At 43.9% G+C, this 71515-nt stretch overlaps 4 protein-coding genes and 2 pseudogenes across 10 annotated transcripts in view; 1 reads left to right on the forward strand and 5 right to left on the reverse strand.

Moving 5' to 3' along the window:
* Window positions 1-4796: 4796 nt before the first annotated feature.
* ZNF749 (zinc finger protein 749) lies at window positions 4797-14754 on the reverse strand. 5 transcript variants are annotated; one of them, XM_032263219.1, is made up of 5 exons: window positions 14491-14552; window positions 12276-12316; window positions 8961-9087; window positions 5624-7688; window positions 4797-5542 (listed from the first exon to the last, which is right to left on the reverse strand). In XM_032263219.1, exons 2-5 carry the CDS (start codon window positions 12309-12311, stop codon window positions 5476-5478), a joined length of 2295 nt encoding a protein of 764 aa, XP_032119110.1. In that variant the 5' UTR covers window positions 12312-12316; window positions 14491-14552; the 3' UTR covers window positions 4797-5475. The 5 variants fall into 5 exon arrangements, with proteins under 5 accessions (XP_032119110.1, XP_032119109.1, XP_032119108.1 ...); XM_032263218.1 differs by lacking the exon at window positions 14491-14552 and adding an exon at window positions 14666-14754 and having other exon boundaries at window positions 4797-7688; XM_032263217.1 differs by having other exon boundaries at window positions 4797-7688.
* A 7617-nt stretch (window positions 14755-22371) lies between these two features.
* LOC116539953 lies at window positions 22372-25019 on the reverse strand (annotated as a pseudogene).
* A 7220-nt stretch (window positions 25020-32239) lies between these two features.
* ZNF17 (zinc finger protein 17) lies at window positions 32240-43761 on the reverse strand. 2 transcript variants are annotated; one of them, XM_032263223.1, is made up of 4 exons: window positions 42195-43760; window positions 39260-39300; window positions 35843-35969; window positions 32240-34268 (listed from the first exon to the last, which is right to left on the reverse strand). In XM_032263223.1, the coding sequence occupies exons 2-4, from the start codon at window positions 39278-39280 to the stop codon at window positions 32401-32403; spliced, it is 2016 nt and encodes a 671-aa protein (XP_032119114.1). In that variant the 5' UTR covers window positions 39281-39300; window positions 42195-43760; the 3' UTR covers window positions 32240-32400. The 2 variants fall into 2 exon arrangements, with proteins under 2 accessions (XP_032119114.1, XP_032119115.1); XM_032263224.1 differs by lacking the exon at window positions 39260-39300 and having other exon boundaries at window positions 42195-43761.
* A 3239-nt stretch (window positions 43762-47000) lies between these two features.
* Window positions 47001-58556, reverse strand: ZNF548 (zinc finger protein 548). The gene is given in 5 exon segments (XM_032263225.1): window positions 47001-49662; window positions 50879-51005; window positions 54602-54623; window positions 54625-54635; window positions 58329-58556. Coding segments are annotated over 5 exon segments (1635 nt in total). The 5' UTR covers window positions 58344-58556; the 3' UTR covers window positions 47001-48202.
* Window positions 58549-61837, forward strand: LOC116539954 (annotated as a pseudogene).
* A 9332-nt stretch (window positions 61838-71169) lies between these two features.
* ZNF547 (zinc finger protein 547) overlaps window positions 71170-71515 on the reverse strand; it is a 15802-nt gene continuing 15456 nt past the window's right edge. For both annotated transcript variants that reach the window (XM_032263227.1, XM_032263226.1), the window contains one exon: window positions 71170-71515. This exon is cut by the window's right edge and continues 2226 nt beyond it. The gene's annotated coding sequence lies outside the window, so the exon portion shown is untranslated.

A 71515-nucleotide genomic window follows, 5' to 3' on the forward strand; every position in this document is an offset into this window, starting at 1 on the left:
TTTATCATCACAAAACCCAGTATGGTTACGTGGAACCGGACTGGATTGGGCAGTTTGGAAGGTGAAAAATTTATTGCCAACATTATAAGACAATCAATAATACCCATGAATTAAGGAAATCTTTACAAGCTGCCAGCTGAAGCCAGCCTGTATCCTCTGTCCAAAGTTGGATAATGCCTACACCCAAACCAGCCAGGGAAATGGGAATGAGGCTCCGCCCAAAGGGATCAGATGATTCAATACTCCAAATAAAGGTAGAGAGCACAGCTATCTTTCCTCCCAAAGTATTTTAAGGTGATACACACTGTGATACTATATTAGCTAATAGTGGATGGAAGTCTTTCATCGTATACACTTTCAGTGATGACACTGGCAAGGATCCCAGGCAGATCAGAAAGTCCAAGGAAATTCACAAAGGCTTCTGATATACCAGACAATTACAACAAATCTCCCTTGTGTGGATGTTTAGATGTAAGATTCCACTTCTGGCTGAGGTCCCCCTCACAAGTGCTAATATCCACAGCTTTGCTGTGTTATTTCATCTGCTGACGAAAGTACCTTGCCTGCCTGCATTCCTAAGGTCTTTCTCCAGGACGGTTTATTGGTGCCGAAAAAGGTTAATGGCTAAAAACTTTCCAACATTTGCTGCATTCATGATACCCTTCTGTGTGTATAGTTTTAAGATTTAGAAGTTTTTCAGATGTCAGGACATGGCATAATGACAGAGAGCTGAAAGGTGGAGCATACTGTAATTTACAACTCAGAACCAGAGGACATGATGCAGGGCTGCACCAGAGTTGTGGAGGAACAGTGATAGAGTAAACTGGAGTTGCAGGAGGCAGTTTCTGTGTGGCCAGTAGATTAGGGTTAGCTAAGTGTTCTGGGCTTTCTATATATTGGCCAATTTTAGTAATTTTACATGTTCCAAGGCATAGGAGTTGTCCCTAGATGTCTGATACTAGCTCCTGGGGTGACTGGGCCTGATATATATTGAATCGAGTTTCAGAGTGTGTTAAGGACAGTGGTTGGGAGGTACCTTACCAGCTGTTCCAAATGCAGCACTGTCAAGCCTCTAGCAAGGGCCTCAACAATGGGCAGAAACACTATTATTATTATTATTTAGATGGAGTTTCACTCTGTCACCCAGGCTGGAGTGCAATGGCGCGATCTCCGCTCACTGCAACTTCTCCCTCCCTGCTTAAAGTGATTCTCCTGCCTCAGCCTCTCATGTAGCTGGGATTACAGGCATGCATGACATGCCCAGCTAATTTTGCATTTTTAGTAGAGACGGGGTTTCACCGTGTTGGTCAGGCTGTCTCGAACTCCTGACCTGAGATGCCTGCCTCGGCCTCCCAAAGGGCTGAGATTATAGGCATGAGCCCCCGCCCCCAGCCCATTATTCTCTTAAAAGAATTATGTATCAAAACACTGTGGTACTAGCACAAAGGCATACATATAGTGGAATGAAGAGGCCAGAAAGAAGTCCTCATATTTATGCTCAGATTGTTGACAAGAGTGCAAAAACTTATTAAGGAGTCTTTTCAATAAATAATTTTCAAAAAGCTAGATATCTATATGTGAAAGAATAAAGTTGAACTCTTGCCTTCCTCCATTTACTAAAATGAACTGAAATAAATCAGACTTAAAAGGACAACTTAAAAACTATAAAACTCATAGAAAATAACAGGAAATAATATTTACTGAGAATAGCATAAAAAAAGAAAAGAAAAAAACAAAACAAAACAACAACAAAAAAGAAAATAACAGGAAAAAGTTTTCATGACACTGGACTTAGCAATAATTTCTTGGATATAACACCAAAACATAAGAAACAAACATAACATATATTGGACTCCACTGAAATTTGAAAACTCCAGGGCAAAATAAAAGACATTATGGACAGAGTGAAAAGGAAACAGACTGAATGGGAGACAGTATTTGAAAAACAAGTATCTGAAAGGGGTTAATATTTAGAATATGTATATAGAGTATGTACATATAAAATACATACATGTTAACCACTCAACAGAGTATATATACTTCACATCATGTTGTATACAATGAAAGCATACAATCTTATCTGCCAATTTACAAAAATGTTTTTTTAATAAGCAAAAACATTAAATAGACATTTCTCCAAAAAAAATATACAATTAGTCAACAAGCAAATGAAAAGATGCTAAACATCAATACTGAAATGCAAACCAAAAAACCATAATAAAATAACATCTACACCCATTAGTATAGCTATGATTTAAAAAACAAAGTGGGCTGGATGTGGTAGCTCATGCCTGTAATTCCAATACATTAGGTGGATCATTAGGTCAGGAGATCAAGACCACCCTGGCTAACACAGTGAAACCCCGTCTCTACTAAAAATACAAAAAATTAGCCGGACGTGGTGACACGTACCTATAGTCCCAGCTACTTCGGAGTCTGAGGCAGGAGAACCACTTGAACCTGGGAGGCGGAGGTTGCAGTGAGCCGAGATTGTGCCACTGCACTCCAGCCTAGCAACAAGTGAGTCTCCGTCTCAAACAACAACAACAACAACAAAACTGAAAAAAACAAAAAACAAAGTGTTGGCAATAATGTGAAAAACTAGAACCCCTGCACTGGTGGGAATGTAAAATGATACAGCTGCTACGGAAAATAGTTCCCCCCAAAAGTTAAAACAGAATTAACAGGAAGCACCATTTCCACTTCTGGGTATATGCCCAGAAAGAATTTAAAGCATGGCCTCAGGAGGTATTTGAATATTCATGATCACAGCAGCATTAACAGCAGATGAGTGGAAGTAACTTAAATGTGCACTGATCAAAGAATACAGAAAAAGTGGCATATATGTATACCACAGTCATGTGCCACACATTTCTGTTTACCATGGACCACGTGTATAATAGTAATCCCATATTATAACAGAGCTAAAAAAACTCCTATCACAAAGTGACATCATAGCCACTAACTCAATGCCATTACTTAAGTGTGTGTGGTGACACTGGTGCAAACAAACCTACTGGGCTGTCAGTCATATAAAAAGATAGCACATAAAATTATGTGCAGTACAAAATACTTGGTAATAAATGACTGCTACTAGTTTATATATTTACTATACTTTTTGTCACTAGAGTGTTCACTCTCTATATATGTATATGTATATATATAAAGTTAACTGTATGGACAGGCATGGTGGCTAATGCCTGTAATCCTAGCACTTTGGGAGGCCAAGGCAGACAGCCGGAGGCCAGGTGTTCAAGACCAGTCTGGGCAACATAGCAAGACCCCATCTCTACTAAAAAAAAAAAAATTAGTTGAGTATGGTGGCACTTCTGTAGTTCCAGCTATTCAGGAGGCTGGAGGCAGGATAGCTTGAGGTAAAGACGTTAAGGCTGCAGTAAGCTGTGGCTATGCCACTGAACTCCAGGCTGGGTGATACACCTGGTCTCTAAAAAAAATAGTAAGAATGGCGTGAGATGGCTAGGAGCTGTGACTCATACCTGTAATCCCAGCACTTTGGGAGGCCAGGGCAGGCAGATCACAGAGGTCAGGAATTCAAGACCAGCCTGACCAACATGGAGAAACCCTGAATCCACTAAAAATACAAAAATTAGCTGGACGTGGTGGCGGGCGCCTGTAATCCCAACTATCTGGGAGGTTGAGGCAGGAGAATTGCTTGAACCCAGGAGGCAGAGGTTGCAGTAAGCCAAGATTGTGCCACTGCACTCCAGCCTGGGCAACAGAGCAAGACTCTGGCTAAAAAAAATAAAAATAAAAATTAATAAATAGCCTGAGGCAGGCTTCAGAAAATATTCCAGAATACATTGCTATTATAGGAGATAACAAGGCCATGTTATTGACCCTGAAAACCTTCTAGTGGGACAAGATGTGGAGGTGAAAGACAGTGTTATTAATGATCCTGACCTGGTGTAGGCCTCGACTAATGTGTATCTTAGTTTAAAAAAAAATTAAGAAGTTAAAAAAATTAAATAGAAAAAGCTTATAAAAGAATATAAAGGAGTATTTCTATACAGGCTGTATGTGTTTGTGTTTTAAGATAAGTGTTATTATGAGAGTGAAAAAGTTTAAAATTGCAAAGTTTACAGTACAGGTTAATTTCTCAGAACTAAAAAAGAAAAAATAAATAAATAAATAAAATTGCAAAATTTATGAAGTAAAAAAGTTACGGTAGGCTAAGATTAATTCATTACTAATTTTTTTTTTATTTTTTAATTTTTTTTTTAATAGAGGGGGTTTCACCATGTTGGTCAGGCTGGTCTTGAACTCCCGACCTCAGGTAATCCACCCGCCTTGGCCTCCAAAGTGCTTGGATTACAGGTGTGAGCCACCGCACCCGGCCAGGTTAATTTATAACTAAAGAAAAAATTAATTTGGAGTAGCCTCAGTGTACAATGTTTATAAAGTCTACAACAGGGTACAGTAATGTCCGAGAGCTTTACATTCACTCACGACTCACTCCCTGATGTGTTTCAATCAGGGAACAATAATCAATACAGTAACATGCTGTTAAGGTTTGCAGCCTAGGAGCAATGGGCCATATCATACAGACTAGGTGCGTAATAGGCTGTACCCTCTAGGTTTGTGTAAGTACACTCTTAGTTCACACAATGACAAAATCCCTTAAGATGAATTATTCAGAAAATACTCCTCTTGTTAAGCAATGCATGACTACAATGGGATTTCATTCAGCCTTTAAAAAAGATGAAAATTATAAGTTATGCTACAACATGGATAAACCCTGAAGACATTAAGGGAAACAAGCCACAAAATAAGTCACAGAAGTCTAAAACTTAAGTTTTCTCATACGAAGTATTTACAGTAGTAAAATTGATACAGGAGTGGTTGTCAGGGGGTGGGTGGAGTAGGGAATGAAGAGTGGTTTAAAGCAGCGGTCCCCAACCTTTGTGGCACCAGAAACTGGTTTCATGGAAGCCAACTTTTCCACAGACCAGCAGGGACAGAGGAGGGGGAGGATAGTTTCAGGATAAAACTGTTCCAACTCAGATCCTATCAGGCATTCGATTCTCATAAGGAGCACACAACCTAAACCCCTCACATGCACAGTTCACAATAGGGTTTGTACTCCTATGAAAATCTAATGCTGCTACTGATCTGACAGGAGGTAGAGCTCAGGTGGTAATGCTGGCCTGGTTCCTAACAGTCTGCAACCGGGGCAGTCTGGAGTTGGTACCAATCTGCAGCCTGGGGGTTGTGGATCCCTGGTTAAAGGGTTTAATGTTTTAGTTTAAGTTGAGAAAACTTCTGGATATTAATTGACAACAATGTGAATGACTTAACACTACTGAACAGTACATTTAAATATGGGTTGAGATGGTAGATTTTAAGTTACCTGTATTTTGCCACAATTACAAATGTTCTTAACGTAGTTCCCAGCAGGAAATCCTTGCAGATTTGTCTAAACTCTCAACATTAAATTTATATATATTAATAGGTTCTTTATCTGATATGAACTTTTTGGTGCTTAATGAAGTGACAGTTTTGGTTAAAGACTTTCCTGCATTCATTGCACTAAGGCCTTTCTCCACTGTGAATTCTCTGATGTTTAATGAGGCTGGAGTTGTATTTAAACACTTTGTTGCATTCACCACACTCATAAAACCTTTCTCCATTGTGATTTTTTTGGTGCTGACCAGTATTACATTTGCTGCTGAAGTCTTTCCCACATTCCCTTAACTTAAAAGGACTTTCTCCAGTGTGAGATTGCTGATGTGTAATAAGGCTTGATTTGGTCCTAAACAATTCCCCACATTTACTGCACTCATGAGGCTTCTCCCCAGTGCAAACTTTATAATGTTTAATTAATGTAGAACGGTATCCAAGGAACTTCCCACAGTTGCTGCATTCATAAGGCTTTTCTCCAGTGTGAACTCTCTGATGAATAATGAGTTTGTAGCTATCCCTTAAGAATTTCCCACATTCACTGCACTCATAAGGTCTTTCTCCAGTGTGAATTTTCTGATGTCTACTCAGTGTACAGTTATATCTAAAGAATTTTCCACATTTGCTGCATTTATAAGGCTTTTCTCCAGTGTGAATTCTCTGATGAATAATAAGTTTGTAGTTGTCCATAAAGAATTTCCCGCATTCATTGCACTCATAAGGTCTTTCTCCAGTGTGAATTTTCTGATGTCTACTCAGTGTACAGCGATATCTAAAGAATTTTCCACATTTGCTACATTTATAAGGCTTTTCTCCAGTGTGAATTCTCTGATGAATAATAAGTTTATAGTTGTCCATAAACAATTTCCCACATTCATTGCATTCATAAGGGCATTCTCCAGTATGGATTTTCTGGTGACCATCTAGATGAGCCTGTGTAAGGAAGGCCTTCCCACATTCACTACACGCATAAGGCCTTGGCCTGATGTTGATCTTCTTGTGTTGAATATCAGATCTTTTTGAAAATGCTTCAGTGTGGATTTTCTGGTGCCGAACTAGGTGGGACTTTCTAACAAAGGCTTTCCCACATTCAGTGCACTCATAAGGCCTTTCTCCAGTGTGAATTTTCAGGTGCTGAACAACAAGTTTGAGGCTAAAGCCTTTTCCATATTCGCTACAATTATAAGGCCTTTTGCCAGTATGAATTCTTTGATGCATATTGAGTGTGGTGTAGTGACTAAAGAATTTTCCACATATGCTGCATTCAAAAGGCCCTTCTCCAGTATGAACTCTCTGATGACTACTGAGTGTGAAGCTGTCCATAAACAATTTCTCACATTCACTACACTCATAATGCCTTTCCCCATTGTGAACTTTCTGATGTCTAATGAGTGTAGAGTTATACATAAAAAATTTCCCACACTTGTTGCATTCATAGGGCTGTTCTCCAGTATGGATTTTCTGGTGACCAACCAGATGAGCCCCTGTAAGGAAAGCTTTCCCACATTGGGTGCATTCATAAGGTGTTGGTTTACTACAAATCTCCTGATGTTCAAGAGGGTCAGCCCTTTTTGAAAGAAAGCCTTCAATATGAATTTTCTGGTGCTGAACTAGGTTGGACTTTCTAATAATGGTCTTTCCATATTCAGTGCATTCATAAGGCCTATCTCTAGCATGATTTTGTTGATACTTAATAAGGTTGGAATTGTACCTAAACAATTCCCCACGTTCACTGGACTCATAAGGCCTCTTCCCAGTATGGGTTTTTTGGTGCTCAAACAGCTTATGTTGGTGGCAAAAGTCTTTCCCACCTTGGCTGGAGTTGTAATCATTCTGTTCATGTTGAAAGGCTTCCCCATCCTGGGTATCCCTGTACAGCTTCCACCCACTGTTTAAGATCTGTTGCTGGAGAGGGTCTGAACTGGCAGTAAAATCCTTGCCACTCTGTGTGCAGGTGAAGTTCCTCTCTGCCATGTGAACACTGTTGTTCACAAATGAAGGCCTCCACTCATCACTTCTAGTGAGCTCCTCTCTAATCTGCTCCTTTTGGTGCAGGTAATGCTCTGCTGCACACGTGTACAGCCCTTGCTCAGGGTGTGTTCCATTGTGCTCAGCCAGGTGCAGAATGTCCTTCAGAAGTGTGCTACATGTCTTGCAGGGCTGGGCCTCCAGGGTGGATAAAGCTGGCTTTGGAGTTGTGACCTGTAACACTCTTACAGAAACACATTGCTTGGAAGGTGCCTCCTTATCCTTGGCTCCATGCCAACAACCTGTAAGAACAGAAATACTGGTGAAGTGTGTGTTAACTCTGGGGGGAGAAGGCAGCCCCATAACAAATGTCTGTGAGGCACACCCACAAATGAGGGCACAGCATTGGTCACAGGCAAGGAAATAAGGTCAGTGAGAGGAAAGCCCACTGTTCAGAGGTGGGCCTGTCAAGTGTGTGTAATGGGGGAACCCTGGTGGTAAGGACACACAGGAGAAGTACCATGCAGGGAGGGCAGGTGGAGTCTCCAACTGACTCCTCTACAAATGGCTTTCAACAGGCCATGACTGTTGTGTCCAGATCCAGAGAGATCTAATTGCATGAGAGCAAGTGTACAAGAACTACTGAAAGACACATACAAACCTCATAACACCTAAAGTACAGGTCATACATTAGACCGCACTGCAAAGGGAGAATGGAAGAGAGTGGTGGAGAAGGAAAGGCTGGAGAGGAGGGGTCAGAAGTGGGAGCCAGGGGTTGGAAGTCAGAGTAAAAATAACAACAGGGATGGAAAGGAAGAGTGAAGGGTGGCCAGTGGCCCTGCATCAAACAATAGTGGTCACAAGATAAGTTCTCAATGTGATTTGAACCCAGCCCTGATACCATATCGTTTCCCAGCTTTCGCCCGCCAGGGCCAAGTCCTTCTGAGTGTCTCTTGCCATTAATAGAGGACTATCCACTCTGTCAGGCACCCAGGGACCTCCCCCTTGCTCAAGGTGAGCAACTATCTAGCTGTGGCACAAGTCAAGTTAGGGGAGAGGCAAGGAAAGGGAGGGGACGACATGTACATGGAGCAATAAACCCAGGGCATGCTGCATTCTAAAATTACCAGAATATCCACTAGAGAGTCCTGTAGAATAACTTCACAATCCTCACAAGTGGTGACCAGGTAGGTGCCTGAAATTTCTAGTACAGACAGTGTTTCCCAGTATGCCGAAAAGGGAAACAGGGAAACCCTTGGGCAGAGGTTTCATGCATTTGGACAGTGTAATCAAACCAGGGACAGGAAAAGCCATGAGGATATCTTAAAGAAACCTGAAGATTTCTGACTTCTGAGCCTTATCTTGTTCAGTTGCAGAGCAACAGACGCTGGGACTGCTTAAAGAAAGGTGGTACAGTATACACAACCTAGCACTGGCTGCCCCATCACATTTGCCAGGAAACCAGGAGAGGACATAGCACCCGCAATCTGGTGTGAGAAAGACAGAGTTGTCATGGAAAAGAGTAAAAAAACAGCACCCAGCACAAGACACCAGAGTAGGTATGAAGCCCTTACCTACTGATGACAAAAGCGCAAAGTTCTCCAACATCACATTGCTGTGCAGGTGTTTCTGAGCATCATTAAGGATCCCCCATTCTTCCTGGGAGAAATATATGGCCACATCCTCAAAGACCATACAATCCTGCCAAAATTATGACACTTCAGTCCATGAGCAACTTCTTATTTTGTGTTTCCTTAGATCTGTATTTATCTACTTGAAATCTAAGAATTAGAGGGCCACACTAACAGTCAATGTTTTTACCTTGCAATCCAGATCCCATATGCTGAAATGCCTATCTAATAATGCTCATACATGATCTTTTCTTCTGTCCTAATCAACACAAGTCACCACACAGTAACAGATAATCTCTAAGCCCTAAGGCTGCCAGACTTATGCAAACCATGGAGTTTTAAGCTCCTTATCCCGCCCTGCATGCCTTTCCTACCAAAACCCCAATACAGTCTCTGACGTACACTTTCCCTTTAATCGTGCATCTCCCTCCTGACCAAATCTACTATTTCCTGTGGCCTGGTGCAGCATGGCACTACTCCAGCACTAAAGAAATGAAAGTAACAAAAATTATTTCAATGCCATTAGCCTCTCTGTCATCACTCACTCTTTCCCAAAAATTAAAATCCAGTGGGCCAATCACTGATACACGGGTCTTCAGAATCTTCAGTGCTTCCCCAACATCCACACACATCCATCCCCTGCTTAGCCTCCACCCACTTCCCAAGGAGGAAGAGACACCACATCCTGGTAGCATCGACACCTGCTCTTGCCCCCACTGCTGCTGATCGCTGAGTCTGGCACAGCACAAAGATGGGTGGGGAAGAAGCACAAGCATCATCATCAAAGCCTAGCACAGGCGGCCCTACCTTCTTTTTGTTTCTTGAGATGGAGTCTTGCTCTGTTGTCGAGACTGGAATGCAGTAATGCAATCTCAGCTCACTGCAACCTCTGCCTCCTGGGTTCAAGCAATTCTCCTGCCTCAGCCTCCTGAGTAGCTGGGATTACCGGTGCCCACCACTATGACCGGCTAATTTTTGTATTTTTAGTAGAAACCAAAAATACACCATGTTGGTCAGCTGCTCTCAAACTCCTGACCTCATGATCCCAAAGCGCTGGGATTACAGGTATGAGCCACCATGCCTGGCCAGATCTACCTTCTTTTATCACCCTGTTTTCCTTGGTTCTCCAGATCTTGCCTCCTAGACACCCGAACTAAGACTCAGCCTTCTCCCTCATATGCTCATTGCCAGGGCTAGGACCATCCATTCACACTCCCCTCATCTTCAGGTCTCACTTTGGACAGTACCTACCTCATGTATCTAACTCCTCCACTCTTGCAATACTAACAGCAACCTTGGCCCAACCAGGAGCATTTCCATGGTCTACCAACATGACACTCTGTACATGGAGTCCTGCAATGCATGACAAATGCAACCAGAACCATATTTGCCCCTGGGCTGCCCAGAATGTAATGTTCCCTAGTGCCTGGGGCAGCACCAAGCCCTGTTCTGAAGGTCTCCCTCCCAGTCCTGTCTCCTGCTTTAACCTCAGTCCCCCAAACGCAAGTGACAAACAACCTCACAGTTCTTGTATACCTCCTCCGAGTTACAGATCTTGGCTGTCTCTCCCTTTTGCACTGTACATGATGTCCCATAAGCAGTCATAACCTTCTCTATTCCCCTAATCCTAATCCAAAGTCCAGACACACTGACCTCCTCAATGCTATCCCCACCCCAGGACTAGCAAGGCCCTTCATGATCCCATCTTCCCCTAAAGTTAACATGAAAACTACCCAGGTCCAACCAAGACTCACTACAAAACCCTGGCAAGTTTGTGGAGATGTCTCACCATCCTTCTCATGACCACTCTCCTCTCAAAAGCCCTTCTTATACTCCACAGGTCGCCCCCAGCATAACACACCCTCAGTCGATCCACTCTCTCATCTCTCTTTGTGACACCCACCAACACCATCCAGGTGCCCAATGCAGAGACGCAGTCCTCAGTGTGTTCCTTCTCCTTCCTTCCCACTAACACCACTGATTTGTAAGTCTGACCCAGTTTCACAGCAGTTCATCTGTCATGTAGTGAATGTCTCCATCCTGCACACCTACACTGAACTCCAGTCCTGTGTGCACAACTGCCAGGCTGGCACCTCCACTCAGAGTCTCTGAAACATTTTTAATGTATTTTTTGTTTCAGCTTGGTTTTTTGGAGACAGGGTCTTACTTTGTTGCCCAGGCTGGAGTGCAGGGACACAATCATGGCTCATTGCAGCCTTTACCTCCCAGGCTCAGGAGACCCTCCTGCCCCAGCAGGCCGATTAGCTGAGACCACAGGCAGACGCCACCACACCCAGCTATTTATTATTATTTGTAGAGACAGGGTCTCCCTATGTTGCCCAGGCTCACCTCCAGCTATTTTCCCACCTCTGCTTCCCAAAGTGCTGGGATTACAGGTGTGATCCACTCTGTCTGTACTGGAACATTTTTGACTTGGCCAAAACTTGGTTCCTCATATGCTCTACTATATAAACACTCCCCCTACTACAGAACTTACATCTTAGTTGCTGGAACATTCATCCTTCCAAACGAGGCCAAAACTATGGGGCCATTCCTGACCCCCTCTTCCCATCTCAGCTCCCAAGCTTCCTTGCTCTCTCTATTATAAAATACAGGCAGTTCTAGATCAAACACATACACAAGCCACCCACTGCTCCCACTTCCACCACTGCCACTCTCCTTCAGTCACCAACAACCTCCACCTGGACTGTTGCAGGCCAATCAACCAGGTATCCCTGGCTCCACCCTCACCCTCACATGGTCTTCCATTCTGCAGGCAGAGGGAGCCACTAAAATCTGAGTCAGGTCATCTCTTTTTTTCCCTTCGAACCTTCCCTAGCTACTACCACCCTCAGATGAAAGGCCAGAACCTTAGACTGCCATGCCATCCCTGATCCCTGCACGCCCCAACCTCCTACCCTGCTGCCATACTCTCTATCACAACCAGATAGAACATGAATTTTCAGTTCACTAAACATCCCAGCTAAGACTTCCCAGTAAGCATTTGAATATCCTATATCCTGTGCCTGGATGCCCTGCCCCATCTTATACCATCAGTTCTTGGAACTAGGACCACTTTGTATAACCAGGGACTGAGTTCTGACCCCTGGTTGTGGTGGAACTACAGTCTTCAGACCCAAGGAAGGGAAAAACATGAAGTTTCAGGACACCACCTTTCCCTATATCAGCAAGCTTAAAATATCAGAGTGATAAGTGGTGAGGGGCTGGGGGAGAGAGCCTGAGAAACCCTTGACTTACCTGTGCAGGGTCCTCATGCATTGCTGCCACTGCCATGGACCCTGTAAGAAGAGGCAAGCCATGAATAACAGCACAGTATTGCAGCACCCTACAGGCTAGGCTGTACAACCACGTTTGCCCTGTACTGGAGCAAAGTGATTTGAAGCTACAGCAAGTCCTGAGTTCAGTGCTGCCTCTTAGCAGCTCTGTATCTTTGGACAAGGACTAACCTTCCCTAAGCCTCAGTGTCCTTATGTGTAAAATGGAGATTAAAAGGGTTCCCATTTCATAGGGCTCATATTGACAAGAAGCATAAGTAATGCAAACTATGTATAAGCAATTTCTATAGGATTAATGGTTTTGTACATGACTTTAGCACAAATGAGATAGAAGGGTTATGAAAATTTGAGTATTTTTCCCCACTCCTTAATGTTTTAAGGAAATGTGATATATATAAAGCTTTGTACTATAAGCAGAGTTACAGGTAAATTAACCTTCTAACAATTAATAAATATTTTAATATATTTAAATTATTGATTACATTTATTTCCAATGACCTATATGTACACATTTAGTATATTGGCTGAGAATTTAAAAAAAAAAAAAAAAAAGCCCAGAGCTGTCTCACCTACACAAAATGTATGAGGCTCAGAGACAAGAATATGAGATGTCAGTCACACCCCTGAACCTATGCCTGAGGACAACTGTTTAAAGGCATTTTGTTCCTGACTAGCTGTCTCACCTATTATCTTCATGTTTCTGTAATCTATAACGTATAGAACAATGTATAGCCAATAAAAATGTATGTTATTTTAATATGTTATTGGTAAGCAACTCAGAAACTGCTTTTCTAAAAAAAAAAACAACAACAACAAAAAAAAACACCAAAAAACTTGTAACTGCTGCTAATTAAAGTGTATATTCAGGACAACTTGAATCTATGCTGCCAGATGGCTATCATCAACATTTGAACGTGAATAAACTGTCTTTAAACTAGATTCTGACCTGCTTGGTTATTTAAGATTGATATAGTTTATTAGCGTTTAAATCAATTACATGTTTTTACATTCCTAAGTTAATGAGTTGTAGGATGGAGCTGAGCAGGCAATCAATTACTCCTCCATTGAGCAAACAGGTCCGCCTGCCATTTAATGCTATAAAGGGAGCTTGCTAGAGGCCCTTAACTGTCATGGAGGTTGTGAGAAAGCCCTGCCCAGTTTTGGACCCAGTTGCTCCATGGCCTTATCTTGTTCCCCAAAGAGTGGCCCTCGGGGCTGGCTGAGTTAGAGAGTGGAGTGACTACAATACCTCATGCCTCAGTCTGTACATTTCAGGGCAACTCCTTATCCATCCAGGCCTGTTTTTCAAAAGAAACAGACCAAACTCTTAGCCCATATCTGCTTCCTTCTGCAGGGAGTATCACAGATACCCTCCCTATCATGGTCTTTCCTCCAAATCTGAGCCTTCCCCTCCCTCAGCCCATATGAAAAAACAGCGTTATGATTCTTCCTTCTCAATCTGATCCAAAGGCCAACTCTCCTCAGATGCACAACTTTTAACTCATTTCAAGCCCTAGGCCTTCCCTGACCTTTGGAACTTAGGTCCACCTACCCATGTGATGTCGCCCAAAATTCAAACCAGCATCTTCTGTCTGAAACCTGCTCCTTAAGCTGATCTCTCTAATTCCATTCTTTCAGCTTTTCAGGCCAAAACAAAACCCATGGAATATACCCTTCACAGCTATGTTTGATGCAGCAGGAAATCCTGTTGACTCTATCTCTCAGATCCAACCAGAATCTCATCCCTTCTCCTCTCTACTGCAACCCCTCTGGCCCAGCCCTAAAATAACTCAAGGGATCTCCCCGGCGGTCCCCCTGCCCCCGTTCAACATCCTGTTTTCCCCAACGTTAACTTCGAATTCTGGGCGTGACCCTTCCATCCGTCCTCCCTGCACAGCCCTCTATGGCTTTCTGTGGCTCCACTGCCCTTCCAGGGGAGACTGCGCCTCACCCTCTGCTCCCTGGAAACAAAGACGATGGGGCTCCCCAGGGCCGCCAGTTCTGCAGCGCCCCCAAATCCCAGATCTGTCGGTCTCTGACGAGCTCCCCCGCCTCATCGCACCGCAGTCCCAGCCCCTCTCTTTGAGACACAACAGCCTAACCTGCAGGGCCCCTCCTTGGGACTAAAGCACTGGGGGAGGGGAGGTTGGGCGGGCGGCCTGGGACGCGGCACGCACCTCGGTCAGGTTCACCGGCGCGGCCGCCTCCTGTCCAGCCAGCGAAGAGCCAGGTGGGAACGGCGGTCACCTGGACGCTGGTGGAGGCAGCAGCGCCTGCAGCCTACTCAGCCGATCCTCACTCTGGCCACTGTGTAGAAGGAACGCCGCTTCTCGCGTTTTTCCGCTCTGCCACCTCACTCCCGACCCAGACCTCTGGCACACCACAAATCAGCGAACAGATCTCAACGATGCCAAGCTAACAGAACCCGAACGGCGCCGCCGGAAGTCCCGCCCACACTATTGAGACATCACTGGTGGTCTCTCTGCTAGATCTTCATTGGCTACACTCACTGTGCCGCCCGCAGTGTCTTCTGGGCAATGTAGTTCCTACGCTGCTGCCTGCCCGGCCTCATAATGCAGGGCGCGCTGACCTTAACGGAAAAAAGCTGGGAGCTCCTGGAGGAGCCTTGAGAAATGCAGTTCCGGGGCTCTTAAGTACGTAGGGGGGGCTTTGCTGACTCTTAAACGGCAAGTATCCAGATTTCCCCAGAAGGTAATCTAGAACAAGTCTGAGAAATATTTCACTGTCGTTTCAGATTCTATGAGGCACAGCAAGTTTCCAAAGGAAGAACATCAGAGGGGACATGGCTGATCGTAATGAACTGGTCCTCCATTCACGGCGGTCAGCTCTTTTGCGCTTGTCAAGTACACACATACTGAAGCTCTGGAGACTGTTTTTTGATCTTTGGTGTGCTCTGTTGGAACAAGAAAGACCCACACAAGATGTGATGGCGAGTTGAAGGAGGTATATCTTTCTGTCGACGAAATGGGTGGGACTTTGTAAAATATTTGAAGAGCTTTATTCTGAGCCAAATAATAACTGGCTAATGGCCCATGGCACAGCTCCAGGACATCCTGAGAACATGTGCCCAAGGTGGCCCATCTACAGCTGCTTGGTTTTAACAGTTTAGGACGACATAAGACATCAATCAATACATGTAAAATATACATTGGATCCCTCTGGAAAGGCGGAACAACTGGAAGGTGGGGAGCTGGACTTTCCAGGTCAGGTGGGTTGAAAGAGCTTTTATCTAAACACCTGGAATCATTAGAAATAATTGTCTGGGTTAAGATAAGGGGTTGTGAAGACCAAGGTTATATCATGCAGAGGAAGCCTCCAGGTAGCCATATCATAAGGCCTTACGGATAAGGCCTCAGAGTTTTTATTAGACTTAAAAAGGTGCCAGACTTGTTAATTCTCTCCTGGGACACAGAAAAAAGCTGGAAAGAAGATTTTCTACAGAATGTAGATTTTCCCCACAAGGAACAGCTTTGTAAGGCCTTTTCAAAATATTTCAAATAAATATATTTTGGGGTGAAATACTTTGATTTCTTTCAGGGCCTCTGAATCTGGATACTTGCCATTTAAGAGTCAGCAAAGCCCCCACCTACTTAGGAGCCCTAGAACTGCATTTCTCAAGGCTCCTCCAGGCACCTCCAGCTCTTTTCTTTCAGGGCCTCCTATCTGTCATGTGATGCAAAACTAGAATCAGACTGGAATTTGGTGTCTTACTACTACAAAAAGTCCACAGAGAGATCTTAAGATTTCTGTTTTAATGTTAATGCTGGTCAGCTGTGCCTGAATTCCAGCCAGAGGAGGGTATAATATGGAATGTCTGGCGCAGCACAGTGGCTCACACATGTAATCCCAGCACTTTGGGAGGCCAAGGTGGTGGATCACTTGAAGTCAGGAGTTTGGGATCAGCCTGGTGTGATGGCATGCACCTGTAATCCCAGCTACTTGGGAGGCTGAGGCAGGAGAAGTGCTTGAACTCAGGAAGCAGAGGATACAGTAAGCCAAGATCGTGCCACTGCACTCTAGCCTGGGTGACAGAGCAAGACTCTGTCTGAAAAATAAGAATAACGCATGTCCAACCTCCTTCCCATCATGGCCTGAATTAGTTTTTCAGGTTAATTTTGAAATGCCCTTGGCTGAGGGGAAGGTCTATCAGTTAGCTGGGGGACTTAGAATTTTATTTTTGGTTTACGTTCCCTTTCTGAATAATCAGTCATTGTGTTCCAAACATGGCAAGCAACATTTTTATTCATATACTTATTTATATATGTGATGTTTTCTATTTATTTATTTAAGAGGTGGGGTACGAGGTGGTCTTGTTATATAACATGGCCTAGGCTGCGTTTGAACTCCTCAGCTCAAGGAATCTCCTGGATTCAGCCTCCCAAGTAGCAGGGACTCTAGGGGCTCGTCACCACAGCTGCCCATTTATTTCAAGAATCAGAAATCTATTAAAACAGAAGAGCCAAGTATGAAAATTGCATTTCCTGCCAGGAAATTATGTGCCCTTCAAACAGTGAAAACATATGTGCAAAGAGAGCATCTTACCCTGAGATAAAGGTTTGGGTGTCCATGATCTTACATCTTTCTTGGAAAGTGATTTTATCATTTCACCTAAAATTGCATCAACAGTATTTGCATAAGGAGTTGAAGTTATCTCTTAAAAACCCTTGTGAAATGTATACTGCCAAAGCTATGAATGATGATTATGCAGTTATTCAAACAAGGAGTTGGAAATTGTTCTAGAGAATTATATCTGTAACAGGACAAAAAAAGTTAAAATCTCAGTGGAGTTGGAGCAAGAGACAGAGATCTGAGGCGTCAAAGAATGAACTGGAGCCTGTGGCAACTTTGGACACATTCGGCAACTTTGGACACATTCGGCAACTTTGGACACATTCAGGGCTTAGTTTACAAAAGGTGATTCTCAAACTTGAAAACATGCATTAACAGCTTGGAGGAACAGGTAAGGACTATATTTTAAAAGATTGCCAGAAAGGTAAAAATGAATAGGGAATGTGTGCTGTCACATTCACATTTATCACTCTAACAAATGTTGAGCCAAGCACGGTGGCTCACACCTGTAATCCCAGCACTTTGGGAGGCCAAAGTGGGCGGATCACGAGGTCAGGCGTTTCAGACCAGCCTGACCAACATGGTGAAACCCCATCTCTACTAAAAATACAAAAATTAGCTGGACATGGTGGTATGTGCCTATAATCACAGCTACTTGGGAGGCTGAGGAAGGAGAATCGCTTGAACCCGGGTGGCAGAGGTTGTAGTGAGCTGAGATCGTGCCATTGCACTCCGTCCTGGGCAACAGAGCGAGACTGTGTCTCAAAAAAAAAAAAATGTTCAATGAGCACTTACTGGATGTCAGGCACAACAGTAGGTGCATGGGACACATCAGGAATAGGCTTGCCACCAGCTATAACACATATCCTGTATTTAATGAATTTGTCCTGGGTCCTGTATTAACTTTGTTAGGATGTCTCTAATATCCTGTATTGAGATTTTTATTATCTTTGGAGATAAAGTCTCACTATGTTGCTCAGGCTGGTCTGAAACTCCTGAGCTAAAGCTATCTTCCCTCCTCAGCCTCTGGAGCAGCTAGGACTATCGGTACAGGACACTGTGCCTGGCTTTATTCAGCTTTTTACAATACATTACAAAATGTCAGCATTTAGAGCTATTTTTCTCTCACTGCAGTTGAGTAGCAGTGAGAGAAAAATTGAGTAGCAATAGTACTGTCATCAGGTAGTAGCAATACTACCTGAAAATCATGCCCCCCAACATAAGGCATTTAGATAATGCCTTATGGTCTCTCCTGCAGGATTGGTGAAGGAAGACCAAAAGAAAAGACCAAGAATTAAAATCCATTCTTGTTATATTCAGGAAAGGAAAGGGCTATTTTTTGACCAGAGTGTTAGAATTTAGTTTTTTTGCCAACCAGTTTACAAAAAAAAAAAAAGAAGCAGGGGCCGGGCGCGGTGGCTCAAGCCTGTAATCCCAGCACTTTGGGAGGCCGAGGCGGGTGGATCACGAGGTCAAGAGATCGAGACCATCCTGGTCAACATGGTGAAACCCCGTCTCTACTAAAAATACAAAAAATTAGCTGGGCATGGTGGCACGTGCCTGTAATCCCAGCTACTCAGGAGGCTGAGGCAGGAGAATTGCCTGAACCCAGGAGGCGGAGGTTGCGGTGAGCCGAGATCGCGCCATTGCACTCCAGCCTGGGTAACAAGAGCGAAAACTCCGTCTCAAAAAAAAAAAAAAGAAAAAAAAAAAAAAAAAAAAAAATCTTTGAAAGGGATGTAGAGAATTAATTAATGAATATTAAACTAATTTTCAACATAACCAGTTAAAAAAGAAGTCTCACTAATGTGGATAGTTAGTTCCTTATTTAGGTGTGAGAAATTTGCTATATAAATGGACAATGGCTACACCAAATATAAAAAGTGAACTCTGACCCATAATTCACAGCCACCCATTCAGAAATCCAATGCGGTATCTATAGTAACCACTCCAAGTCTGCATACCACATCTAGCAACCAGGCCAGTAAGCCAAACAACAACCCACATAACCACTGACTTAAAATGGCCAAGACAATGATTAAGAACTGACGGCCTTCTTAATTGTTGCCCACATGTTCAACTTAGGACCAACTGGAGAAAGCAAATGCATCACTAGCCAATCACATAGTCTGTCAACCTTCTAAATAATCCCCTTCCAACACAGGCACACACACACTCCTCACGGCAAAACCCTCCAATCATGGCATACCTAATACTTTACCTTTCATCTACTATAAAGCTTTCTACACCTCTACTTACCTTTCAAGCTCTGCTGAGTGCAAAAGATTGTGAATGACTCCCTTACTATGGTGTGGCCTGATTTAATAGGCTATGTTTGTTCTCATTTGGGTCTCCATTTATTTCCAAGCTGTCTGTCTATAGTTCATGAATGCTACCCTTAAGCATACTTCTTAGTAATGAAGGTGCAGTGAACAAAGGATTGCTATAATTAGATGTGACCACTGTAGAAATTATGTTACAATGTATCATAGTTATAGAGGTCCCAGGGAAATAAGGTCAAACCTCTTCATCACCTTGGGCCATAGTCATCAAACAGGTTTAGTAACCACAGAGATCCTTTATGCTTTACTCTTCACACCTTATCAAATCCGTGATGACATGTTAAGTTAGCAACAAGTCTGAACACTACTGTCCTTGCACTGAGTTTCTTGGCTATTTAGACTCAGTTTAGTACTCCCCCACCCCACCTTTTTTTTAAAGAGAGTCTCGCTCTGTTGCCCAGGCTGCAGTGCAATGGCAGGATCTTGGCTCACTGCAACCTCTACCTCCCGGGTTCAAGCAATTCTCCTGCCTCAGCCTCCTGAGAAGCTGGGACTACAGGCATGTGCCACCACACCTGGCTAATTTTTGTATTTTTAGTAAAGGTGGGGTTTCACCACATTGGCCAGGCTGATCTTGACCTCCTGACCTCAGGTGATCTGCCCACATCAGCCTCCCAAAGTGCTGGGATTACAGGCGTGAGCCACTGCACCCAGCCTCCATTTTTCTTATTGGCTCCCATGACATTGGTATCCTTGATAGTATCACACCATTTCTTTTCATCTCTTTTTGCTGTCTTATATGTAATAATGACGTACTTTCTAAAAGTGGTGTCATGAAGAGGATAATAATAGGGTAAAAATCAAGCATAGTCCCGGCACGGTGGCTCATGCCTGTAATCCCAGCACTTTGGGAAGCTGAGGCGGGCAGAACACCAGAGGTTGGGAGTTTGAGAACAGCTGGACCAACATGGAGAAATGCTGTCTCTACTAAAAAATACAAAATTAGCTGGGCGTGGTGGCACACGCCTTTAATCGCAGCTACTCAGGAGGCTGAGGTAGGAGAATTGCTTGAACCCAGGAGGCAGAGGTTGCAATGAGCCAAGATCATGCCATTGCACTCCAGCCTGGATAACAAGAACAAAACTCCGTCTCAAAAAAACAAAAACAAAAACAAAAAACCTCAAGCATGGGGTCTAGTGACTTGTTTCAGCTGATGTCACAGACCAAGGGTTTTCTGACTCTCAAAAGATTGGTGACTATTTGGACAGACTTTGGTTTGGGTCACCGATAAGATAGGATAACATCCTCTTACCTTTTTTTTTTTTTTTTTTTCTCCAGAGAATTAGGCATTGATTAGATTTCTGCAGGCTGAGGTATGAAGATTGTCAGGTTCTTGTGGGGAAGTAGCCACCTAACATGCTGTAGGAACCAGGTCAAAGGTACATAGTCATTACACTCCTCTCAGACAGTGCAAGATTTACGGGATTGTCTAAATTGAAATCCTGTCCTCTTCCAGGAAAATCTCCTACATGTTACATATACTCTCATTACAATCATAATTCTAGTGTTTAGATTTCTTTTATTTTTTTTGAATTGCCCAAGAGTTTTTTTCTTGTACCAAAACAGTTAACACCACTTTGCAAAAGACTCCCCTCAGCATGATACCCAACAGCAGCTTATAAAACACAAGCTATTCAGGTGAGACATCCATAACCTACACCCAAACTGTCCTCCATAGACAGTTCCAAAGTCAGCTGGCTTTTGTAAACCATGCTCCAGAAGGATAGAGAGGCTATTTCCAAACATCCCCTGGGGTCCTTTGAGGCCAAGAAGCAGCCTCAGAAAGAAACCATTATGGACAATAGATTTGGAAGTAGCAGCTGGTTTTCCAGAGCCACATATAGTACTTACCACCCCTTACTCACCCCAACTTCCAAACCCAGAGCCAGGAGGCACCTGCTGTCCTGGGCAGAGTTCTGGAGGGGCTGCTGGTCCTTCTTCCAAGACAGGCCTAGAGATGCCTGTGGTTACCCACATGACAACTGCTAGGTTAGGTGACTTTCTCAGACTGGAGGCTGCACCTGGATTCCACTTGGAGGTGCCAAATCCAGCTGAGGCAACGATGATGGATTCATCATGGTTGGCTGAGCATATCTCCTGGGGGCTCCTTTAAAACCCTCCAGAAGCAAGTCCACCTTCTGGAGCACTGGATCCAGAACGGCTCTCCCCAAAACTTCAGAAAGGCTCAGATTCTGGGAAAGAGATCTGATTCACGGCAGGCTGGCCGGGACCCAAAGGTGGCTGCAGAGCCAGCAAGCTCCTTGGAGTTGCACAAGAAGAACATATTTGCATGGTTCCAGAACTTCAAACTTGCTGGTCAAGGGTTGAAATGACCAGCAGGTGGGAAGAGGAAGCAGTACAGTTCTCCCTCTGAAGTGTCTTACACCTGCCTCGAGAGAAGATGGGGCCTCAAGTGCCCCTCTGAAAACACGTGGGCAGGGATCAAGTTCATGAGCCAGGAATCCAAGCTTTCCCCAGGCCCCAGGCTAGGACCCATTTCCCTGTCTTGGGGAAATACTTCTGACCTGTGGGAAAGGGTGCTGTAGAGCCCATTGCATAACAAAAGCATAATGAAACAAAAAAGTCCCTTGTGAGGAAAGAAAGTTCCCTCCCTCAGAGGAGAGGGCCCAGAGGGCTCTGACTCAAAAAATCTAGAGGCCAAGCTCTTTAAATGTTCCCAGGGTCACAGCATTTAGAGTGGGAGGAAAGGGGTCAGCTAACATTATTATATATATATTAAAGGTTTCCAACTCCTCAGCTACTATAAAGTATCTGACAGTCCATGTTAATCAAGTCTGTGAGCTTCTAGTCACCTAAGACAACTCAAGTATCTTCTGGAAAAAGGAGCCTCAGGGAGAGCATTCAGGCCCAGCTGTCCTTGCATCACCCCAGAGACACCAGTTGGGAGCATCCTTTCCTAGCCTAAAGCTCATGCAGAGTGAGATTTCATGCAGGCTGGAGCCCCTGACAACATCCACCACCTGTTGCATAGCATCTGTCAGCCTTTTCTTTGCAGCTAGTGAGCTAGGCAGACCCCAAGGCTCCTCAGTCAGCTGCCTTCTTGGAAGCCAAAGGCGCCAGAGAACGTATAGCACTCCCATGAGTCAGGGAAAAGGGGGAGCTGAGTTTCAAGGTTTCCAAGAATGCAAGCCTTTATTGTGTGTGCACCGGCTGCAAAGCATTCTGGGATCGACTGTCTCGCCATAACCAAAATGTGCAAATTACTAAAGGGAAGAGGGAGTTTAAAAAATAAACTTGTGTCTTTGTAAGACAGAACAGTGAGGCTTTTTGGTCAATAGCCAGTGAGGTATGCAATTCGTTTCTGCAATTGCTGCTACTGGCATCGGAGCTTCTTTTTCTCTGTAGCCATCTACTTCTCAGCCCCCACAAGGGCTTGCAAGTATTCCAAGGCCTTGCTTAGGATCGCTACTTTAGGGGCCTTAGAACAGCTGGCCAGGGTGGGCACCTGGTCCCTCAGGGCCAAGAACCGCGAACGCAGGTCATTCTGCCTCTTGCGCTCCAGGAAGTTGTGGTTATTCCTCTTGGTCACATCCTCAGCATCAGAACTGACAGGTTTGAGGTGGCAGGACTGGGTAGCCTCACTTTCTGCAGGTGAGGGGCTCACAATCTCTTCATCCTCCTCATCTTCCTTTTCCCCTGGAGCGTCTCTCTCCAGAGCCTCCTCTTGGGGACCCCTCTCTGGAGCTGCTTCTTGGGAGCAGCTTTCTGGAGGAAAACGGGCAGCATAGTTGTGCCGTTGCTGATGGATGGAGATGTGGAAGTGCTTCATGCAGGAATCCAGAGGGTCTGCTCGCACCGTGATGGTGACCGGCTTCCGAATACCCAGAAACTGCCTCTTCTCTACTGTCACAACATTGATTTCTTCATTCTCCGAGTCGCTTGGGCTCTCGGACCCGGAGCAGGCCTGGGTCTTGGGTTCGCCCAGGGGACTGGGGGCGGCGGGCGCCGGGTTGCAGGCTTCAAGGCTGGGAGTGCAGTCCGGGGTGGCGACGCCTTCAGCAGGTTCCCCGGGGCGCGCCAGCGGCGACCCGGTCACTCACCGCTCTCTCCAGCTGTTCTCGGGCCGAGAAACCACTCCACATGCAGTCACGGCGGATGATGGAGACATAGTTCCTGCCCCAACCTTTCGAGTGGCCCCGGGATTCTGCTTAGTCTCCGGCGCACCCTCCGGGCCAGGTCTGGGGGGCCCATTCCCGGGGGCCGGGTCCCCTGCGCCGGGACCCAAGCCCCAGGGCGGCGACGTGGGGGGCGATGGCACCAGCTCGTATTTCTTCCAGATGTCCTCGCTGGGCGCTGTGGAGCGGTAGAAATCCTCCCTGCAGTCATAGTCGTAGAGATAGTGCTGGTACCAGTCGTAGTCCATGCCCGCTCCCTCGCTCCCGCAGCCCGCCACCTGGAGCGGTCGGACCAGCTTCCTGCCGGCTCGGGCTAGTGTTTATGTTCCTAAGTGGCATAACTTCACCAGGATAATTTTTGCCTTCATTGCTTACTAGGAGGAACATTTCAATTGGAAACAAACAAACAAACAAAACTTTGCATTAGAAAAGAAAGGAAACAAAATTTACAGGCCCAGTGAGCAGTTTTTTACTGGAATGAATTTTATTTGTACAATCTCCAAGGTTCTGAATCAAAAATAGTTTCAGTAGATATTTCCTTGAACAAAGCCATTAAATGATTTAGCAAACTTAAGCAAAAACTTCCTCCCCCTCCTTCTCCTCCAGTTGCTGCCTTATATCTAGCTCTTCCACTTCCCCTTTACCCTTCTTTTTCCTTCTGCACCTCCTCCCTCCTCTACCCTTTGCCCAGGCCCCCTACATTTTCCCAACAAATACCCTAAAATTCCAAAATCCCAATTACCTCTAAAGATCTGTACTTTCAAGAGCCAAGTATGTAGACAACTGTCAGACATAAACCTTGGACCCAGGCTGAATTAACAGCTGCAACTACAGATTTTCCTAAAGCCAAATAAGACTAGCAAGTATTCATAGAGAAATTTAGAATTATTTCATATGCATATGACCCAGAGTTATGCAACTTACATGTTTTAAACATTTGTTTTCTCCAAACTCATGCTGAAATCTAATTGCCATTGTGACAGTATTAAGAGGTGGAACCTTTAAGAGGCATTTAGATCATGAGGGATCCATCCTCATAGGTGGATTCATGCTATCATCACAATAGGTTCTTATTCCCTCTTGCTCTCTCTTTGCCCTTCTGCCATTTGATGCCTTCTGTCACGTTATAATGCAGCGAGAAAACCCTCACCAGATGCTGGTATCTTGGTATTAGACTTCCCAGCCTCCAGAACTATAAGCCAATAAATGTCTCTTCTTTGTAAATTACCCAGTCTGTGGTATTCTGCTATAGAAGCACAAAGCAGACTAAGGCATGCCACTTGTATACATGTTGGTGTGAACCTCAGATGATAAATCCTCAATGACAAAAGGTGATTAGACTGACCCAGATAGGGAGCTACAGGGCACCTTTTTCCACAATAAAACTATGGGTCAAAAAGCCTAAGAAATTAAGATAAAGTCTTCTAAAAGCCATACCAAATGTTTTCAATCAAAATCCATTTAAACAGAATAGCTACAATTAAAAGAAAAAGAAGACGACAACAAGTGTGATCAAGGATGTGGAAAAATTAGAAACATGTGCCTTTTGATGAGACTGTAAAATGATGTAGCCACCATGGTGGCTGTGCACCTGTGATCCCAGCTACTCAGGAGGCTGAGGTGGGAGGATCACTTGAGCGTGGTATTGGACTGTGGTGAGCTGAGATTACACCACTGCACCACTCCAGCCTGGGTGCCAGAGGAAGACCCTTGCCTCAAAAAATAAAATTAAAAAAAAAAATCACCAGGCATGGTGGTACACACCCGTAGTCCCAGCTACTTGGAAATCTAAGACAGGAGGATCTCTTGAGCCCAGGATGCTAAGGCTGCAGTGAGCTGTGACCATGCCACTTACTCCAGCCTGGGCACAAAGCAGTACCCTGTCTCCAAAAAATCATTTAAAAATAAGAATTTTTTTTTTTAAATTGAATTACATGTGATCCAGTTATTTTACTTCTGGGTATATACAAAAAGAAATTAAAGTAGGGCTTCATAAAGATAGTTCTACACCCATGTTCACAGCACTATTATTTCTAGTAGCCAGAATGTGGACACAATCAAAGTGTTTACTGATGAATGACTGGATAAAGAAAATATATATACAATGGAGCATTATTCAGCCTTAGCAAGGAAGGAAATTTTGACACATGCAACAACATGGAAAAACAAGGACTTATTGTAAGTGAAGCAGGCCAGTCACAAAACAACTATATTTGTATGATTCTACTTGTATAAGCTACCTTAAGTAGTCAAATACCTAGGAAAGTAGATAGGGGTTTCCAGGAAGAGGGGAAAGCAAAAACTAGAAGTTCCTCAATTCAGATCACTGAGTGTCTTATGAGGAAAGGTAGTGTCTAATATCTTGCCATACCCTTAAACACTCAGATTCAAATATAAATGTACCTGATCATCCTCATCTATTCCAGGTAGATAACAGGTGCTATACTTTCTATATTAAATCTTGTCAAAATAATAATAACAGTAACCAAGTGTGGTGGTGCTCACCTGTAGTCCCTCAGTCTACTTTGGGGGCTGAGGCAGGAAGATCATTTGATCCCAGGGATTCCAGGTGGCAGTGAGCTATGATCATGCCACTGCACTCCAGCTTAGGGGACAGAGTGAGATCCTGTCTCTAAAAACAAAGTAAATGAAAAAAGAAAAAAAAAAAAGGCAAAACAAAACAACAGTAAGAAATAAATTTATTTTCTCTACAAATTACCCAGTTTAAGGTATTTTGTTATAAGCAATGGAAAATAAGACTAATGCACTGCTGTAGTATGTCTCACATCACTTTTTCATTCTGGCAAAGAGTAATTCTGCTCTCAATCCACAGCACACAGTGAACAGAACCCCAATAGTAAATGTAGCTTAAACAATATGACCTTTATCATCAGGAGAAAAAAAAAAAGGCAATGCTTAGGTGAAAACTGACTGGGTTGGGCAGCTTGAAAGGTAGAAAATTTATCATCATTATCAGACAACTAATAATATATCTGAAGAAAGGAAATCTCTATAAGCTGCCAGCTGAAGTTGGCCTGTGTTCTCTGTCCAAAGTTGGGTGATGTCCACACCCAAAGCAGTCAGGTGAATGGGAATGAGGCCCCCCAAAGGGAACAAATGACTGAATACTCCAGACAAAAGTAGAGAACACAGGAATCTATGCATCTACCCCACCCAATATTTTAAAAAACTATTTAATCAGAAGTCCAGACCTCATCACTCTCTAAGTAATTTAAGGTGACTAAAGTGACACACACTGTGGCACCATGCCAGCTAATGGCAGGAGTCTTCAGTAATAGACACTTTCAGCAACTTAATTCTGGAAGTGCCCTGGGCAGGTCAGAAAGTGCAATATCGTTCATAAAGATTTTCCATATATCTGACAATTACAAAAAAATTTCCCTTCTGTGGATGTTTAGATGGGAGATTCAATTTCAGGCTAAGATCTCCCTCAACAAGCTAACACAGGGTTGTCCAAGGGAAAGAATACAGTAATGGGTTCTTAGTTTATTCCTAGCTGGGCCAGTAAAGCCCCTTTCTCAACTCATAGTTTTCCACTTATTTATCACTGCAGACAGAAACAAAACCATGGCTTTAGGCTAAAAGCCTAAAACAAAACAGAACAACAAAATAAGGTGGGCAGGACAAGCTTGATAGAGCTTTGCAATTTTTGAACAGTTAACAAAGGAAAAAACATATTGCCTGCATTCCTAAGGACTTTCTACAGGATGAACTTACTCGTGCTCAGTAAAGTTAGGCTAAAGACTTTCTAACATTTGTGGCACTCATATTCTGTTGGTTGTATTAAGATATAAAAGTGTTTTTCTGATGTCAGGACATGTCACAATGATACCCATAAAATGTAGACCACTTTGCTACTTACAGCTTGAAACCAAAGGACATGGGCAGGGCTGCAACAGTTACGACGGAACTCAAGATACAGCAAACTGAAGCTGTAGGGGGCAGTTTGTATATGCCTTGAGGACTGGGGTTAGCTAGGTTTTCAGGACTCCCTGTGCACTGGCCAATGTGAATAATTTTATAAGCTCCTGGGCACAGGAGCTGTCCCTAGATATCTGATTCCTGGGCCTGGGGTAATTAGGTCTCACATATTATGGCCCAGAGTTTGAGAGTTTGATAAGGAAAGTGGCTGGGAGTGTGAACTTAATCAGCTGCTCCAAAATTGGAACTGACAAGCCTCTACCAAGGGCCTTAATTTTAATGCTGGGCAAAAACATTATTCTTTAATGTTAAAAATAACCTGTATATCCACATGTAAAAGAATTAAGTTGCTAAAATGAACTCAAATGCATGAAAGACTTAGATATATTTGATTCCATTGAAATTTAAAACTCCTGTGTAAAACATGACATAATGGACAGGGTGAAAAGAAAACAGACTCAGTGGGCCGGGCACGGTGGCTCACGCCTGTAATCCTACCACTTTGGGAGGCCAAGGTGGGTGAATCACCTGAGGTCAGGAGTTCAAGACAAGCCTGGCCATCATGGTGAAACCCCATCTTGGAGAAAAAAAAAAAACAGACTCAATGGGAGAAAGTATTTGAAAACCACATAGCTGATAAGGAATATCTAGAATATGAGTCTTCAAAAGTTTCATGAAAAATGTATATTAAAAAATTAGCCAGGCACAGTAGCTCATGCCTATAATCCCAGCACTCTGGGAGGCTGAGGCAGGTGGATCACCTGTGGTCAGGAGTCGAGATAAGCCTGGCCAACATGGTGAAACCCCATCTCTACTGAAAAAACAAAAATTAGCCAGGCATGGTTGCGGGCACCTGTAATCCCAGCTACTTGGGAGGCTAACGCAGAAGAATCACTTGAACTTGGGAAGCAGAGGTTGCAGTGAGCCAAGATCACACCACTGCACTCCAGTTTGGCAACAGACTGAGACTCCATCAAAAAAAAAAAAAAAAAAAAAAGGAAAAAATTATGTATGGATTTCAATTTTTTACATCAAAACTTGTTATAACATGTATGAACAGGACCTAGTTTGAGGCACTAAGAATGGCATCAGTTTGAAAACAGCTTCTATCAGAAGAATGTTAATTCAGCTAAAGTTGAAGGAAGAAATTCATCTTGTTCATTACCTAATTGAAGAAAACTGATGATTAATAGCAGAAACAATGACACCACAGACATCTGAATTGGTTCAGCTTACACAATTGTGATTGAAAAATTAAAGTTGTGTAAACTTTCCACTCAATGGGTGCCAACGCCACTGAATCCATATAAGCTGCAGACAAAAGAACCTTCAATGTAAATGTTAAACAAGCAGGATCAAGACGCTGAAGCATTTCTTTGAAGAACTGTACAAGAGATGAAACATGGCTTTATCACAATCACAATCAAAGCAATAGCTACCAAGAGTCGGAGTGGTCCAGCCAAAGCAAAAGCAAACCAGTCAAGAGCAAAGGTCACAGCAAGTTTTTTGGGATGCTCAAAGTATTTTGCTTGTTGGCCTGCTAGATGGTGAAAGAACAATAACATCTGATTATGAGGGTTTGAGATGGAGTTTCACTCTTGTTGCCCAGGCTGGAGTGCAATGGCATGACCTCGGCTCAAGGCAACCTCCATCTTCTGGGTTCAAGCGATTCTCCTGCCTCAGTCTTCTGAAGAGCTGGGATTACAGGCATGCGCCACCACGCCTGGCTAATTTTTGTATTTTTTAGTAGAGACAGCGTTTCTCCATGTTGGTCAGGCTGGTCTCAAACTTCTGACCTCAGGTGATCCGCCCACCTTGGCCTCCCAAAGTGCTGGGATTAAAGGCATGAGCCACTGCGCCCGGCCTGAGAGTTTTGAGAAGGTTAGCTAACGCTAGCAGAAAACCCCTGGGAAAGCTTCACCAGGAATCCTTTTTCACTATAATGCTCCTGCTCATTCCTCTCATCAAATAACTGCAACTTTATGAGAATTTTGATGTAAAATCCTAAGGGATCCACCATACAGTCCTGATTTGGCTCCTTCTGACTTTGTTTCCTACTTTTAAAAATTCTTTAAAGGCCATCCATTTCTCTTTAGTTAATATAAAAAAGCACTGCATACACAAGGTTAAATTCCCAGGAACCTCACTTCTTTAGAGATGGACTCAGCCTGGTATCAGTTAAACTGTCTTGAACTTGATGGAGCTTCTGTTGAGAAACAAAGCTTATGTTTTCTTTTTGTATCTTTCACTTTCATGTTTCTGAAGTTGCTACATGTACTAAAAAACTACATCTCAACAAAAGCCAAATAACCATAAAGAAGTAAAAAAAAAAAAATTAACAAATAACACCTCAACCCATTGGTACAGCTACTACTAAAAAAAAAAAAAATTATAAAAGTGTTGGCAAGGATGTGAGAAAGTATAACCCTTGTACTGTGGTGGGGGTATAAACTGATGCAGCTGCTATAAAAAATAGTCCTCAAAAAATTTAAAACAGAATTAACATAGGATGGGAACGTTGTGAGGGCAGAAATTAAAAAACAAAAAATATTTGTAAAATGAACATAGGAAGCACCAATTCTACTTCTGGGTAAATCCTCAAAAGGAATTTAAAGCACAGCCTCAAAGAAATGTTTGCACACTCATACTCATCTGCTATTAACAGCTAAGGAGTGGAAACAACCCTAACGAAAGGAAAAGTGGCATATACATATATAATCATGCACTGCACTTCTCAGTCAACAGTGAGCCACATGCATGACAGCAGTCCCACAAAATTATAATGAAGCTAAAAAATGCTTATCACTTAATGACATGATGGCAATGGTAAGGCAATATATTTTTCTTGAGAGTCTCACTGTCGCCAGGCTGGAGTGCACTGGCGCTATCTTGGCTCACTGAAATCTCTGCCTCCTGGGTTCAAGCGATTCTCCTGTAGCTGGGACTACAGGCACCCACCACCATGCCCAGCTAATTTTTGTATTTTTAGTAGAGAGGGGATTTCACCATGTTGGCCAGGATGGTCTCGATCTCTTGACCTCATGATCCGCCTGCTTCAGCCTCCCAAAGTGCTGGTATTATAGGCGTGAGCCAGTGTGCCCAGCCCCAAGGCAATGTATTAATCACATGTTCATGGTGATGCTGTTATAAACAAACCTATTGTGCTGCCAGTCATATACAACTATAACATATACAATAATGTACAGTACATAATACTAGTTACTAGCTTATGTTCTTAGTGTACTACACTTTTTATCATTAGGTGTTCTCCAACATTAGAGTATATATGGAGTTGTGAGTATATTCATACAAACACAAACTGTAAGACAGCCTCAGGCAGGTCCTTCAGGAAGTATTCCAAAAAAAAGAATTGTTATTTTAGGAGATGACAGCTCCATGTGTGTTATTGCCCCAGGAAACTTTCTGGATCAGGATGTGCGGGGTAAAGACAATGACATTATCCTGATCCTGTGGAGGCCTAGATGAATATGCATATCTTAGTTTTTAACAAAAATAAGTTTAAGAAGTTAGGATATAAAAAACATTTTTGTACAGTTATACAAAGTTTTAAGCAAAACATTACAAAATAGTCAAAAGTTTAAAAAAATACAAGCTCATAAAGTAAAAAAAAAGGTCAGCTAATATATTAAAGAAAAAATATTCTATAATTTTGTCCAGCTGGGCACGATGGCTCATGCCTGTAATCCCAGCACTTTGGGAGGCCGAGGCAGGTGGCTCAGTTGAGGTCAGGAGTTTGAGTCTAGCCTGGCCAACATGGTAAAACCCCATTCGCTACTAAAAATACAAAAATTAGCTGGGTATGTAATCCCAGCTACTTGGGAAGCTGAGGCAGGAAAATCCCTTGAACCAGGAGGTGGAAGTTGCAGTGAGCCATGATTGTACGACTGCACTCCAGCCTGGGCAACAGAGCAAGATTCTGTCTGAAAAATAATAATACTTAGTGCTGTCTAAGTATACGATACCTATACAGTCTACAGTACAGTAACATCCTAGGCCTTCACATTCAACCACCACTCATTGACTCACCTAAAGCAACTTTCAGTACTGTGAGCTCCATTCATGGTAAGTTCTCCATGTGGGTCTACCGTTCTTTTTTCATATAGTATCTTTACTGTACCTTTTCTGTTTAGATATACTTAAAAACAATGACTTACCGTATGTTCCAACAGCCTACAGTATTCAGCACAGTAATATGCTGTACAAGTTTGTAGCAAGGTGCTATAGGGTATACCATACATCCTTGGCATTCACACAACTAAAAAAAAAAGATCACCAATTAACACTTTTCTCAGGACACTTCCCCATTTTCAACCAACACGTGACTGTAACAATTTTATTCAGCAGTTACAAAGGATAGAAATTCTAATGGATTATAGAACACGAAACCTTAAAAATGTTATGTTAAGCAAAATAAGCCACAATATAAATCACAAGACTTAAGTTTTCTTATATGAGGTACCTGGACTACTAAAATTCATACAGAGTGGTGCTTGTCAAATGGAGTGGGGAATAAGGTTTTAAAAGTATAGACTTAGTTTCCTAAGTTGAAAAGACTTCTAGATATTCATTGCACAATGTGAGTGACTTAACACTAGTGAACTATACACTTCAACATGGTTAAGATGTTAGATTTTATGTTATCTGTATTCTCAAAGAATACTTTTTTTTTTTTTTTTTTTTTTGAGATGGAGTCTTGCTGTCACCCAGGCTGGAGTGCAGTGGTGAAATCTTGGCTCACTGCAATCTCCACCTGCCAGGTTCAAGCAATTCTGCCTCAGCCTCTCAAGTAGCTGAGATTGCAGGTATGCACCACCATGCCTAGCCAATTTTTAATATTTTTAGTACAGACGGGATTTCACCATGTTGGCCAGGCCAGTCTCGAACTCCTGACCTCATGATCCATCTGCCTTGGCCCCCCAAAGTGCTGGGATTACAGGCGTGAGGCACCGCGCCCAGCCAAGAATACTTTTTTAAAACACGTAGGTCCCAGGGCTAAATCAGAGCAGATTTCTGTGTGAAGTCTTTCCATATCTGCTTTATATATTACATACATTCGTTATCTGGTATGAACTTTCTGGTGCTGAATGAGGTGAGAATTTTGGTTAAAGCCTCTTCCACATTCATTGCAATGATAAGGTCTCTCTCCAGGGTGAACTCTCCGATGTTTAATGAGGCTAGAGTTGTATTTAAAGACTTTCCCACATTCACTGCACTCGTAAGGCTTTTCTCCAGTATGAACTCTCTGATGACTAACGAGTGTGAAACTGTCCATAAAAAATCTCCCACATTTGCTGCATTTATAAGTTCTTTCTCTAGTGTGAACTTTTTGGTGCCGAATGAGGTGGGAATTTTGGCTAAAAACTCTTCCACATTCAGTGCACTCAAAAGACCTTTTTCCAAAGTGATTTTTCCAGTGTCTAAGATGATTTGAGTTGTGCCTAAATAATTTTCCACATTCACTACACTCGTAAGGCCTTTCACCAGTGTGAATTCTCTGATGTGCATCAAGTGTGGAGCGACACCTGAAGGATTTTCCACAAATGCTGCATTCGAAAGGTTTTTCTCCAGTGTGAATTCTCTGATGACTCTTCAGTGAACAGCTGTCCACAAAGAATTTGCCACATTCACTGCATTCGTAACGCCTCTCTCCAGAGTGAATTCTCTGATGTCTATTCCGTGTAAAGCAATACCTAAAGCACTTCCCACATTCACTGCATTCATAAGGCTTTTCTCTAGTGTGAACTCTCTGATGAATAATGAGTGTGGAAATGTCCATAAAAAATTTCCCACATTCACTACACTCATAAGGCTTCTCTCCAGTGTGAACTTTCTGATGTCTAATGAGTGTGGAACGGTATCTAAAGAATTTCCCACATTCGTTGCATTCGTAAGGCTTTTCTCCAGTGTGAACTCTCTGGTGAACAATGAGTGTGCAGCGGTCCAAAAAGAATTTCCCACATTCACAACAATAAAAAGGCCTTTCTCCAGTGTGAACCTTCTGATGTCTAATGAGTGCAGAATTGTACATGAAAAATTTTCCACATTCATTGCATCCATAAGGTCGTTCTCCAGTATGAATTTGCTGGTGACAAACAAGGTGAGCCCGTGTAAAGAAAGCCTTCCCACATTCACTACACCCATAAGGCCTTGGCCTGGTGTGAATCCTCTGGTGCTGAAGTAGGTGAGACTTTTTAAGGAAGGCTTTCCCACATTCACTGCACTCATAAGGCCTTTCTACAGGCCTTATGTGAATTTTCTGGTGTTGAACAACGTTATACTTGAGTCTGAAGGCTTTTCCACATTCACTACACTTATAAGGCCTTTCTCCACTATGAGTTCGCTGATGTTTATTAAGGTCTGAGTTGTACCTAAACAATTTGCCACATTCACTGCACTCATAAGGCCTTTCCTCTGTATGGATTTTCTGGTGCTCAAACAGCATATGTTGGTGGCAAAAGTCTTTCCTACATTGGCTGCAGCTGCAATCATTCTGTCCACTTTCAAAGGCCTCCACACCATGAGTGTCCCTGTGTGGCTTCCACCCATTGTGAAGAGCCTGTTCTTGAAGATCTGAATCAGCAGTAAAATCCTTGCCACCCTGCATGCATGTGAAGTTCCTCTCTGCCACATGAACACCATCATTCACAAATGAAGGCCTCTCTTCATCACTACTGGTGAGCTTCTCTCTAAGATGCTCCTTTTGGTGCAGGTAAAGCTTGGCTGCACACCTGTACAGCCCTTGCTTGAGGTGTGTTCCGTCGTGCTCACCCAGGTGTAGAATGTCCTTCAGAAGTGAGCTACATGTCTCACAGGGCTGGGCCTTCTGGGTGGACAATGCTTGCTTTAGAGTTGTGACCTGTGACACTCCCACAGAAACATATTGCTTGGAAGGTGCCTCCTCATCCCTGGCTCCATGCCAACAACCTAAGGACAGAAATGCTGGTGAAGTGTACGTTGACTTTGGATGGGGAAGGCAGCCCCATCACAAATCACAGATGTCTATCAGACCAACTCACAAGACCATGGGATTGGTGACAAGCATGGACACTAAAGCCAGTGAGAGGAAGGCCTACTGGGCAGAACTGGCCTGACAGAAACTCATAATGAAACAGTCCTGATGATGGGGAACAACATAGGGAGTGGTACAGTGCAGAGCACAGAGTCCCCCAGTAATGGTAAATGGTTTTCAACAGGCCATAGCTGCTGGTGAGCAATATGTAGAAGGCTGTGTCCAGACCGAGAGAGATCTGATGTGACAGTGGAGCTGGTGTTCAGGGATTACTGAAGTATACATGCAGACCTCACAACACCTTAAATACAGGTCATATGTTGGAGGGCACTAAAAAGGAAGCAGCAAAAGGGAACAGGTGGCTGGGTGCAGTGGCTCACACCTGTAATCCCAGCACTTTGGGAGGCCGAGGTGGGTGGATCACCTGAGGTCGGGAGTTCGAGACCAGCCTGACCAATATGGAGAAACTCCGTCTCTACTAAAAATACAAAATTAGCTGGGCGTGGTGGCGCATGCCTGTAATCCCAGCTACTTGGGATGCTGAAGCAGGAGAATACCTTGAACCCAGGAGACAGAGGTTGCAGTGAGCCACTGCACTCCAGCCTGGACAAGAGCGAAACTCCATCTAAAAAAAAAAAAAACAAAAAAACGTGAGAGATAGAGGTCAGAGAGGTAGGGTTAGAGGTGGGAGCCAGAAGATGAAAGTCAATAAAGAAATCACAATAGGAAAGAAAGAGACATGTGGTGTGGTCACTGGTAGGGGCCTCAAACTGGATCAATTCCCAGTGTGATGTGGACCCAGCCCTGTCATCATACCCCTTCTGAGCTACCACCCACCAGGGCCAAGTCCTTTTGAGCATCTCTTGCCATCAATGGAGTAATATCCACTCTGTCAGGACTTCTATCTTGCTCAAGGTAAGCAACTACCTAGGTGTGGCATTAGCCAAGCTAGGGGTAAAGACAGGGAAAGGGAGGAGACAGCTTATACACAGAACAATAAACCCAGGACATGCTACATTCTAAAGTTACCAGAACTTCTAGTGGAAAGTCCTGCAGCAATAAGTCCACAGTCCTCACAAGCAGTGACCAGGTCAAATCCCTGAAATTCCTGACACGGGGTATCCCTCAGGTGTGTCAGCAAGAAGAATGGAGAAAGTCTTGTACAGACAGGGGTTTCGTGCATTTGGACAAAGTAAACTAACCAGGGGCAGGCAAGGTCTTTAAGATATTCTAGAGAAACCTGAAGACTTCTGACTTGAGCCTTATCTTATAAGGCTTCAGAGTGACAAGAGCTAAGCTTCTTAAGGAAAACTGATACAGATCACACAGCCCAGCTTGGCTCCCACAACACATATGCCAGAAAACAAGGAGAGAATACAGCATCCATGATCTGGTGGGAGACAGATCTGGTGTGAGACAGATCTGCCAAGGAAAAAAGTGAAAAACCATTGCCCAGCACAAGACACTGACATAGGTGTCAGGGCCTTACCTACTGATGACAAAAGTGCAAAGTTCTCCAGCATCACATCGCTGTGCAGGTGTCTCTGAACGTCATTAAGAATCCCCCACTCCTCCTGGGAGAAATGTATGGCCACGTCCTCAAAAACCATACAATCCTGCCAAAATTATGACAGTTTAGTCCATGAGCAACTTCTTTTTTTTTTTTTTTTTGAGATGTTGTCTCACTCTGTTGCCCAGGCTGGAGTGTAGTGGTGTGATCTTGGCTTACTGCAATCTCTGCCTCCTGGGTTCAAGTGATTCTCCTGCTTTAGCCTCCTGAGTAGCTGGGATTACAGGGGTGCACCACCACTCCTGGCTGATTTTTGTATTTTTAGTAGAGACAGGGTTTCACCATGTTGGTCTCAAACTCCTGACCTCGTGATCCGTCCGCCTCAGCCTCCCAAAGTGCTGGGATTACAGGCGTGAGCCACCACTCCAGGCCCATGAGCAACTTCTTATTCTGTTTCCTTAGATGTGTATTTATCTACTTGAAATCTAAGAATTAGAGGACCAAAATAACAACCAGTGTTTTAACATTTCCCTTACAATCCAGATCCAACAGTCTGAACTTCCTATTATTTCTCCTGCCCTAAATCAACATAAGGCTTGTACTACACAAGGAGGGATAGTCTCTATGCCCCAACGCTGCCAAAATCATGCAAACCACTCAGTCTTAAGCTCTTCACTCTGCACCGCATGCCTTTCCAGCCAAAACCCCAATAAAGCCTCTGATGTATGCTCTCCCTTCAACTGTGCATCTGCCTCCTGACCAAATCTGCTATTTCCTCTGTGGCTTTATGTGGTATGGCATACCCCCTCCACTCAGGAAATGAAAGGAATAAAAATTATTTCATCCAGGTATGATCTCTTGCCAATCGAAAAAAAAAATTATTTCAATGCCATTAGCTTTTCTGTCATCACTCACTCTTGTCCATAGATTGAAATCCTGTGGGTACAATCACTGATACACGTTCCTCTCCAGGATCTTCAGTGCTCCTCACCACACCCACATACATCCACCCCCTGCTCAGCCTCCACCCGCTTCTCAAGGAGGAAGACACCAGGTCCTCGTGGTACCTGCTCTCCCCTCACTGCCACTGATCACTGACTCCAAGTACAGAACAAAGATGGGTTGGGGAAGAGTCTGAAAAGCACCATCAAAACCTGGCACATGGAGGCCTACCTTTCTTTTGTCACTCAATTTCCCTAGAGTCCCCCAGATCTTGCCTCTCACTGAACCAAACATGGACTCAACCTCCTCCCTTAAGTGCCCAGTGCCAGGGCTGGGACCATCTATTCATGTTCCTCCACTCACACTTTGGAAGGCACCTCCCTCATGTATCCAACACCTCCATTCTTGCAACACTAACAACCACCACAGCTCAATCAGGACTATTTCCATGGCCTCTCACCATGCCGCTCTGCACACAGAATCCTGCAGTGCATGACAAATGCAACCAGAATCCTATGTTCCCCTGGACTGACCAGAATGCAATGTTTAGGAAACACTGCCTTGAAGGTCCCCCAGCCCAATCCTGTTTCTTGCTTTAACCTCAGCTTCCCAAACCCACACACTCTTGCACATCTCCTTTGAGTTCCAAATCTTGGCTGTTTCTCCCTTCTACATGTGCATGCTATCCCATAAGCAGTCACAACTTTATCCCCGTAACTCTAATCCAAAGCCCAGATACACTGACTTCCCCAACACCATCCCCAACTCAGGCCTAGCAATGCTTCTAGCTGATCCCATCTTCTGCCAAAATAGTCTCAGAATTCGCACGAAACTATCCAGGTCCAACCAAGACTTGACACAAAACCCTGCTGAGTCTATAACAGAGTAATAAGCCCCTCCCAAACCTCACTACCATCTCATCTCTTTTGTGGAGATACCTCACCATCCATTTTATGTACACTCTCCCCTTAAAAAGCCTTTCTGTTCTCCAAAGGCCATCCCCAACATAAACACACAAATACACACACACGTATCCTCAGTCCATCCACTCCCTCATCTGTCTTGGTGACACTGACACCATGCAGGTGCCCTATAGAAAGATCCAGTCCTCAGCCTCTTCCTTCTCCTTCTTTTTCCCTAATGGCATTGCCTCCAGAATATAAAGATGTCTCTTCCTAAATCTGACCCACATATTTACAATGGTGCACACACCAGCTATCATGCAGTAGATGTCTCCATCCTGAACAACTCCAATGGATTACATTCCTGTGTGTTCAACTGCCAGTCTGGCACCTCTAATCAAGTCTCTGTAACATTTTTGACTTGGCCCAAACCTTGTCTTCATATGCTCTATTAAACTCCCCCTACTACAGAATTTACCACATCTTAGTTGCTGGAACATCCATCCTTCTCAACAAGGTCAAAACTATGGGGCCATTCCTGACTCCCTCTTGCATCCCACCTTCCCAGCTTCCTCACTCTGTACATCAAAAAAATGTGAGCAGCTCTAGATTAAAACCTACAGAAGCCACCCATGCCTCCCACCTTCACAGCCGCCACTCTGTCCAGCCACCACCAACCTCCACAGGACTGTGGTAGGAACTATCACCCAGGTATCCTTGGTTCTTCCCCAATCCTCACTCTGTCCTCCATTCTGCAGGCAGAGGAAGCACCTTAGAATCTGAGTCAAATCACCTTTTTTTCCTTTCTCAAACCTTCCCTAGCTACTACCCCTCTCAGATTAAAGACCTAGAATTGCCAGACATAGTGGCTCACACCTGTAATCCCAGCACTTTGGGAGGCTGAGGCAGGCAGATCGCTTGAGGTCAGGAGTTTGACACCAGCCTGACCAACATGGTGAAACCCTGTCTCCACTAAAAATACAAAAATTAGCTGGGTGTGGTGGCTCATGCCTGTAATCCCAGCTACTCAGGAGGCCGAGAGATGAGAATTGCTTGAACCTGGGAGGTGGAGGCTGCAGTGATCTGAGATCATACCAATGCATTCCAGCCTGGGCAGAGTGAGACTGTCTCAAAAAAACAAAACAAAAACAAAAACAAAAAACCCCTGGAACCTCAGGCTGCCATTCCATGCCTGATCCCTGCATGCCCCAACCTCCTGCCCTTCGGCTGTGCACCACCTTATCCTTGCCAGCTAGAACATTAAGTTACAATTCTCCCAGCAGCCCATCTAAGTCTCACCACCAAGCATTTGAACATTCTGGATCCTGTGTTTGAGATGTTACGCCAAATCTCATATCATCAGTTCTAAGAACTAGAACCACTCTATATAATCAGGGACTGAGTTTGGAACCCAGGTCTGGTGGAATTACAGGCTCTCTGTGGACCCGAGGGAGAAAGAAGAAAAGGTGAACAGTCTCAGGACAACACCATTCCCTATATCAGCATGCTGAAGCCGGCTGAGATGGGTGAAAGCTGGAAACTCTCCACTCACCTGTCCAGCATCCATAAACATTGCTGCCACTGCTATGAACCCTGTGGGAAGAGACAGGCCATGAGGATTAAGACAGCAATGCTGCATCCTACAGGCTGAACTGTACAACCACCTGTGGCCCTGCAACTAGAGCAAAGTTATCTGAGGCTACACAGTAAGTCCTCAGGGTTCAGTGTCTTGACCAGGACTGAACTTTCCTAAGTCTCAGTACCCTTATGAGTAAAATGGACATTAAAAGGATTGCCAACTAAGAGGGCTCATATTGGCAACAAACATAAGTAGTACACACTATATATCAGCAATTTATTTCTACTGGATTAACTATTTTATAAATGTTTTCAGCACAAATGACATGGAAGGGTTTTGAAATTTTGGGTGTGTATTTTTCCCACTTCTTACAGTGTCAAGGAAATGTGATACATAAAACTTTCCACTGCAAGCAAATAGAAAAATTAACATTCAGCTGGGCGCGGTGGCTCATGCCTGTAATCCCAGCACTTTGGGAGGCTGAGGTGGGTTGAGAATGAGGTCAGGAGACAGAGACCACCCTGGTCAACATGGTGAAGCCCCGTCTCTGCTAAAAATACAAAAATTAGGTGGCGCATGCCTGTAATCCCAACTACTCAGGAGGCTGAGGCAGGAGAATTGCTTGAACCCAGGAGGCAGAGGTTTCACTGAGCCAAGATCGTGCCACTGCACTCCAGCCTGGCAACAGAGCAAGACTCTGTCTCAAAAAAAAGAGAAAAAAGAAAAATTAACATTCAAACAATTATTAAGTGAATAAATTTAACTACTGGTTATATTCATTTCTGTTTTTTTTTTTTTTTTTTTTTTTGAGACGGAGTTTCGCTCTTGTTACCCAGGCTGGAGTGCAATGGCGCGATCTCGGCTCACCGCAACCTCCGCCTCCCGGGTTCAGGCAATTCTCCTGCCTCAGCCTCCTGAGTCGCTGGGATTACAGGCACGCGCCACCATGCCCAGCTGATTTTTTGTATTTTTAGTAGAGACGGGGTTTCACCATGTTGACCAGGATGGTCTCGATCTCTTGACCTTGTGATCCACCCGCCTCGGCCTCCCAAAGTGCTGGGATTACAGGCTTGAGCCACCGCGCCCGGCTAACCAACTAATTTTTAACAAACCAGTAAAAGCCCTGACCAGACAGCTTATCTGGTGAATAATCGGGGTTTCACCTTGTTGACCAGGATGGTCTCGATCTCTTTTTTTTTTTTGGGACGGAGTTTCGCTCTTGTTACCCAGGCTGGAGTGCAATGGCGCGATCTCGGCTCACCGCAACCTCCGCCTCCTGGGTTCAGGCAATTCTCCTGCCTCAGCCTCCTGAGTAGCTGGGATTACAGGCACGCACCACCATGCCCAGCTAATTTTTTGTATTTTTAGTAGAGACGGGGTTTTACCATGTTGACCAGGATGGTCTCGATCTCTTGACCTCGTGATCCACCCGCCTCGGCCTCCCACAGTGCTGGGATTACAGGCTTGAGCCACCGCGCCCGGCGGTTATATTCATTTCTAACTGCTGACTTACGTGCACATATTTACAAGCATATTGGTTCATTCCTGGTTAAATAAATGTTTTATACATTCATAAGTAAATAAGTTGTAGGGAGGAGACAAGCGGACAGGTTAGTTACTGGTCCCATCAGCAACCAGGCCTGCCTGCTACAACTTCTGTTGCTGGAATTTTGCTGGAGGCCCTTGACTGGATGTGACAAAGCCCTACCCAGGTTTGGACCCAATTTCCCCATTAGTCTGGATGACCTTCTTATTGATCCAAATAGTGGGCCTGAGGGTCTGCTGGGTCTGCAGGTGCAGAATCGAAGCCATCTCACACCTCAGTCTCCAGTCTAGGCCAGTTCCTTAATCCATTCAGGACTCGTTTTTGCAGACACAGACCAGAATCCTTCCTATGACATGTCTGTGCCTTTCTAAAGTGAGTGTCAGGTTTATGCACCCATCTATCACCTGCCCTCCAAAACTCAGCCCTCCAAAATGCAACTTGTAATCCTCTCTGAAACCTGCTCCTTAAGCTGACTTCTCCAACTCCATTCTTTCAGATTTTCAAGCCAAAACAAAGCCCATGGAATAGACCCTTCACTACCCTCATAGCTATATTTGATGCAGCAGAAAATCCTGTCGACTCTTATTTCTGAGATCCAACCAGAATCTCACCACATCTCCCCTTTACTGCAACCACTATGGCCCAGCCCTACCGTAACTCAAGGGGTCTCCTCAGAGGTCCCCTTGTCCTGGTTTAACAACCTGTTTTCGGCCGGGCGCGGTGGCTCACGCCTGTAATCCCAGCACTTTGGGAGGCCGACGCGGGTGAACCACGAGGTCAGGAGTTCGAGACCAGCCTGGCCAAGATGGTGAAATCCCCGTCATTACTAAAAAATACAAAAATTAGCCGGGTGCGGTGGCGGGCACCTGTAATACCAGCTACACGGAAAGGTAAGGCAAGGGAATCGCTTGAACCTGGGAGGTGGAGGCTGCAGTGAGCCGGGATCGCACGACTGCACTCTAGCCAGGTAGACAGAGCAAGACTCCGCCTCAAAAAAAAAAAAAAAAGTCCTGCTTTCTTCAACTATAAACGTCTACCTCTGTGCATAACCCTTCCTGCACAGCCTTCTCTGGCTTTCAGCGGCTCCGCTGCCCTCCCAGGAGAGACTCCACCTCACCCTCTGCTCCGTGGGGACAAAGACGATGGGGCTCCCCAGTGCCGCCCGCTCTGCAGTTCCTCCAAGCCTCTCACGTGCCGGTCCCGGACCGGCGGTACCCCACCTCAAAGCACCGTGGACACCGGTACCGCACACAAGAACGCCCCTCTTTTTGGGACACAGGGGCCTGATCTGAAGGGCCCCTCCTCCGGACTTCAACACTCGGAGGAGGGGTCGGGCGGGGCGCTCTGGGACGCCGCACTCACCTCAATCAGGTTCATCCGCTCGGCCTCCCCCAGCACAGCCAGGGAGGAGCGGGGAGGGAGCGGCAGCGACCTGGGAGCTGACGGACGCCACAGGCTCCCGCAACCGATTCAGCCGAGCCTCACTCTAGTCTCCGTACAACGGGGGAACCTTTTCTCGCGTCTTTTCGCTCTTTCACGACAGGCTCCACTCAGCCGAAAAGAGTGACCCGGTCCCAACGCAACCATATTTATGTCCGCACGGGGGCGTTGCAGGAAGTCCCGCCCTCACGCATTGAGAACCCATGGAGACGTCTCTCCGCTGTGACTTCATTGGCTATACTCGCTGCTTGTGTCCGCCGCAGTGTCTTCTGGGTCGTGTAGTTACCAGGCTGCTGCCTGCCCCGCCTCTGAACCTAAGTAATTAGCCTTCTGTTTGAAAGCCAGGAGGGTCCTCCAGAGGCGTTGAGAAATGCAGTTCCGGGGCTCCAAGGAAGTGGAGGGGCTTCACTGGCTTTTGAACGGCAAGTATCCAGATTTTCCCAGAAGACAGTCTAGAAATGTCAGAGAAATGTTTCAGAGACCTGTCCTTTCAGATTCTGTAAACCACATCAAGTTCCCAAAGGAAGAACACCCGAAGGAACACGGGCATCCGTAATGAACTGGTCTTCCACGCGTAGCGATCAGCTCTTTTGTGCTTGGCAAATACACACAGACCGAAGCTCTGGAGACCGTTTTGTGATCTTCAATATGTTCTACTGAGACAAGAAAAGACCCAAACGTGGCATGATGGGGAGTTTGAGGAGAAATATCTTTCCTTTCTGAATAATCAGTGATTGTCTTTCAGCCTACCCAGCAATACTTTATTCACATGTTCCTTATTACTTCATATCTGAGATATTTTCCACTTATTTTAAGAAACTGAAACCTAACTGAAAAGGAAAAGCAACTTATGTATCATTATCTGCCAGGATAGTGTGTGGCCTTCTACCAGTCAAACCCTTGAGATAAAAGTTTGGGAATGCATGATCTCATCTACTTACTGGAAAGTGATTTATCATTTCTCCTGAAATTGTATCAACAGTATCTGCACAGTGAGTTGAAATTGTCTCTGAATAACTCTTGTGAAATGGCTATTACTGAAACTATTAATGATGATTATGTAGTTAGCCAAAGAGTGGTTGCAGTGGGCTCTGTGGGCCAGCCACTAGACCCAGAAGAGTATGGCATCACTGCCTCATCACCATCACGGCTGCCACACCAGCAGCCCAGGGATTCAAGGGTGCACTCACATGCTTGGTACACTGCTATCACAACCAGCATCTAAGAGAGCCAGTAAGAAGCCCAAGAATCAGCCTGCTTGGAACTGCTAACACAGGTACCAATATTCACCACCACAAAGCACAAGGATAGACATACTTAGCTCACCACCAGTACTGCTGAAGCCTGAAGATAAGCTCATCTGGCATTCCTGTTCCCAGCACAACTTTACCAAAACCTCCACTAATAACTAACAGTGTGCACCCTAACACACTTGAGAAAACCACATGAACTGTTTATAGCCAAGGAAATCATACAAAAACTTTACTGCTGAATGCACTCAGAAGTAAAGCTGGCCGGGCGCGGTGGCTCACGCCTGTAATCCCAGCACTTTGGGAGGCCGAGGCGGGTGGATCACAAGATCAAGAGATCGAGATCATCCTGGTCAACATGGTGAAACCCCGTCTCTACTAAAAAATACAAAAAATTAGCTGGGCATGGTGGCTCCTGCCTGTAATCCAGGCTACTCAGGAGGCTGAGGCAGGAGAATTGCCTGAACCCAGGAGGCGGAGGTTGCGGTGAACCGAGATCGCGCCATTGCACTCCAGCCTGGGTAACAAGAGCGAAACTCCGTCTCAAAAAAAAAAAAGAAGTAAAGCTAAAGTGCCCTACTCAATTAAGACCATTGATACATCTTCAAAACCTCCACAAACAAAAGTAAATTCAAAAAAGATAAACTATTATACTACACATGCAAAAAAATCAATGTAAAAACACAGGAAACATAGAAAAGCAAGAAACCATGACACCCCCAAAATTACAATATTTTTTCAGCAATAGATCTTAACCAAAGAAAAAAAACCCAAATTCTCACCATACCAGATAAAGAATTGAAAACGTTGATTTTAAAGAAGCTCAACATGACACAAGAGAAATATGAAAACCAATGCAAAGAACTCAGATAAATAATTCAAGATTTGCTTCCTGTCACATGGGGCAGCTGCCTGGGGCTGGTGGAATGTGGGACAATGTTACAGCTCCTTTCACAACTTACCATTTGGTGGTTTCTGGGTTCTTGTCCCATGACCAAAAAGAATGACATTTTGTAAACACTAGAGAATGAGAAAGGCAAGTGACTTTACTGAGTGGCAGAAAAGCTCTCAACAGGAGGGGAACCAAAAGTGGGTAGCCCAATGTGTGGCTGGGTCCAGGGTTTTTATGGACTCAGAATGGGGACTGCGTACTGATTGGTCCATGGGTGGGCCTGAAAAAAGCACCATTCAATTGGCTAAAAGGCATGGAGAAGTTCTTACTCCAGTCATGGACCCTACTTGGAAATGGCAGCCAGTTTTCAGGCTTTAAACAGTCTTTGGCTTAAAGTTTGGGTTTCACCAGGGACCTGTCCTTAGTCTGCCTAGGAATTTATCTGCCTCCTACCACTATCAGTGAAATAACCAATACTTTATCCTGATGAAAGGAAATTTCTGCAATCTGCCTGCCAAAGCCAGTCCATGTCTTCAGTGCAAGGCTGATGTCTATGCCCAAATCATTCATAGGAGAGGAGGTGAGGCTCCCAAAATGAATTCTTCAAATAGAGAATTTTTCAAATAGAGAATTCATGATGCCATAACTGCATTTTAATGTGACTAAAGTGCTACACACCATGAGTTTTTGCCAGTTGGTAGAAAAGAGATGACTTTTTTTTTTTTTGAGACAGAGTCTCACTCTGTCACCAGGCACCAGGCTGGAGTGCAGTAGTGAGATCTCGGCTCACTGCAACCTCCACCTCCTGGGTTCAAGCAATTCTTCTGCCTCAGCCTTCCAAGTAGCTGAAACTACAGGCGCATGCCACCACACCCAGCTAATTTTTTGTATTTTTTACTAGAGATGGGGTTTCGCCATGTTGGCCTGGTTGGTCTCGATCTCTTGACCTCGTGATCTGCCCACCTCGGCCTCCCAAAGTGCTGGGATTACAGGTGTAAGCTACTGTGCCCGGCCAAGAGATGACTTTTTAAATAGGGTTGACAGGGGCATAACTCTGGCAAAGGCCCCAGACCAGTTGAAAAGTGCAACACAGCTCACAAAATCTTCTCATATATCCGGCAGTATAGATATATGGTGGATATCCCTAGTGTGGATATCCCCAGTGTGGATATTTAGATGTATGAGGTTCAATTGCTGGCTCTCTCCCTAAAAAGCTAATATCCAAAGCATTGCTCTACCGAGTTATTATGTTAACAAGAAATGATCACACTGCCTTCCCTTCTTTTCCTAGAGTGAACTTGCTGGCATGGAATGAGGTTAGGCTAATGGCTAAAGACTTTCCAACATTCACTAGACTCTTAATACCTTTCTGGGTTCTCTGATAGCAAGAAACAACCTAACGTCACTTGGATAAATAAAAAGCAGAACTATTTATTACCTATAGCTAAAAATGAGAGAACCTGGATAGGGTCCCACAGAGGGTTGCATCTGAGACAAAGTAACAGCAACCTGAGGCTGCAGGGGACAACTTAGGTAAGACAAGTGGATTGCATTAGCTATGTTTTCCATGCTCCCCATGGATTGGCTAATTTGAATAATTTCAGCTGGAATATAGCAGTCTGGAGTGTGAAAGCCCACTAGCCTTGTCCTCAAAACTGAGTCTCACACACACCTAAAATGTGTGGTACTGACATAAAGACAGACATATGACCAACAGAATGGAGAATCCACATATAAACCACGGCATATATAGACAAATGATCTTGACAAGTGCCAAGACTACTCAACAGAGGAAAGATTTTTTTCAACAAATAGTGCTTGGAAAACTGGATAGCCACATTAAGTGGACTTCTGCCTTAAGCCACATGCAAAAATGAACCCCACATAAAGATCTAAATGTAGCCAGAATCTAAATGCCAAGATTAAAGATCTAAATGTAGCCAGGCACAGTGCATTACAGCTCATGCCTGTAATCCCAGCACTTTGGGAGGCCAAGGCAGGCGGAACACTTAATTAAGGCCGGAAGTTTAAGACCAGCCTGGCCAACATGGCAAAAACCCATCTCTACTAAAAATACAAACTAGCCAGTTGTGGTGGCACACATTTGTAATTCCAGCTACTTGGGAGGCTGAGGTGGGACAATGGCTTGAACTTGGGAGGCGGAGATTGCAGTGAGTTGAGATTGAACCACTGCACTCCAACCCGGTGACAGAGCAAGACTCTGTCTCAAAAAGAAAAAACAAAAACAAAAACACAAGCCCTAAATGTAAGACCTACAAATATAAAATTCTTAGAATAAAACATATGGAAAATACTTCGCATTGGATTTGATGCTGTTTTTTTTGTTTTTTGTTTTTTAATATATATAACATCAAAAGCCCAGGTAACAGAGGTAAATATAGGTAAACTGGATTACAGTCACCCCTTGGAGTCTGTGGGGGACTGATTCCAGGACCCCTGTGGATACCAAAATCATCTGATGCTCAAGAGGTTCCTCACATATATGCACAGTGTTTGCATATAACCTACACACATCTTCCCATGTAATACTTTAGATTATCTCTAGGTTATTTATAACACCGAATACAATGTAAATGCTATGTAAATATTTATTATACTATATGATTTAGGGAATAATGACAAGAAAAAATGTCTGTTCATGTTTAGTACAGATGCAACTACCCTTTTTGTTTTCTGAATATTTGTGATTAATGATCAGTACAATCCATGGATGCTCCAAATACTTTTGATCTGTGGTTGGTTTGATGCATGAATACAGAAGCCAAAGACACAGAGTCAAAAGTACATCAAAATTTAAACTTTCATCAAAGGACACAATCAACAGAGCAAAAAAACAACCTATGGACTGGGAGGTAATATGTAAAAAGCATATATTTGTTAAGGAGTTAATATCCAGAATATATAAAGAATTTCTATAACTCAAAAACAAAAAGCAAATAATCCCATTAAAATGAAAAAAAAAAAAAAAAAAAAGACTTGAATATTTTTCGAGATACACAAATGCCTAACAAGCACATGAAAAGATGATCAACATCATTAATCATTCACAAAATAAAAATGAAAGACACTGAGATTCCACCTCGCATCCAAAAGGATACCTGCTATCCAAAACAAAAGGCACAACAAAAAATCCCAAAGAACAGAAATAGAAAATGAACAATGTTGGTGAGGATGTATATAGATTGTAATCCTTGTGCACTGCTAGTGGGAATGTAAAATGCCACAGGTACTATGGAATAAGTTTTCTCAAAAATATTAAAAATAGAAATTCTGTAAGATCCAGCACCACCATTTTGGAGTATAAACCCAACAAGAATCAAAAGTAGAATCTTGAATAGACACTTGTATACTCATCTTCATAGCAGCATTATTTCAAAAGATGAAAGTAACCCAAGCATCCATTAACAGATGGATAAATAAAAGGAGTATATACATACCATAGAATATTATTTCACCTAAAAAGGAAGGATATTCTGACACATTATACAACATGGGTGAACCATGAAGACCTTATCCTAAGTGAAATAAGCCAGTCTCAAAAGACAAATACTGTATGAATCCACCTATATGAGGTACCAATAGATATCAAATTCATAGATACAGAGTATAGACATATAGTTGAGACATTTCTGGGGACAGTAGGAAAGGGGAATGAGTTGTTTCTAATAGATACAGCATTTTACTTTTTTTGCAAGAGGAAAAATGTTCTGGAGATTAGTTACATAAAAAGGTGGAATTTATGTAACATTACTACCCAATTACAATGGTCAATGGTAAACTTTCTCCATTGTGAAATCTCTGATGTTTAATGAGGTTGGAGTTGCAGCTGAAGAATTCCCCACATTCATGGAGCACATAAGCCTCTCTTCACTGTGGATTTTCTGGTGATGAACCAGGTGAGATTTTCTAATAAAGGCCTTCTGGCATTCGCTACACTCATAAGGTCTTTCTCCACTGTGGATTTTCTCGTGCTCAACAAGTATATGCTTGTGGCTAAAGGCTTTACCACACTCTCTGCACTCATAAGGCCTTTCTCCAGTGTGATTTCTCCAATGTTTAATGAGGTTGGAGTTGTAACGAAAGAATTTCCCACATTCGCTGCACTCATAAGGCCTTTCTCCCGTGTGGACTCTCTGGTGTCTAATGAGTCTGCAGTGGTACCTAAATGATTTCCCACATTCACTACATTTATAAGGCCTCTCTCCAGTGTGATTTCTCCAATGTTTAACGAGGCTGGAGTTGTACCTAAACAATTCCCCACACACACTGCACTCATAAGGCCTTTCTCCAGTGTGAATTCTCTGATGTCTAATGAGTGTGGAGATATACCTAAAAAATTTCCCACAATCATTGCACTTATAAGGTCTTTCTCCAGTGTGAACTCTCTGATGTTTAATGAGTGTGGAGCTGTCCATAAAGAATTTCCCACATTCCCTGCACTCATATGGCCTTTCTCCAGTGTGAACTCTCTGATGTCTAACGAATGTGGAGCTGTACCGAAAGAATTTCCCACATGTGTTACACTCATAAGGCCTTTCTCCAGTGTGAACTCTCTTATGTCTCATGAGTCGGTAGTTGTACATAAATGATTTTCCACATTCTCTGCACTCATAAGTCCTTTCACTAGTGTGAACTGTCTGATGTTTCATGAAATTGGCACTGTACTTAAAAAATTTCCCACATTTGTTACATTCATAAGATCTTTCTCCCGTGTGGATTTTCTGGTGCTCAACAAGTGAATATCTGTAGGTGAAGGTTTTCCCACATTCACTACATTTGTAATCTTTTTGTCCAGTCTGAAAGTCTTCTCTGTCCTCTGTGTCCCTGTATGGCTTCCACTCGCTTTGAGGGGCCTGTTGCTGGAGAAGGCATGAGGTGGCTGGTAAGTCCTTCCAACCCTCCATGAATGTGAAGATCTCCTCTGCCATGTGAATTCTGTGGTTCTTCCCAAATGAAGGTATCCAATTGTCCCCTCTGGAAAGATTCTCTCCAATTTGCTGCTCTGGGCACGGAAAAAGCTCTGCCTCACAAATATATATGTCTTGCTCAGGATGAATTCCATTGTGCTCAACCAGGCACAGAGTGTCTTTCAAGGGTGGGCCACACGTCTCACTAGGGTGGATCTTCTGGGTGATCATACAGGAATTTGAAGTTGTAACCTCTGACACTCCTGCAGAAAAACCTTGCTGTGAAGGTGCCACCTCATCCTCAGCTCCATGCCAACAACCTGTCAGAATAGAAATGTTGGTGAAGTGCATGTTGACTTTGGTGGGATGAAGCAGCTCCATCACAAATGTCTCTCAGGCACACAATGGACATTAAGGCCAGTGAGAAGAGGGTCCACTATGCAGGGCTGGGCCTAGTAAGGGCCCACATAATGGGAGAGTCCTGATGATGGTAAGCATACAAGGGAGGGGTATGGAACAGAAAGAAAAGGCAGGATCTCCCACTCACTCCTCTGCAAACAGCTATCAAAAGGGCATGGTTGCAGGAGACTGGTAAGCAGTGTATAGGACATTTTCTCCAAACCCAGAGATCAGACTGACAGAGAAGCTAGTGTTCAGGGATACATGCAGACCTTACACCACCTTAAATACAGGTCATGCATTGATAGGCATTCAAAGGGAGCAGTGGAAAAGAATGGGTGAGGGGTGGTGGCCCCAGAAGTATAGACTGTGGGGCACTGGAGGTGCAGCGGCCAGCAAGCATACTAAAAATGATAATGAGGAAGAAAAGGTAGAAATAAGGTGTGGCCACTGGCCTTGGCAACAAACAATAGTGAGCACAGAACAGGTTCCAAGGGTGCTTTGACCCCAGCTGTGACATCAACCCTCTTCCCAAATCCCAGGCACCCGGGCCATGTCCCTGAGCCTCTAATACCATTGTTGAAGTAGTATCTACCCTCTCAGGCACCTAGGGCCCTCTCTAGGGGAAAGAAAGAGAAAAAGAGTAAAGAGCACACACCCGGAGAGATCAAGCCCATGGAAACCCCACATTGTATAATCATAAGAACTTCACAGAAGACTCCTGCCTCCTGCACAATCAACTCAGTAGTCCCTAACTTAGTGACCAGGACAGTGACTGAAATTCTAAGCAGCAGAGGAAGGCAGCAAGAAATATCAGTGAGAGAAAGGGGACAAGAGAACAGTAGTCTCATGTGTTTGGACCTGAGACAGACAAGGTTGCTGTGGTCTCTATGCCAAATTCAACATTTCTGGCTCCTGAGCCCTTTCCTGTAAGCCTCAGAGCAGTAGGGATGGGGATGCGAGGAAAAAGGGGGTATAGAACACACAGCCCAGCCCTGCCTCCCACAGCATATATGCCAAGAAATCGGGAAAAGCAGCAGCACCCATGGTCTCACTGTGGGAAACACAGAGCTGCCTTTGGGTAAAAAGGGATAACCCAACCCAACCCAGGACACTGGGCAAGTGTGAGGGCCTTACCTAGTGAGGACAAAAGGGCCAAATTCTCCAGCATCACATCGCGGTACAGCAATCTCTGAGCCTCATCAAGGTGCCCCCACTCCTCCTGGGAGAAATATATGGCCACGTCCTCAAAGACCACACGGTCCTGCCAAAGTGGGAAAGATGAGTATGTGAGCAGCATCTTTTCAAGCTGTATTTACTTAAGTTCTCAATTTCCTACTTATATTTACCATCCATTAAACACAGGGCCAAAATAACAGCCAAATGTGTTTCTAATCTTCCCTACCATCCTGCGCTATATTCTAAACCATCTTTGTATCTTTCTCAAACCAAGCCAATATTTCCCGGGCTCTAAATCAACCCAGGTACTGCACAAGTAGGGACAGTCCCAGTAGCCCAGGTATCCTGGAATTACTTAAACTAGCCAAACTATCCTGTCACCCAGCCCTGCCTTGTTTCGCATGGAAACCTCAATAGTATCTGTGGGTTAAACTAAACTTTCCCCTCACTCCAATTTTCCTCCTGACCAAATCTGGCCGTTCACCATGTGGCCCTGTGTTATGTGGTGTGCACCCTCCTTAGGGAAATGTAAGGAATAAATATCTTCTATCAGTCATTGGCCTGTCCCTGGCATCACTCACCCACATCCATAAATTAAAACCCTATGGGTATAATCACTGCTATATTTCTCTCTCTCCAGGATCTCATCGCTCTCCCCTACACCTTCTTTCCTTGCTCAGTCTCCACACCCTCCTAATGTGGAAGAGACACCACATCCAGGTGGCAAGAGTGACTTTTCTCTCCACATTTCCATTGGCCACTGTGTTCAGCACACAGAGAAAACAGGTGAAGGACAAGGCAGAAAAGTACCCTCTAGGATGGGGGCCTCCCATGGGGATATCCATCGTCTCCTGCTAGCTGGTATCCATGGAGTCACTCAGATCTTGCCTCCCAAGACAACCAAATGCAGACTCATCCCCCTCCCTTAAGCTACCAGGGCCAGGGCCTGGAGCCATCCATTCACACTCCTCCTGCCTGCATAGCACTCTTTAGATAGGACTCCAATCACATCTCTCACTCCTACACTCCTGTAAATTCCACAGAAACCTCCCAGCCCACACCATAGGCATTTCCTTCACCTCCTAACGGGCCACTCTGCACATGGAAACCAGATGATGCACGGCAAATACGCCCAGTATCTAATTCACTCCCTGTCCTGCCCCAGAACACTAAAGTCCCCTAGCACCAGGGGCAGCCCAAAGCCCTGCTTTGAAGGTTTCCCCACATGGCCCTATTTCTCACTTTACTGTCAGCTGCCCAAACCATGTGAGGACTTCACATATTCTCAGCTGTCTCCTGCTTCATGGCATACTCTGTCCCATAAGCAGTCAGGAAAATCACTCTCCACCAAAACCTCATTCCAAGCCCAGCTGCCCTGATCTCCACACCTTCACTCCTGATATGATTTGGCTCTGTGTCCCCACCCAAATCTCAGGTTGAATTGTAATCCCCATGTGTCAGGAAGAGACCTGGTATTAGGTGACTGGATCATGAGGGCGTATTTTTCCCTTGCCTTTCCCATGATAGTAAGTTCTGACGAGATCTGGTTGTTTAAAAGTGTGAGGCTCTTCCCCCTTCATTCTCTCCCTCTCTCCTGCTCCACCATGGGGAGATGTACCTTGCTTCCCCTTCACCTTCCACCATGGTTGTAAGTTTCCTGAGGTCTCCCAGTTATGCTTCCTGTTAAGCCTGAAGAACTGTGAGGCAACTAAATCTGTTTTCTTCATAAATTACCCAGTCTCAGGTAGTTCTTTTTTCCTTTTTTTTTTAAGATGGGGTTTAACCATGTTGGTCAGGCTGGTCTTGAACTGCCGACCTCAGGCAATCCACCTGCCTTGGCCTCAAAAGTGCTTGGATTACAGGCGTGAGCCACCATGCCCAGCCTCAGGTAGTTCTTTATAGCAGTATGGAAATGGACTAATATAACTCCCATCCTCATCTCACCGCAACTGATGCTTAGCAACTCTTCAACCTCACCCTTTTATCCCCTTCAGCAACCCTATCATGTCCACTCTGCTTCAAAAGCTTTTCTCACTTCTATACCCCATCGTCTTACACATACTCATCCCCACTAACACTACATTCCCTCATTTGTCTAGTGACTCCTCCACCACCACACAGGTACCCAGTAAGATACCCTGTTCTCATGCCCCATTCCAATTCTCTATCTTCTTTTTTTTTTTTTCTGACTCAGAGTTTCACTCTTGTTGCGCAGTCTGGAGTGCAGTGGCACGATATTGGCTCACTGCAACCTCTGCCTCCCAGATTCAAACAATTCTCCTACCTCAGCGTCCCAAGTAGCTGGGATTACAGGCACACACCACCACACCAGATAATTTTTGTTGTATTTTTAGTAGAGACAGGATTCCACAATGTTGGTCGGGCTGGTCTTGAGCTCCTGACCTCAGGTGATCCACCTGCCTCGGCCTCCCAAAGTGGTCGGATTATGGGTGTGAGCCACTGCGCCCAGCCCAATTCTCTATCTTCGAACAGTCATGCCACCAAAACCTAGAGATGCTGTCACCTAAACTGAATCCATGGCTTCACTGTGGTCCATATGACAGCCACCATGGTATGGACATCTCCAACCTGAACTCCTCCACCAGGAGTCTCTGAGACATCTGTGACCTGAACAAACACTGAATCCTCATACTCACTCTGAAAATTCCTTGACTTCCCCCATCTTAGACAATGGAGCATCTATGCTTCCAAACGAAAACCATGGGGCTACTCCTGATTCCCCTTCCATCCCACCTCCCCAGCTCTCTCACTCACTACATCATAAAATGTGGGCAGCTCCAATTCAAAACATTGCTACTCTTGACAAGCCATCAGCAACATCCACCTAGACTGCTGCAAGAACATCCTCTCAGACCTCCCTGCCATTACCCTCTATTCCACAGTCTGTCCTCCACTCAGAAGTCAAAGGAAGTCCCTTAAACTAGGGTCCTATCACTGCCGTCTTCTTCAAATCTTCCCCATCTACCACCTCCCTTAGAGACCCAGGACCTAGGCTGTCATTCCAGGTCTGATGTTTGGTGTGTCTCTAGCCACTACCTACTCTGTTCCCTATTCCTACCAGATATAACAGACACTTGCAGTTCCCTAAAAAGCCAGCTCAGTCTCTCCTCCAAGCATTGAAACATTCTGAATCCTGTGCCCAAGAGGCCCTAACATATCTGATCAATTCTCAAAAATGGGGACCAGTCCATGTAACCCAGTACTCAACTTATAATACTGGAACTGGTGAAACCACTCACTCTTTAGACGTAAAAGACAGGGAAAGAGATTTTGACACCTGCCAAAACCATATGGGAGGCTGGGCATGGTGGCTCATGCCTGTAATCCTAGCACTTTGGGGGGCCAAGGTGGGCAGATCACCTGAGGTTGGGAGTTTGAGAAAAGTCTGACCAACATGGAGAAATCCCGTCTCTACTAAAAATACATAAGAGCCGGGCATGGTGGCACATGCCTGTAATCCCAGCTACCTGGGAAGGCTGAGGCAGGAGAATCACTTGAACCCGGAAGGTGGAGGTTGCGGTGAGCCGAGATCGCGCTATTCTCCAGCCTGGGCAACAAAAGTAAAACTTTGTCTCAAAAAAAAAATTATATACACACACACACACATACACATACGAGATAACACTCGTCTTATCGAGTGGTAGGAAACACTCTACTCACATGTGCAGGGTCCATTTCTGCCAGCCAGGGGACCCTGAGGGAAGAGAAAGGCCATGAGAAATGGACAGCCATGGAAGGATCCTACAGGCTGAGATGGACCACTACCCCCTCTGCCCTGCCTGGGAGCAAACCAATCTCAAATCATTGAATAAAGTTCCTTAGGCCTCAGTGCTGCAGCTCTGTGACCATGGAAAAGAACTGACCCACCTGAGCTTCAGTGCTCCCATCTGTAAATAGATTGTAATAGCTAACCCCTTATAGGGCTCACAATGGTATCAAACATCAGTAGCACATACTACATATCAGCTACAATAGTGCAAGAATTAATGGTTTTGTATATGTTTTTAATACAAATGAAATAGTGGGGTTTTGAAATTTTCATGTATGCTTTTAGCTTAAAATTTTAGAGAATGTGATATTAAATTTTTCCATGGAAAGCAAACAGAGATAAGTTAACATCAAATCAATTATGAACCACTTTTAGAAATGACTTCAGTATGAGCTTCCTACCTGTTTGCACACACTTAGAAAGATATTGTCTAATTAGGGTTTACATCAATATCTATTTTATACATCATTAAGTTAATGAGTTACAGAGAGGGGAGGAGTAGACAGGTCAGGTACTGGTCCCTTCTGCAACCAGGCCTGCCTGCTACATAATCTTCTGAAATGAGCTTGTCAGAAGACCTTGACTGGAACAGTAGATCATCCCCTCTTCCCTTACACGTAGCGAAGGGGAAAAAGCAGTGCTCTGGTCTGGAACCCAGCTGCTCCACCAGCCTCAATAACATTTCTCTTGTTCAACGGAGAGTGGCCCTGAGGGTCAACCAAGTCTGCAGGTGCAGAATCGAAACCACCTCACACCTCAGCTGCCATCCCAGGCTATCTGCTTACCCAGGCCAGGCTTCCCTTTTTACAGATACAATCCAGAATTCCTGTTATGGCAGGTCTGTGCCTTTCAGAGTAGGATCTGTGGAGCCACCAATGGTCTGGTCCCCAAGTCTCAGCCCTCTGCTCTCTCACCACATAGCCCATCGGAAATGACAATCTCAAGATTTCCTTCATATTAAGTCCATCTGACTTCAAATTACACTACAAGTCTGTAGAAACCAAAACAGCATGGCAAGGGTGTAGAAATAGACACATAGAGGGTATAACACAGTGGTAGAGCATTTGACTGCAGAAACAGACACATAGATCAATGGAACAGAATAAAGATACTGGAAATAAAGTCATATGCCTACAGCCAACTGATCTTTGAGAAAGACAACAAATACCTACACTAGGGAAAGGACACTCTTTTTAATAAAAGGTACTGGGAAAACTGGATTGCCATATGAGGTAGAATGAATCTGGACCATTTAACTTGCCATATACAAAAATCAACTCAAGATGAATTAAAAATGTAAATGTAGGGCCCAAAACCAAAAATACTAAAAGAAAACCCAGGGAAACCCCTTCTGGACATTTGTCAAGGCAAAAAATTCATGCATAACCAGACTTCAAAAGCACAAACGACATAAGCAGAAGTAGACAGATAGGACCTAATTAAACTAAATAGCTTCTGCATAGCAAAAAGAATAATCAACCAAGTGAACGCACAACCTGAAAAATGGGACAAAATATTTGCAAACTATATATCTGACAGGGTACTAATATCCAGAATTTACAAATAACTCAACAACAAACAAACAAAACATAACAAAACAATAAAATGTCATTAACAGTAAGCACAGGACATGAATAGACATTTTTCAAAAGAAGACATATAAATGGCAAACAGGCATATAAAAAATGCTCAACAGGGCCAGGCGCGGTGGCTCATGCCTATAATCCCAGCACTTTGGGAGACCAAGGCGGGTGGATCACGAGGTCAAGCGATCGAGACCATCCTGGTCTACATGGTAAAACCCCATCTCTACCAAAAATACAAAAATTGGCTGGGTGTGGTGGCGCACGCCTGTAGTCCCAGCTACTCGGGAGGCTGAGGCAGGAGAATTGCTTGAACCCAGGAGGTGGAGGTTGCGGTGAGCCGAGATTGCGCCATTGCACTCCAGCCTGGGTAACAAGAGCGAAACTCCAGCTCAAAAAAATAAGAAAGAAAATGCTCAACATCATTAATCATCAGACAAATTCAAATTAAAACCACAGTATCTCCTTATACTGGTCAGAATGGCTATCATTAAAATGTCAAAAAATAACTGATGTTGCTCCGAATATGGGGAAAAGAAAAAGCTTACACACTTGGTGAGAATATAAATAAGTACAACCTCAATGGAAAACAGTATGAAGATTTTTCAAATAACTGAAAACGGAACTAACATTAAATCCAGCAATACCACTACTGGGCATCTAACCAAAGGAAATCATTACATAAAAAACATACATGTCTTTTTATCACAGAACTATTCACAATAGCAAAGATAGGGAATCAACCTAAGTGTCCATTAATGTATGACTACATAAAGAAAATGTGGTCTATATATACACAAGATAGTATTCCTGGGTCACACACACACAAAAAACAAAAAACGAAACTCTGTCTTTTGCAGCAATGTAGATGGAACTGGGGGCCTTTATTAAATGAAAGAACTCAAAAACAGAAAGTCAAATACTACATGTTCTCACTTATAAATGGGAGCTAAATAATGTGAATACATGGACACAGAGTGTGGAACGACAGACATTGGAGACTCCAAACAAGTGGAAGGCTGAGAAGAAGATGAGTGATGAGAAATTATTTAATGGGTACAATGTACATTATTCAGGCGATGGATACATTAAAAACCCTGACTTCACCACTACGCAATAAATCCAGATAACAAAACTGCACCTGACTCCTTAAATTTACACAAAAACAAACAACAGCAACAAAACAACAAAGAACAAAAACAGAGACCTCCCTAGTCAATCTGATCCTCAGACCATGCTCTGGCCCAGCGCACGCCCTCCATCCCTTTGATATCTCCAACCTAACCCCCTTCCTCAGACTTCACACCTTTATGACTTCCTGCCTGTGTGACATATCCATCTTGAGACATTTGAGAATCGCCATGTCCAAAATCCAACCTGTGATCTTCTCCCGGAAATCTGCTTTTTGTGCAGACTTCCCCAATTCCATCCTTTCAAACGTTCAAACAGAAAACAAAAAACAAAACCAACACTTGAAATGGTTCTTCACTGCCTTTGTCCAGACAACTGAAGCACCAGGAAAACCTACCGGCCCTATCTTTCAGGCCTATGAAGAATCCCATCACATCTCCCTCTACTGTCACTGGTCCAGCCCCAACCATAACTTCCCTGGGTCTACTGCAATGGCCTTACGGCTTTTTCGCCGGTCTCCCTGGGTCCCTTCTCAACCTGTTTTTCCTAACTTGAAACTTCTAACTCTGGATGTGCCCCCTCCACTGTCCCTCCCTTGACAACCTTCCATGGTTACTAGCTGCTCAGGTTGCCATTCCAAGTGAGATTTCCTAAAACTTTCTTTCCCGCAGAAACAACACACACTCGCGGCGCCCCGACACAGCCCATTCGGCAGCGCCTCCATTCCCTGAACCTGAGGTCCTCGACGGGAGCTCTGAGACTGCATCAACCAGGCTGATACTGGGGCCCCACACAGGAACGCCCCCCTCTTCGGGACAAGGGGCCTGACCTGCAGGGCCCGCTCTGGGGGGCTTCAGCACTGGGAGGAAGAGTTGGGCAGTGGGAGCTGGGACAGGACACCCACCTCAGTCAGGTTCATCGGCAAGGCGTCCGCCAGCCCAGCCAGGAAAGAGCGGGGCGGGGGCGACAAAGGCAAGACAAGGACGCGATGTCCCCAGTCCTTGTCAGCTGAATGTCACTCCCCTCTCTGCAGGGTGGGAACCAAGCCGTTTCTCGCGCTTTTTCGCTCCGTCACTTCGGTGACGTCAGAGAGCGCCATAGGCCGTGGCTAGTGAAAACACCAGAGAGAACCAAAACGACCACCTCCAGGAGGACGGCGGAAGTCCCGCCCTCCGACAGTACGCACGCACGCACGCAAATGTCCCATTCTAAGCCTTCATTGGGTAAGTCGCGCCGCCAGGAGCTGCAGTGTTTTCTGGGTTATGAAGTTTTGACACTGCTTCCTGACTTGTCTTAGAGCGTTGGTCAGTCCTTAAATGGCAGATAAAGACCCGGTGGCATTGTAAGGCGAGCTGGGAAACAGAGTCCCCGACTCCAAAGACAGGACGGGGCTTGGCTTGCTCTTAAAGGTGGCATACGGATATTTTCTTGGACTATAGTGTAGGATATTTACAGAAATGTTAGCAACTTGTTTTTTAAGACTCTATTAAGCACAGCTAATTCCAATGACTACCTGTCCAAAGAGACACACCATACCAAAAAGGCATTCTGTCTCTACTCATGCCTGTCAGCCATATTGTTGCTTTTTAAATACACATACAGTTACGCTTTTGAGTCTGTTTAGTAAGCTTCAACATATTTTGTCCAGAAGAAGAAAGGAACACTACACAGTGCTATGGACTGAAATTTGTAGGAAGGATGGCAGGAGACACTGAAGTATACTGAAAGGGTGAAGCTATATCTCTGGATCAAAGAGAAGACATCTTACCTGACTGTTAGAGTCAGTGATTGTGTTCCTACCAAGGGTGCAATGCTTTTATTCTAATAATACTTACTCATATCTATTTTCCATTTATTTGAAGAATCACAATCTTATCTGAAAATAAGAGTGACAGCCAAAATAAGTGATTGAGACATAAGTCACAAATCATGGAGATTTATTGGACCAGCCTAAGGGCACATCCAGAAAATGTAAGTCACAGAAGTGTCTGTGGCTGATTTTTTCATAGAGGTTCTTAGGAGGTTTAGTATTTATTATACATTTTCCTTAAAAATGACGAGGGGTTGGCAGTGAGACAAATGATTACATACATGTGACACTTCAGTTAGTGCCCCGTAAATCTACATTTTACATACGATAGAGTGAACATGTGAGAGGAAAAAGGAACAGAAAAAGCAGATGTTTCAGGGAAGGATGAAGGAATAGATAATCTCATCTTCTCTTTGTTCTGTACCTTGAAAGATAAGCTAGTAGTCTTCTGAAAAGGCTGATTTCTATTTAACCCTTAAGGAAGAAAACCTAGTGACTGTAGTGAGGTACAGGATATAATGCGGTTGTGTCTGATTTCCTATTCCTATATAGTGGTGAGTTCAGCTTCCAAAGTTACTCTAGGGTTCTCATGGCCAAGAGGGCATCCATTCAGTCAGTTAGGGGGTGCTCCGAATTTTATTTTTATTTCTCAAGAGCAACTGACACATGGCCATTTCCAGACAGGACACTGTCTACCATTTTCATAATTGAAGCATATACACATCTTATACTCAAGAAAAGGTGTGGAATTCCATGATGTTATCTTCTTTCTCAGAAATGATTTAAAATTGCACCTGTGTTTACAACCGTGTTTTGCACAGGGACTTGAATTATTTTCACATACTTGAAACCATTGCTTATTAACTGCTTAGAGGGATAAGTACAGATGATAAAGTGAAAGACTTGCCACAGATAAAAATGAATAGAGAAGCTGTGTGATGATGTGTATTTACTTCTCTAGTAAATGTTCAATAAGCACATATGGACTGGGTTTCAGATCAATGGTAGGTGCATGGGACACACTCGGAATAGGTTTCCCAGCTGCTATGTGTATACAGGACTGTTCTGTGTTTTCTTAGATTCTGTATTTGTCTGTTTGATATTCGTTAATCACAGAGTCAAACTAATAGAACCTAAGTTGTTTACTTTTTTCTTGCAAGTCACTTACTCAAGTGCATGAAACTCTATATAAAATCCCCATCATTCTATTATAAAGACACATGCACATGTATATTTATTGTGGCACTGTTTACAATAGCAAAGACTTGGAACCCAAATGCCCATCAATGATAGTCTGGATAAGAAAATATTGTACATATACACCATGGAATACTATGCAGCCATAAAAAGGATGAGTTCTGCTTCTGGATTCCTTAGAAGATTTTAAAAAAAGGATGAGTTCATGTCCTTTGCAGGGACATGGATGAAGCTAGAAATCATCATTCTCAGCAAACTGACACAAGAACAGAAAACCAAACACCGTATGTTCTCATTCATAAATGGGTGTTGAACAATGAGAACACATGGACACAGGGAAGGATGAGGGGAACATCACACACCAAGGATGGGGGGCGGGGGGGCTAGGGGAGGGATAGCAGGGGGTTGGGGGGATTGGGGAGGGGTAACATTAGGAGAAATACCTAATGTAGATGATGTGTGGCAGGGGGATGGATGCAGCAAACCACCATGGCATGTGTATAACTATGTAACAAACCTGCACATGTACCCCAGAACTAAAAGTATAATTTAAAAAACCCCAAGCACAAACACTGAAATGTGTTTTTCCTTCCTGCCCATTGGCGATATCTACTGCATCATTCTTTGCCACTTTAGTTATAAACATATAGTCCCAGTTACTTTCTTTTCTTTTTCTGCTTTCTGGTCTCTGTTTGTAATAAGGTTTCTTGTGACTTGTGTGGTGTGCAGTGCCTCTTGGGGCAACTGTAACATTAGTCTTTTCTTTTGATGGCAGTGACCTCTCTGTGTCATTGCTAATTATGAATTAAGAGCAGGGCACAGTTCAAGAATATGACCTTGGCTTTGCAGATGCCGCTGCCGCCTGGAGCCTTATAGTATCAGCCATGGTCAACCCCACTGTGTTCTTTGACATTGCTGTTGACGGTGAGCCCTTGGGCCATGTCTCCTTCAAGCTGTTTGCAGACAAGTTTCCAAAGACAGCAGAAAACTTTCATGCTCTGAGCACTGGAGAGAAAGGATTTGGTTATAAGGGTTTCTGCTTTCACAGAATTATTCCAGGGTTTATGTGTCAAGGTGGTGACATCACATGCCATAGTAGCACTGGTGGCAAGTCCATCTATGGGGAGAAATTTGATGATGAGAACTTCATCCTAAAGCATACAGGTCCCGACATCTTGTCCATGGCAAATGCTGGACCCAACACAAACAGTTCCCAGTTTTTCATTTGCACTGCCAAGACTGAGTGGTTGGATGGCAAGCATGTGGTCTTTGGCAAGGTGAAAGAAGGCATGAATGTTGTGGAGGCCATGAAGCATTTGGGTCCAGGAATGGCAAGACCAGCAAGAAGATCACCATTGCTGACTGTGGACAGCTCTAATAAGTTTGGCTTGTGTTTTTATCTTAACTACCAGACCATTCCTTCTGTAGCTCAGGAGAGCACCCCTCCAACCCATTTGCTCACAATATCCTAGAATCTGTGCTCTCACTGCAGTTCCCTTTGGGTTCCATGATTTCCTCGTTCCCTTCCATGCCTAGCTGGATTGCAGAGTTAAGCTTCTTATGATTATGAAATAAAGACTAAATAACAACAACAAAAAAGGATATGACCTGTATTTAATGATTTTTCCTGAATCTTGTATTGACTTATCAGAATGGCTTACATATCCTACATATCAGCTGGTTGTAATACATTATAAAGAATCACCAGTGGGAGATACATTTTTCTCAGACTGTAACTGGTCATTAAATTACTTATTGGCAACACTAGTTGAAAACCATATCCTCACAAACAAATATGTAGGTAATACTTATGATGTCTTAGTCCAATTAGTATTGCTATACATGAATACCTGAAGCTCGGTAATTTAGAAAGAAAAAAGTGTTTATTTGGCTCAAAATTTTGATGTCTGGAAAGTTTAAAATTGGGCATCTGCCTCTGTGAGGGTCTTCAGCAGCTTCTATTCATGGTGGAAAACAAAAGAGTTGTTAATGGCAAGACCAGCAAGAGAGGTATTGACTAGAAATCATATTGCAAGAGAGGAGGATAGTGGGTGGGGAGAGTTTCAGTCTCCTCTTAACAACCAGCTTTCTTGGGAACTAACAGTGAGAATTCACCCATCCTCAAGTGGGAGTATTATTGATGTAGGATCTACCCCCATGACTGAAACACCTCCCATTAGGCCCCACCTCAAACAATGGAAATTAAATTTCAAGATGAGGTTTGGAAGAGACAAACATCCAAACTATTGCATATGATTTCTTACAAATTCTGGCTGTTGAGAAACCAAAAATGGGGAATGAGAATTGAGTTGCTGGGTTTTTTATGTTCAAGTAAGGAAAAAATTTCTCTCTGCCCCAAATACATAGTCCTGAACAAGAAACCACCATTAATTAGAGATAACTTGGGATGAGTACCTATGTTTTAAAAGTCAGCTAGTCAGCAATAGCTTCACCCTAGTAATTAACCTGAAACTTAGCAAATCATTGTTAGGCCAAGCTTATAAAATTCTTCCAATGGGAGTAAGGCCCAGTACTAAAGACAGCCAATCAGTGGCAGCCCCAGGTTGCTAGACAACAATTAATCAGCAAGTGCCTCCTGTGAGTAATCCTGTTTATTAAAGCCAACTGGTAAATAGTTGACAGTTAAACTAACACGCCTGAATGTCCATCAATCTCTCAATTCTGCTGCTTCTGAAAATCCTCAATCCCTGAAGTCCAGACTTCCTAAATGCTCATATAATAGGATGGTGGGGTGGCTAATGCCTGTAATCCCAGCACTCTGGGATGCCAACGCAGGCGGATCATGGGGTCAGGAGTTCGTACACCAGCCTGACCGACATGGTGAAACCCCTTCTCTACTAAAAATACAAAATTAGCCAGGCATGGTGGCCCATGCCTGTCAATCCCAGCTACTTGGGAGGCTGAGGCAGGAGAATCACTTGAACCTGGAAAGTGGAGGTTGCAGTGAACCAAGATCGCACTACTGCACTCCAGCCAGGGTGACAGAATGAGACTCCGTCTCAAAAAAAAAAGCTCATATAACATCAGCTTTGGCTTTATTTGAGGGGAGTGACAACTACAGCTCTGCCCTGCAAACGAAGACGAACATCACTTTTTTCCCTTAAGATATCAAAATCAATTTATTCTTAATTGAATATAAATTTTATTTTAATTATATGAATATAATTTAAAAGTTTGCAAGCTTTCAATGGTTTAATCTCTGTTTATAATTAGTTATGAGTTTGGACATGAAATGGTAGACTAACTGACCCAGATGTGACATTATAATATCCAATGTTTTCTCCAATGTTTTCGTTTTGTTTTGTTTTGTTTTTGAGATGGAGTCTCACTCTGTCGACCAGGCTGGAGTGCAGTGGTGCGATCTCAGCTCACTGCAACCTCTGCCTCCTGGGTTAAAGCAATTCTTCTGCCTTAGCCTCCTGAATAGCTGGGACGTCAGGTGCACACCACCATGCCCAGTTAACTTTTGTATTTTTAGTAGAGACGGGGTTTCACCATGTTGGCCAGGATGGTCTCGATCTCCTGACCTCGTGATCCCGCCACTTCAGCCTCCCAAAGTGCTGGGATCATAGGCATGAGCCACTGCACCTGGCCTTTTTTTTTTTTTTTTGAGATACAGTTTCACTCTGTCGCCGAGCTGGAGTCCAGTGGCCCAATCTTGGCTCGCTGCAACCTCTGTCTCCCACCTTCAAGCGATTCTTGTGCCTCAACCTCCTGAGTAGCTGGGATCATGGGTGTGTGACATCATGCCCAGCAAATTTTTTGTATTTTTGGTAGAGATGGGAATTTCACCATGTTGGCCAGGCTAGTCTCGAACCCCTGACCTCAAGTGATCTGCTCGCCTAGGTCTCCCTAAGTGCTGGGATTACAAGCATGAGCCACCGTGCCACACAATGTTTTCAATTCTTGTAGAAGTTGCTATTGTCTATATTTTGAGTATACTGAATACAAAAATGCCAAAATGCAAGTTTATAACTTAAGATGAACTTCCTGCGGTGACTCACGCCTGTAATCCCAGCCACTTGGGAGGCTAAGGCAGGAGAATCCCTTGAAGCTGGGAGGTGGAGGTTACAGTGAGCCGAGATCATGCCACTGCAGTCCAGCCTGGTGACAGAGTGAGACTCTGTCTCCAAAAAAACCAAAAAACAAAAACAAACTCTATAGCACTGACCAGCTCAGGAAGCCAACCTAACCAGCTCAGGAAGCCAATCTACTATCTACACTAACCCGATGAGGAAATATCTCTCTTTCTCTCTCTCTCTCTCTCTCTCCCCACCCTTTCTCTGTGAGGATCAAAACAGACCAGAAAATAAGAATAAAGGTTCTCAAAGAACACGCCTAAAACAACATTTACATAAATATCAATTGTATCAGGATAGCTACTATTAAAAAAAAAAAAAAGACCAAATTATATGTTTTGCTAACGATGTAGAGACATTGGAACTCTCTTGTACACTGTTGGAGGAAATTAAAATGGTATAGCAACAACAGAAAATAGTATGGTAGTTTCTCAGAAAATTATAAATAGGTTTGCTATATTACCCACCAAATTTACTTCTGTGTAGGAACTCAAAGCAGAGTTTTAAAGAGGTATTTCTACACCTATTTTTATAACAGCACTATTCACAATGTATAGACAAATGTGTATCTAAGATGTGTAGACAATCCAAGCTTCCATCAGTGGATTGGTGAATAAATTAAATTAAATATAAAAATGCAAGAAAATATTCAGACTTTTTTTTTTTTAATATTCAGACTTTTAAATAAAATTCTTGGCCAGGCTCAGTGGCTCATGCCTGTAATCCCAGCACTTTGGGAGGTCAAGGTGGGTGGATCACAACGTCAGGAAATGGAGACCATCCTGGCCAACATGGTGAAACTTCATCTCTACTAAAAATACAAAAAATTAGCTGGGTGTGGTGGCAGATGCCTGTAATCTCAGCTACTCTGGAGGCTGAGGCAGGAGAATCACTTGAACCCAGGAGGCAGAGGTTGCAGTGGGCCGAGGTCACACCACTGCACTCCAGCCTGGGTGACAGAGTGAGACTCTGTCTTAAAAATGAAAAGAAATTCTGACACAAGCTACAACATGGATGAGCCTTGAGGACATTATGCTATTAGGCTGCTGCAAAAGTAATTACGGTTTTTAAAGACAGCATGTGGTGTGGCAAGAGTGATGCTATCTTGAAGCAAAACCACCGTAATGAACAATGTTTGACTCCTGCATGCCAAGGTGTTCCCACAGCAAGGTCAAGAAACAGTGTCTGTAGCATAGATAACCCCTCATAAAGATGCTTATCTAACCTCCCCATTGGTCATGAGTTTCACAAGAAAGTTTAAGGGATAACCAGCTGCATGTTTTACTCTAAAAACTTGCTATAGAAAGTATTACTGCCTGGAGGGCAAGTGCTGGGATCCATCATTTTGTGGCTGCCCAAGACATGGCTTCTCTTTGTAAGTCCCTATTTACTGTTTCTTTTGAGAAACCAAATTTTTGAGCCTCCAAGCTCTCTCAGCCTTTGGTAGTAGGCTTGCATAGACCCGGTTGCCATGGAACATTCGGTGAGCCAGCCAGCAGTTTAGAGACCAAGAAATGGTAAAGAAAATGTAACATCCAGCTGGGCTTGGTGGGTGACGCCTGTAACCCCAGCACTTTGGGAGGCCAAGGCTGGTGAATCCCCTGAGGTCAAGAGTTCAAGACCAGCCTGACCAACATGGTGAAACCTTGTCTCTACTAAAATACAAAAATTAGTCAGGTGTGGTGGCAGACACCTGTAATCCCAGCTACTCAGGATGCTGAGGCAGGAGAATCACTTGAACCCAGGAGGTGGAGGTTGGAGCGAGCTGAGATCGCACCACTGCACTCCGGCGTGGCGACAGAGTGAAACTCTGCCTCAAAAAACAAACAAACAAACAAAAAAAAAAACCAGTAACATCCATGTGGGAAATCCCAGGGTGGCCAGCCACTTCAGTGTGGAGTGTTGTAGCTCACCTTTTTGATAGTTGTGGAACACCACATGAGTACTGGGATGCCCTGGAAATGCCAGTGGGTTTAGAGTGACTGTTAACTTTGAGCCATCTATTACACTGCAGCAAGAGCAGTGAGCAGCTGCTGCAGCAAGGTGGCTTCCTCTGTGGGCTATCCATTTGGCAATGGAAGCCCAGGCATCAGCAGAAGCAAAAGTAAAGTGACTTGAAGAGAAATTACAATTTCAAAAAAGAGTTTTTTAAAAGAGCTGTGTAGTCAAAGTCAACTTAATTAAAACTAATATTTAGGCTATTTGTATGCATGTATATTGTTTTAACGCCTCTGTTCTCTCTCTTTAAAAACTTCTCAGTAACCATATGCACTCTGTCTGTTCTTCCTTACTCTTTTTTTTTTTTTTTTTTTGAGACGGAGTTTCGCTCTTGTTACCCAGGCTGGAGTGCAATGGCGCGATCTCGGCTCACCGCAACCTCCGCCTCCCGGGTTCAGGCAATTCTCCTGCCTCAGCCTCCTGAGTCGCTGGGATTATAGGCACACGCCACCATGCCCAGCTAAGTTTTTGTATTTTTAGTAGAGACGGGGTTTCACCATGTTGACCAGGATGGTCTCGATCTCTTGACCTCGTGATCCACCCGCCTCGGCCTCCCACAGTGCTGGGATTACAGGCTTGAGCCACCGCGCCCGGCCCTGTTCTTCCTTACTCTTACCACCCTCAATATTACATGAGGGAACCTAACAATTTTTTCTAAAAGTCTGGGATCTCTCAAGAAAAACAGAAGACCCTTTTCACAAGATGGCGCCCAAAGCGAAGAAGGAAGCTCCCGCCCCTCCTAAAGCCGAAGCCAAAGCGAAAGCTTTAAAGGCCAAGAAGGCTGTGTTTAAAGGTGTCCACAGCCACAAAAAAAAGAAAATCCGCACGTCATCCACCTTCCGGCGGCCCAAGACACTGCGACTCTGGAGGCAGCCCAAATATCCGCGGGAGAGCGCCTCCAGGAGAAACAAACTGGACCACTATGCTATCAAGTTTCCGCTGACCACTGAGTCTGCCACGAAGAAGACAGAAGACAACAACACACTTGTGTTCATTGTGGATGTTAAAGCCAACAAGCACGAGATCAAACAGGCTGTGAAGAAGCTCTATGACATTGATGTCGCCAGGGTCAACACCCTGACTCGGCCTGATGAGAGAAGGCATATGTTCGACTGGCTCCTGATTACGATGCTTTGGATGTTGCTAACAAAATTGGGATCATCTAAACTGAGTCCAGCTGGCTAATTCTAAATATATGTATATCTTTTCACCATTAAAAAAAAAAAAAAACAACAGAAAAACAGAAAAGGTTCCATTGACTTTTGTTTTGTTTTGAAGAATCCTCTGTTTTTCTTCATGGAACTCCAAGAGTTTTAAGAGGACAGATTTCTCTCAGGTCTAAAATTCTGCCTTCTTTTGTAGTGCATTACCTGATATGACTGGTTTTGGGGGTACCAGAGATTACTTTGTCCTGTGAGAGAACTTGACCTTGATGTGTGTAATGGCTGTTAGTCACAGGCAAGAGCTGCAGTGTCAGAGGTAGCTGGTGGTAGTTATTTACAGTTAATGGTTATTACTATAGGGGGCTACTCATTTCTTTGCATGTTTAGATACAAAAGGCATGGTCTAAACACTTAGAAAAATGTCTTTACATCAATGTGCTCTATTAAAGTATTGTGCAGCCCAGTGTCGTGATGTTTACTATGTGTTTTTGGTGAAGAAGCTTATTTTAAAAAATGAAGATGTGGTTTTTGCTAATTTTGCTTTTGCTAAAGAAAAAGTAATTCTGTCTAGTTTAGAGGTTATGTAAATGCTGTTTCAAAATGAAAGGAAAATAATGTAGATAAAAGTAAATAGATCTAGGACTGGGCATAGTGGCTCAAGCATGTAATTTCAGCACTTTGGGAGGCTGAGGCGGGTGGAATCCTTGAGGCCAGGAGTTCGAGACCAGCCTGGCCAACATGGAGAAACCCCATCTCTACTAAAAATACAAAAATTAGCTGGGTGTGGTAGTGTGTGCCTGTAATCCCAGCTATGTGGGAGGCTGAATCACTTGAACTTGGGAGGTGGAGGTTGCAGTGAGCTGAGATCACACCACTGCGATCCAGTCTGAATGAGTGAGACTCTGTCTCAAAAAAAAAAAAAAAAAAGAAGTAAATAGGTCAAAAAATTAAGAGAAAAATAGAAAAAAGTTGTAAGAGGAAATAAAAGGTTTTTGGAAAAAATTCTTACCTTGTGTGGTCAAAACCTGATTAAAATTGGATGGGTTTGTTTATAAGACTTTAGTAAAATTAGCTTTTGTATTGATAGTACACAAATATAAAAGTAGAATTTCAGCCAGGTGCAGTGCCTCATGCCTATAATCCCAGCACTTTGGGAGGCTGAGGTGGGCAGGTCACATGGTCAGGAAATCAAGACCATCCTGGCCAACATATTGAAACTCCCATCTCTACTAAAATACAAAAAATTAGCCATGTGTGGTGGAGGGCACCTGTAGTCCTAGCTACTCAGGAGGCTGAGGCAGGAGAATCACTTAAACCCAGGAGGCAGAGGTTGCAGTGAGCTGAGATCACACCACTGCACTCCAGCCTGGCAACAGACCAAGACTCCGTCTCAAAAAAAAAAAAAGGTAGAATTAATTTTCTATTTTGAACACAATTTTCATAAATTAATAAAAGATAATAAAGTTGTTTAACTTTTGAATAATCTTCTATTTAAAAATGGGTGGAGGATGAAAAACCTTTGATTCTTTGGTGGTCAAGTAGGCACACATGGTATGGAGCTGCAGCTGGCTGTGCTCAGTTACTAAAAGTCACCATTGAAATTTAGAGATGTATCCAAATCCCAGGGAGTTGGTACACTGGATACATAAGAAAACGCAAACTAGCCATCAAAACAGAGCCACATAAACAGCAATGGTGCTACTGTGAACAGTGCATGCAAGGGATAGAGATGCGCTCCTTATGTGAATCTGTGCTCAAATAAGAAAAAATAAACAAACAAAAATTTAGCCTGTGAGGTCAGAACCAAGACGGTCATGTTAGATTTCTGTCATTTATAATTCTGCAAAGGTGGTTTCAGGTTCTGCGTCAACCTGAACACGCTCTTCCATCCAGCAGCATTTAAAACCAAAGATGCTGCCCCTAATTAGTTACTCTCACAATCCATTTCAGTAATGGTTCCTCAGGAAACTATTTCAATCTATAAAGTGAAACAATTTATTCACATTATACTCTCCAGTTTGAATAGTTACTTGGTTTTGCTCTTTCCCACACTGACTACCTTCTTGGTGGCCATAGGTCTCAGACACATTTTCTGTTGTCTCTAAATGATTCTGCCCTTGGTGGGAGGTGACTTTTAGGCTGGCTGGTGGCTTTCGCTTAGATGGACTAAAGTCTAAGCTTGATCTAGCATTACGTTTGGACCCAGCACTCTCTAATTTTTTAAGGTCTTATATATAACAAATGATTGAATAATTTGTTTTTTGCTTATTAGCTTGCATTTTCTTATGCATCCAGTGAACCAGATTGAATATTTTGCTTTTGGTATATTAGCTTGCATTTTCTTTTGAGATGGAGTCTCACTCTGTTGCCCAGGCTGGAGTGCAGTGGTGTTATCTCGGCTCACTGCAACCTCTGCCTCCTGGGTTCAAGCAATTCTCCTGCCTCAGCCTCCCAAGTAGTTGGGACTACCGGTGTGTGCCACCACACCCAGCTAATTTTTGTATTTTTAGTAGAGATGGGGTTGCACCATGTTGGCCAAGATGGTCTTGATCTCTTGACCTCGTGATCCACCCATCTTGGCCTCCCAAAGTGCTGGGATTACAGGCAAGAGCCACCATGCCTGGCCTATGTGGCTGTATTACATGACACAAAACCTGGCTTACTCTAGAAAAATTAGATGCAATAACTTTGACAATAGTCAAAGGGAAAACCCAAATCAAATTCCCCAAATCCCATAAAACAGGGGTCCCCACCAATCCCCAGGCCATGGACTGTACCAGTCCATGGCCTGTTAGGAACTAGGCCACACAGCACCACACAGCAGGAGTGAGCATTCCCATCTGATCTCTACCTCCTGAGCAGCGGCGGCGCTAAAAATCATAGGAGTGCAAACCCTATTGTGAACTGTGCATGTGAGGGACCTAGGTGCACTCCTTATTTAATATAACCAGTGCCTGATGATCCAAGGTAGAAGAGTTTCATTCCAAAACCATCCAGCCCCCTCCACCACCATCCATGAAAAGATTGTCTCCCATACAACCAGTCCCTGGTGCCAAAAATGGCTGAGGACTGCTGCCATATAAGATCACTTAGAATTCTGCATAATTTTCTTTCTTTCTTTCTTTTTTTTTTTTTTAAGATGGGGTTTCACCATGATGGCCAGGCTGGTCTTGAACTCCTGATCTCAGGTGATCCGCCCACCTCGGCCTCCCAAAGTGCTAGGATTACAGGCATGAGCCACCGCGCCCAGCCAAATTCTGCATAATTTTCAAAATGACACAACACCTGACAGGTTCTGTGGCTTTGGCACCTAAGCTATTCTATTTGTTGCCTAGAACCCATTAAGAGGAATGGTCAATGGCAAGCACAGCCCATAGGTACACACCTAGAAAGCAGCAGTAAGAGCACAATTGTTGGGATCAGACAGCCTGGGTAGAGGGCAGGTCCACAGGTAAACTGCTGTATTTTGTAACCTCGAGTCCTTTAAAATTTATTCATACCATGATGTATTCTCATACAAGATTATACACCACTAAATATGTACATAGACTGGGGGAGAAAATGATCAATGGATCAATCATTGATCAAGGATCAATGCAATGGTATTGCAACTGGATCAATGCAATGATCAAAATATACAATGCAATTGGTATTTTGCAAAGATTTCTATCGGTTTTATATCAAAGATGGCAGGCCATTTCCTAGTTGTAAACACTGGGAAAAATTAAAATGAAAAGGCTTATAGGATAGAACACAGAAACAAGGGGTATTTACAGAATATCTGCATTGTTATAAAAATGGGATAGGACAGTTCTCAAAACAT

The sequence above is a fragment of the Sapajus apella genome, unplaced genomic scaffold, assembly GCF_009761245.1.
Source record: "Sapajus apella isolate SASKATOON/1434 unplaced genomic scaffold, GSC_monkey_1.0 scaffold135, whole genome shotgun sequence".
Classification (NCBI taxonomy): Eukaryota; Metazoa; Chordata; class Mammalia; order Primates; family Cebidae; genus Sapajus; species Sapajus apella.

Coding starts and splice junctions, on each gene's coding strand:
- ZNF749 (XM_032263218.1), bottom strand. CDS start 12,311: ATGGCAGTGGCAGCAATGCATGAGGACCCTGCACAG. Junction 9,088..12,275: donor TGCATGAGGACCCTGCACAG/GTAAGTCAAGGG, acceptor TAATTTTGGCAG/GATTGTATGGTCTTTGAGGA. Junction 7,689..8,960: donor TGCGCTTTTGTCATCAGTAG/GTAAGGGCTTCA, acceptor CTGTTCTTACAG/GTTGTTGGCATGGAGCCAAG.
- ZNF17 (XM_032263223.1), bottom strand. CDS start 39,280: ATGTTTATGGATGCTGGACAG. Junction 35,970..39,259: donor TGTTTATGGATGCTGGACAG/GTGAGTGGAGAG, acceptor TAATTTTGGCAG/GATTGTATGGTTTTTGAGGA. Junction 34,269..35,842: donor TGCACTTTTGTCATCAGTAG/GTAAGGCCCTGA, acceptor TTCTGTCCTTAG/GTTGTTGGCATGGAGCCAGG.